Raw genomic sequence first — 71,574 nt, forward strand, 5'->3', positions numbered from 1 at the left:
ATCCACGTTACTGTGTGTGCCTAATGCCTACTGCCTGGCCAGAGGCGACCTCAGTCACTTCGGACCTCTTGGAATACTTTGCTTGAGGCTCTCACGTGGCTTTCACAGCTGTGACTCCTCCGAGGTAGACAGGACACAATCACCCGCTACATCACTGCAACCCAAAATGCAGTCCAGGCAGCACCCTGCGGCCCATTAGAAATGGAAATTCTCAATCCCCACTCCAGGCTGAAACGAATCAGAATTCTGGGGTGGGTCGAGGAGGGAGCCCTCATTCCCATGGACTTTTTCTACTTGATGTCCTTTTTATGGATGCTCCTCACTGTATCATTTTATTGTTAGTACTTGTCTCTGCTCACTCAGATTCTAGCAGTCTTACCCATTAGAAAGGATCACCTCAGCAGGGCTCTAGGTGGTGGTTCCATCCACCCCAAATTATGCGCTTTTTCTGTATTTCACAGGCCCTGAATACTCCCTGTGTCCCCAGCCTCTACTGAGATGTGGGCCTGCAGCTCTATTCTGCATTCAGCTGGGTCCACTGTTCTTCCTCCCTGCATAGGTGTGAATTACATTCACTTCTCAGAACATTGGCTGCAAAGGTCATCTTCGAGGTCAGGCAGTTCTATTATCAGGTAAGCTTTGTATGCAGCTGCTCTGCGCAGCCCAGGGCAAAGTCAGGGCTTCACAGTGGCTAAAGCCACTTTCACTAAGAAAAGGCCCCTCGATCCTCTCCCCACCCCAACCCCAATGAAGGAGCTCTCTCTGCCTGGAATCACATGTGGCTACCATAAGGCCCAAACCCTAGAGAACTAGGACAATCTCTTTTTTGTTGTTGTTAACTTTTTATATGGATATAATTTTAAAAGTAAGTATCGTATAAATAGAAATTCCATATACCTTTTACCCAGATTCACTTATCACTTACATTTTGCTCCATTTCTTTTATTGTGTTATTTTCTCTGTGTTTTTTCTTAACTATGGGTTGGCCAAAAATTTCGTTCGGGCTTTTCTGTGACGTCTTACGGAAAAACCAAAAAAACTTTATGGCCAACCCAATATTTAAAAGCAAGTTAGAGACTTGTGCTCCTTTACCCCTAAATATTTCTAAGAACAAGGACATTCTTCTATATAAACACAGTACAATGATCAACTTTAGGAAACTCAACATTGATAGAATACTATTATCTAAACCACAGTCCAAATCAAATTTCATCAATTGTCCCAGTAATGTCCTTTCCATCTATTGCTTTTTTCCTAGCCCGGAATTCCATAAAAGATCAACCATGTGTTGCATTTAGTTGTCATGTCTATTTAGTCTCCTTTAATTTGGAACAGTTCCTTATTAGCCTTTCTTTCTTGACCTTGACATTTAAGGGCACTAGCCAGTTATTTGGTAGTCTGTCCTGAATTTTAGTTTATCTGGTGTTTCATGTTTAGATTTAGATACGCTTTTGGGGGGCAGGAAAATCACTGGAGATGATGTTATATCCTTCTCAGTGTATCTTAGGGGATCCATGATGTGGGTCTGTCCCAAAAGCAGTGATGGTAGCTTTGATCTCCCTACGGGCAATAGACAGCCTCTTTGTGAAGGCTGCCCTCTGCTGGCCATTTTCAACATTGCAGCCGCCGTGCCTCTGCGGCTGTGGTTGAGAAGAGGCCAGAAGCCCTGAAGCACAGACCTTGACCCCTTATTGCTTGTGAGACCTTGGGAAAGTTATTCAACCTTACTGAACCTCGATTTTCTCATCTGTAAAAAGAGGATGACAGCCCTGCTTCCCTTACAGGGTAGTTGAGTGTGAAAGGGTCCTGCAAAAGTGGTCAAGGGTGTTTTAAACTAATGTCTGTAACCGGATGCTACAACTCCTGCACAGGCCCAGCCCTGAGGTCCCCGAGTGCCAAATCCACCCTTCAGGACTGATGTCGCTACCTGCAAAGCCTCCAGTTGGTGCCCCATCTGTGGCTGCCACGGCAGAGCTGCCGCCTTACCTGGGGCTTCCATGAACAACAGGTTCCCATAAGTCGTGCTGTGAAGGAACACGGGTAGGTCTGGCCCTCCGTGTTTCTGCCCTGGGGGTCCAACTGGGGGGTCACCGCTGGTCTGTGCCCCAGTCGTTACCCCTGCATCCGCTGGGGTTGCTGCCACACCGCTGCTCCCAGCCTGGAGGAACCGAGCCCTCCCCTTCCGCCCGGGCCCTCCAACCCACACCAAACCCAGGAACACCTGTGTCTTCAGCACATTTAGGCCTGGGGGTTTCACCTGCGTTAACGCCGGGACTTGTGCAAACTCCGTTCTTACCCATACTTGAGCTCTGTCTCCACATTTTCTTTGCGTACTTCTGAGAAGTTTAGGTGCCTCCACACACATTTCTTCCGGCCTTCCTGCCTTCTTTCCTATGATCAATAAATATTTATTGATCACCAACTATACACCAGGCTCTGAACTGGAGCTACATGGAGAGAAGGATGCACACTTGCCCCACAGAGCTTATAGTTTTTTGAGTGATGGAAACAAGCAGAGCAGCAATTACATCATAAATGAGATCCCTTGAGATGACTTCTCAGGCAGGCTTTTCCCATCCCACGTGACTCAGCCACAGTTAGTGTCTCCCACGTGGCCCAGAGCCTCCCCCTTATGGCTTTATATAATAGTTTTTGAGTGCTGTCCCAGGACACCAGGGAGATTCATTTTGTAGGCCCAAAGGAGACGCTCAGAGAAGGAGAATTATGAGAAATAAATAGATCAAGAAGGAGAGGAGAGAAATATTTCTCAGCATGAAATTAACTAGCTGTTTCTTTTCTTACTGGAATTTACTCTTGGAGCAGAGGCATCTGCGGTAGTGAACCGGAGCCATTGTCTGGAGCATCCGTGGGGTCTTCATGTTTGGGGGATCTTGGGATTCTTGAGAATCAGTGACTTAACAAATGGAGTTCTGCGCCTGCTCAGAGAGAGGAACATCACACAGACAGGGGCTCAGTACATGCTGATGTACAGGTGCACTTCACTTTGTAAAGCTAGAGCCCAGATTATTGTGGGAGGTCAGTGTGGAAGGCACTGGTCTGGGGCGGCCAGCCTGCCCAGCTTCCCCTCACCTATAAGACTGGAGGAAGTCACTTCTCGGGCCTCCCTGGTGGCGCAGTGGTTAAGAGTCCGCCTGCCGATGCAGGGGATACGGGTTCGTGCCCCGGTCTGGGAGGATCCCATATGCCGCGGAGCGGCTGGGCCCGTGAGCCATGGCCGCTGGGCCTGCGCATCCGGAGCCTGTGCTCCGCAACGGGAGAGGCCACAACAGTGAGAGGCCCGCATACCGCAAAAAGAAAATAAATAAATAAATAAATAAAAGACTGGAGGAAGTCACTTCTCATCCATGTGATACCATTGCCTAACTCATCTGCCTCACAGGCTTCTTTTGAGCGGAAAATGAAATAAAACATGGGAAGGGCCATGTACCATTTGTGTAGAGATGCCCTATACACCAACAGATGTATAGGAAACATGTTTGGGTCAGAAACATGAATAAGGAGTCACTTTAGAATGTAATTTTACAGCGGTTTATTAGGGAGCTTGTCTCCAGCTGGTTAGGAGAGGGTTAGAACAGAGTGCAGATTAAGCGGCAAGGTCAGGGCCTGCGCTGGGTTTACATTGGTCTGATTCACACCTGCCTGCTTCCTCATTCATGTGTACATTCAATACACAAAGGATGCTGGGGAAGAATGTGAATGGTGCATTCACAAATTCATCACAATTTCTCAAAGAACAAGTGGGTGAATAATCAGGTCAGCCTGCTATCCAAAGGGTTGAATGCTCTTTGTGAAAGTTTACTAGAAAATTCCATGAGGGTAAGGACTATGCTCTCTTGTTCACCACTGTACGTCCAGAACCTAGTGCCACACCTGGCACTTAGCACATTAAAGAATTAGCTGCAGTGGAAGCCCACCATGACCTAGTATATTCTATTATTGTAGCATAATCGGCAGGAGAATAGTTTATGTTTTCTCATGACCATATCCCCCAAGCAATACTTTGAAATGAAGCTGCAATTTCTAGCTTTGCTTTAATTGGTGAGTAATTAATAAAATACTTTAGAAATTAACTCTATTTAAAAATCAAGCAATTGATGGTAATATATATATATATATATATATATATATATATATTTTTTTTTTTTTCGGTACACGGGCCTCTCACTGTTGTGGCCTCTCCCATTGCGGAGCACAGGCTCCGGATGCGAAGGCTCAGCGGCCATGGCTCACGGGCCTAGCTGCTCTGTGGCATGTGGGATCTTCCCAGACCGGGGCACGAACCCGTGTCCCCTGCATCGGCAGGCGGACTCTCAGCCACTGTGCCACCAGGGAAGCCCCTGATGGTAATACTGAAGGCATTTAAGATGTTGCCCATTGAGTTCTTAATTGACAATGTCAAAACAACCATCATAGCTAAGGCTGAAATATTCAGGAATGCAGCCCCCAAAATGAAGACAGAACAAAACAAAATCCCCTAAACTATCTTAGCTATAGTTATTAAAACTGGTACTAAGTTGTATTTTGCTGAAGTCCTGAAACTGCCTTCATGGGCAGGAGAGCAAACAGTACATAGGGGAAAAAAAGGACGATGAAGAAGCAGCAGCCATAATAATAGAACTAGTTTGCCTGTCCTGAGCCTAGGAGGGCAATACCTTCCTGTATTGTTCCATAACATTTACTTCTCAGCCATCTGTTTCCCTGGTCCCTCCACATCCTGTTAAACCAACACTATCCTGGTAACAGGAATCCCTGCTGAGACTTTACGATATCTCTTCAGTTTCCTGTCCTGTTTCTGCAGGAGTTTTCTTTAGCTTTATATATGAGTGTGCACTTACATATGTGAGGGAAGCAATGAGTGCCAGGGCATCAAAGCAGGAGCTGAAAGGATTCACCCCAGGGGAGGCCAGCATGGTCTGGCCTTGCTTTCTGGTCCTTGGAACTGACAGCCAAGCATCCCTAGTGGATCTCTTCCATGGCTTTTGAAAGTTACCACTTACTGAGCATTGTGCTAAGTGCTTTACATATGTTATCATATTATCTTATTAGATTCACTTCACAGCTACCTAATGAAATGTTTTGTTGCTGTTGTTGTTTTTTCATTTTATAGTCGAGGAAATAAGTCTCAAGAAAGGTTGAGTGGCTTGGCCTTTCACATGACTCAGAAATGGCAGGAGTGGAATTTGGACTCGGGCTGACTCTAAAGCCTGTGCCCACAGCTATTAGGTTCCTTAGCCTTTCCTTGGTGCCTCCACACCCTTTCTGGCAGGATGCCCATTTTTACTCTCCTTCTATTTTGCTTCTCTGTCTCTGGGTTGCTTCCCAATTCAAGATGGACATCTATCTATAAGCTCTATATTAAATTTTTCATTCTGGCTTTCATAGTCCTCCACAACTTGACCCTACTCCACCCTTCAGCTCCATCCTCTACCACTCCCAAGTCCAGGGTCTCTTCTGCAGCTAACCAGCTCCTTTTACCCTGCAAGTCCCAGCCCAGCACCTCTGCAGCACTTTGCTTCATAGCACTTTCTGCTCGAGGAGTTCTCCTGTCCCACCCTCCTCCTCCTGCTTCCTCATCCTCCTTGTTCACCTCCCCAGCTCTCCTGCTCTGCTGGGACCAGTGAAGCCTTGTTCCCTCCATGAAGCTTCCCCATCCACACCAGGTCTCAGATACTCCCCCCTCCTTTAGGGTGAAGCACTTGTTCTTTTTTTTTTTCTTTGCTATACGTGGGCCTCTCACTGCTGTGGCCTCTCCCGTTGCAGAGCACAGGCTCCGGACATGCAGGCTCAGCATCCATGGCTCACGGGCCCAGCCGCTCCGTGGCATGTGCGATCTTCCCGGACCAGGACACAAACCCATGTCCCCTACATCGGCAGGCGGACTCCCAACAACTGCACCACTAGGGAAGCCTGCAATTGTTCTTTAAGCCCCTGGTTTGTCCGTTAACCATGTGCCACTTTATGATACCCTTAATAATACTGACTTCACTATTTAATTTTTCATGTGCTACTGCTTTGTCTCCACAGTTAGATTATAAGCTCCTTGAGTGCCAAGTGTCTCCTTTAAACTTTGTGATATTTCTCTTAACATGTAGTTCAGTACTTTGCACACAAAAGGGGTTAAGTAGATATCTGTTGGTTTCTGTGTGATTATATTCATACCAGGTTGATAGCAGCACTCTTAGCACAAGTGTCAGAGAGCTGATGTTAATCTTCAGTGCCTACGACCTCCCACTCAGGGCCTTCTTCTCCTTCCTACCTACTAGCTGAATACTTTGATCTACCCCTTCCATACACTACCCCCAGTTCAGGCCTGCCCTTTGCTAGTCATGCTGTACTTGGGCTAACAGTCTGTTGTTGTAGTTACATGTCTTCAGAGCCAAGTTGCCTGGGTTTGTATCCCATTTCTGCCACTTCCTAGCTATGATCTGAGCAAGCTACTTAACCACTTGGGGCCCCAGTTTCCTCATCTGTGAAATGGGGATAATAGTACTATCAATCATTCATCAACTATTTATTGAGGGCCTATTATATGCTGAGCATTGTTCTGAGTGCTGGGCATAAAACAAATTCTTACCATTAGGAAGCTAATATTCTAGTGGAGAGACACAGACAAGTAATGAGGTAAACATATAGTGTGTCAGAAAGTGATAAGGGCTGTGGATGGGGAGTAAAATGGAGTGGGGTGAGGCACTGTGGTTTTAAATGACATGGTAAGGTGACACTGGAACAGACCCTTAGGATTCTGTGATGATTAAATGAACAAAGGAATGTAAGGACTTAAAACAATGTTTGGTACATAGTAAGTACTGGATAATTGTTAGATATTAGGTATTATCAACATACTTGAGGCGTTTTTGTAAACAGAAAAGTACTGATTAGATGTTTGTTAAAATAATTTTTAAATAGAAAAGAACGAATCAAATCATTGTTTTAATTATATCCTCTTTGCGTTGTCCATGTTGCAAAATTTTGCTAACCAGTTCATACTTAGGAGAAAGCAACAGATTTTTAATCAAGACCAATGTGTTAGCCTTAAGGAGGACTCTCTAATGGGCAAGGGCTCAAGTCACAGGCGAAGACAGTTTGGGGCAGGGAGCACCTTCCTGGGTCACCTCCCACTCTGTTACTGTTAAAATATTTGGACATGGGTTGCTTCCTCTTTTCTGTTTGTTTTTTTTTTTTGTAGGAATAAGCTGACTACTCAAGAGTGGATTAAAATTTGAATCCTAAAATATAATATGCATTAAATAATGGACCTTTGTAATTTATAAAGGAAATTCAGGCAGAAGCTGAGAAGTTCGTCTTTTAAATTACTTCCTGCCCCTCCGCAAACACTGTGTATCTTTGCACCCACCACAAACATTGTGACTTCACTAGGTCTTTCAAGAGTCAACTCCAAACCTAGAAAACACACACACACACACACACATCTGAAGATGACACTCGAGTTCTCAGAATCCAGCAGGGTCTCAATTTCTGCAGAAATCAGTAAGAGTACTGACGGCCTGACTGAATCTTCAATTCATCTTTGCCTCTTGAGATTTTCCTCCAACACTGAGGGGTCTGGACTCTGCCATCCTCCCCTGAGACTCCCCCAGAGATCTTTCTACCTCAGAATCCTTTGAAGTTCAGAGATGAGAGGAGAGGTCTCCTGCAGGAGCCAGGAGCAGAGCCTCCTCTGATCTCATCTAGGAGATAATCGAGAAGGGCAGGGCCAGGAAATAGCTCTGTGAAATCATGGGTGGGCGGGTGCCTTGAATTTCTCTTGAGAGACAGTCCTCAGGATGCAGAGAGAGTCAGCATGGTGATAAAGGAGGCCTCAGAAACATCTGCAGTGCCCACCACGCTGTCTGCCTGAACTGAAGACCACCCCCCGCAAAGACTCCAGGTCCATCTTGTGCAGCGACTGTGTGGTGAAATGTTAGGGCCTTTTGAAAAGTGATCAAATATCTCAGAATCATATTCCGGCACATCTATCAGACAGACATCCCTCCATGAGGGACCTAATAATAACTAGTACCAAATAACAAAAATTGGCATTTACTGAGCACTTCTGATGGGCTGGCTACTGTGCTAAGCACTTTACATACCTGATAATCTTCACAATAACCCAAAGAGGTATATACTATTACTAGACCCATTTTTTACCATCCTTATGCCCATTTATAGAAGAAGAACCAGTCAGAGTCCTCAGAGAATTTAAATATCTTGCCTGCTTTCAGAGAATTGTCCTGTTGGCTAAAACCAACCTGCCTGCAAAGGAGCAGCTTCTAACTAACTCAACCTGGAGGTGGGGGCTGAGGAAGGCTTTGGGAATTTGTGTGCTTGAGCGGAGTGGTAACGGAGGAAGAGTTGTCTGAGAGGACAAGATGGGAGGGGCCAGTCAGTGTGGGCAAAGGCACTGAGGCCTTAGAGAACAAAGAGAGTCCGGGTCATTGTGATGCTCTGATGTGGCTGGAGAAAGGCAGTGGAGGTTCTGAACAAAGGTAAGTCCAGAGGAGAAGGCAGGGCCTCACTCATGATGGGCCTTTGATGCCCTGCTTCCGAGTCGAGTTTTTTCCTGAAAGTGGGAGGAAGTCATCTGGGACAGACACTGAGGTTGCCCACCCATCAGTCAGCCACCACTGTGCCTCCTCGATAAACAGAACCCCTGTTTTGACCAGGAAATCTAGCCCCAACACAGCCCTGTGCTCTCAGAGGCAACCATGAAGATGCCATCCCCTTGCCAGCGACTCAGGAGGAGGACTCACTCAATCCTGGTCCACGAGTCCTGAGGGCGAGTCTGCTGGGGGCCCCGGGAAAGATTTCCTCCCCATGGTAGACACCCAGGAGGAAGTGCTGTGGTGTCTGGATGCAGTAACCATTGTGCATCCCTGAAGGAATCCAGCCTGGGAATGGCAGAGCAGAAGGAAGGGAAGGACTTGGGCTCCTGGTCACGGAACCACTGAATCCGCCTGTTGGGCACCACCTTCCCCAGAGTCCTTGTTGGTTGAGATGATAAGGGTCTTTTTGGCTATGCAGCTGAGTCAGGGCTTTCCTTTTCTTAGGAGTCAAAGGCATCCTAACAATTGGTCATCAACACTTTTAAGCAGGGGATCACATGATGACATTAGCATGTTATAAAGGTTCCTCTGGGAGTGTAGGAAGGTGAATTAGGGAACACAGTGGTGGAAGGAATACCAGTTAGGAGGCAGTTGACTCTCCTTCTGGAGATGGAAATGCTGGGGGGGGGGAAATGCAAAAAATGTTGTGCCACATCAAGTTGGCACTGACACACAAAAATATTGATTGTGTTTCTGCTGGGTCCCGTTGCCATCAGAGTTGAGATGACCCTGTCCCAAGCAGCCTCAATCTGGTTGAGCAGTGAAGACGAACAACAAAACCAAACTGTTTATTTAACATCCCTGAAAAAGTGCCGTCTTGTTCACCTGTGTATCACCCAGACTATAACGTCATCTGGAACGTAAACTAGAGTCCAAGAGAAGGGACTCTGGCTTGTTTGCTCTATTGTTAGTAGACACTTGACGCATGTTTGTCGAATGAACAAATGAAGCCTGGGCCTCACCTCAGGCCCCGCCCACGCAGCCTGGCCAACCCCACCCCCTTCCTCCTACAGACCCCCTGCCTGCCGTGCCCTGCGCTGCCGGAGGACCCGCCCCGCCGGATGTTTAGGACTCCCAAAGAACAAAACAGTAGGGACAGAAATAACTTCTCTCCACCTTTGCCCTCAGAAGCCCCAGTGCTGCTGCGCCTCCGTGAAGTGACGTGAGGCAGGTGTGCGCACCGGTCGGGGCCAGGAGCAGGGCTCACCGTGGCTGGCTGCGGGCAGGGCTCCCTGCCTCAGCTACAGGGCCCATCCTTTTCCCTGCGCAGGGCCATCCGTCTGAGAGGGCTGGGCTGGGCTGGACCCTGCAATGCGTAGGCTCAGAGCATGAGACCCTCCGGGCCTCAAATGATGACTCTGGGTGTCGAGAAACACTGATCAGGAACCTGGCAGCTCTTTTCTCCCACTGGGGCCTCCCTCGCTCTGGCCCAGGCACTTAGAAGCACCATCCCTCTCCTCTTTGTTCTCCTACATCCTCCTGGCGGGCTCCTCCTCCTTTCTTTGTGGCCCTCTTTTCCCTCCCACTCCCTTTCCTGGCTTTATTCCTTCCAGGTTTCCTGTCCCACTAAACTCTTTGTCCCCTCTCCCATTCCTCAGATGACATTTTTTCATGCCCTCTGTAAGCCCAAAGCTGCCTGCTAAGGCCTCTCCTCCTCCTCATTCCTTCTGTCTCATCCACAAAAGGCACTTAATCCGGTGGAAAGCTTCCTTCGGGGCACTTGGCTCTGCACGCCCAGGTGGCCCGAGAGGGAGGACTCTGTCGTCCTGAGAAAGGTTCTGTGCGAGAGGCAGCTTTGTCAGGCTTGGCTGTGAACTGCACACCTGGCTCTTGTTCCAAGCCGTACCCTTCCTCAGCTCTCAGGCAATCCATCAAAAATGAGAAGCACTGACTGAGATGCCTCTGCGGGTTTAGTCAGCTCTGGGATGGATTCCCTGGGTGACATTTACGTGGATGACATTAGCTCAACACCCAAGGTCGAGTCAGGGAGCCAATACACACGAAACCCCACTCAGTGATACAAGATAAAATGACTGAGTGCCACACCTATGTCCCCAAGTCAACCTCAGAGCCACAGTCTCGTTTCCAAGGCTGTCACCTCTGAGCCTCCTCCACAGCTGGCAGCTGCCCGGGGAACACATCAGCCTGCAGTGCACTGGCCCTGGGCAGCCCAGCCTTCAGAACTCAGCATGCCCCACTCTGCTTTGCTTTTAGGAGCTAGGTAGCAGCCTCCATGGGCAAATGCTCCCTCCTACCCACAGGGAAGAAATGAATTTTGCAGGATTAAGCTCCTCCCTGGTAGAGAAAAGCAACCAAGGCGTTTAAAAGTTTAAAGTCTCTTCAGAGAGAGAACCAGAGGTCATTCTGGCAGGAGACAGTAATATTTCTTTTGTGGAAAGCAAACAAGGTCACACTCCCTGCCTTTCTGCATTCTCTGCCTGCCCCTCCCAGCGGGGATTCAAGATGCCCTTTTCTCTATCCTGAGCTCAGTCTCCTTCCACCACAGGGCCAAAGCTTTGGACCTTATTCTGCTCTCTCTTTGCCCCATTTCCATGCTGGCAGTGCCGCCAACCTGGCCCCTCTAAATCTGTGCCTGCTTCGGGACCCAGCCAAGAGCCTGTTTCTGCCTTGTTTGCCTGCATGCCAGCCCTCCTCTCCTTCCCCAACCACAGTTCCAGCCCTGTGGAACCGCTTCTGGGTTCTGGCTGGATTCATTTTTCAAAGGTTTCAGAGAGAATGAGAAGAAAATTCTCTCTCCAACTTTTGACACATAAAAGGAGCTTGGTAAATATGAGTTGAATTTGGTAAAGGATGGAGGGAAGGAAGGAAGGAAGGGAGGGAGGGAGGGAAGGAAAGAGGAAGAGGAGGGAGAATCCTGTTCTCTGGAACTCCCTGCCTTCTTAAGGACTCCAGAGCCAGAGATTCTGAAAGCTCTTAAGCAAGGTGTCCGGGGTGGGTGGAGGGCAGGAGAGGAGAGACGGAGTGGAAGGGAGGAGCTGGCCAGTGCTCCCGGGAGAAGCAGGCCCGGGGCTGGGAGCCCACAGCCTCCCTGTGTCTGCCCTGCTCACCGTCTCCCCAGGCCCTGGGAACGTCAGAGGCCCCGCCCCGTGTCTTCACTCTTGCAGTTTCTTCTACCTGGGCTGCTCTTTCCTCTCCTCTTCACCTTTCTCATTCCTCCTCCTTCAAGACCAGGTAAAGTTTCCCTTGAGGCCTTCCCACCCGTTCCTTCCCCATCCCTGCATCCAGGGGCTCTTTCTACTCTATCAGCCTTTGTCACATTCCTGGAGCAGCACTTGATGGAGTGTATTTGTCTGTATGTCTCTCCCTTTCATGACTTCATTCATGCATGTATTCATTCATGTGTCATTTATTGAGGGCCTACTGTGTGCTGGCAGTGATTGAGAGAGACCTGGCTCCCTAGTGCCACCAGGGAGGTCACAGTCCAGTGAGGGAGAAGAATACTTCAGGAGGAGGATGGTGAGTATTTTGAAAAGGAAAGTCAGGGTGCTATGGGAATATATAAGAGGGGGTACACTTTAGGCCGGGGTTGGGAGCAGGACAGTCAGGGAAGGTCTCCCTAAAGATGGAACATTTGCTGAAACCTGCAGAATGAGGAAGGCATGGCCAGGGAGAGAGGGGTGTGTGTGCGTATGTGTGTGTGTGTGTGAGTGTGTATGGTTAGGAGTATGTGTAAGTGTGTATGAGTGCATGTGCATGAGTGTGTGTGACTATGTGTGTGATTGAATGTATATGAGTGTATGAGTGTGTGTGTGAATGTGTATGAGTGTGTGTGTGTGTGTGTGTGTGTGTGTGGCAGGGGCGGGGCCCCAGTTCAGACTGAGCATGTGCATGTGCAAAAACCACACGGGGAAAGAGACAGTGTTTCAGGTGGGAGGAACCCAAGCAGAGCCATGTAGACGGTGGAGGGAGATAGGCTGGAGAGTCAGGTAGGACAAGATTGTGGAACACCAGCAAGGCCATGTTCCGTGCCAGCTCCAGAAAGGGAGGGTCTGTGACTTATTTGTTTTTGTATTCCTGGGGCCCCTGGGAATCACAGGTGCTCGAGAAGTGTTTATTGACAAAATAGAGAAATGAAAACACTTTAACTAGAGAAACAGAATTTAACAGGACGTGGGGATCTGAAAAATGAAGCAAAACCACCCCTTGAGGCCAGCTGTACCACCACAAGGGCCATTTCAACCTTCAGCTGGGAGCCAGGAAGCATCACATCCATCTGACTGGCACAAGGACAGGTTTGTAGTGAGCACATATAGCCTGACTTGAGTGGGTGAAATTTAGCAAGACAAGAGTGCCATTCATCCAAAGCAGGCCTATCTGGAGCCCATGGTGGGGGATCAGTGACACCTGCCAGGCTGGAACTTCACACAGCAGGGAAGTCTGGCAGACAGAGACCCAGCCAGGGGCTGTCTTGATGCCACTCAGAGAAGGGCTCTCTCTGCTTCTCCCCACAGTCTTGTGGACCTCAGAGAGCCTGCAATTTTAGAGCGAGGGGGGACTCAAGTGATCATCGGGTCAGCTCCTAATTTTACAGATACTGATGCCAAAGAAGGGAAGAAAGGAGGAAAAGAGAGAAGGAAAATAGAGGAACATGGGGGAGGAAACTACATTTGGGCTGTCCCATGGGAATTAAAACAAAGAGCAGTTCTCCATAGTCAAGGGCAACTTGGAGTTCTACGCCTTGTAACATACTCATAACCTGAGTTCAGGTGCCATGTTGACAGGCAATGAGTGAGAACCCAGTGTTCATGTTTCTCAGCTGAAGGCTCAGCCTCTGGGAGGAGAGTTTCCACCCCATAGATCTAAGATGCCATTGGCTGAAGAGGTGACCACAGATCCTCCTACTTAGGGACGTTGTTCCGTCCCTAACCAGTAGCTAGGCGCTGGGATCTGGAACGAAACAGCCAAAGGTTGGCTAAGCCCTTGCACTTGCATAATCTCCCTATACCTCTTCTCACCTTCTTTCTAGCCATAAAACTCCTGGGTTTTAGCTGGCACATTGCTGCCTGAAATAAAGATTACATTTCCCAGCTCCTTGTGGCTAAAAGTTGCCTCTGTGACTAAGTTCCGATCAGTGGTATGTAAGCAGAGGGATCAAATGTAGCCTCAAGAAGTCAATTAAAACCAGTGGTTCTCTATCTGGATAGATTTTGCCCTCCAGGGGACACTGGACAATGTCAGGGGACATTTTTGTTTGTCACACTTGGGAAGGAGGAAGTTACACCGGCATCTGGTAGGTAGAGGCCAGGGATGCTGCTAAACAGGACAGACCCTACAACAATGAATTATCTGACCCCAAATGCCAGTAGTACCAAGATTGAGGAACCCTGCCTTAAAGGGAGGGGGTGTGCTCATCTTGCTTCTCCCTCTATACTACTGACTGGAGTGTGGACATAAAGGCTGGAATCTGAGCAGCTATCTTTGTTCATGCAGTGGAAGCCACATGTTGAAGACGGTGAAGTAACAAGATCGAAGAAATCTGGATCCTTGATCATCCTGAAATTGCTGTATCAGCTATAGAGGGCTCACTTCCAAACTTTGTTACCTAAAACAGAATGAAGTTTAAATCTCTCTTGTTTTGGGCTTTCTGTCACTTCCAGCTGAACTTCACTGATAACGTTCCTCCCTCCTGCTCCTTTTGCATTCCCCTCGACTTCAGTGAGCCTCTGTGAACCCAGCCCTTGCTCCTGGTCTCTCTTCCCATTGTACCCCTTTGTTGCTCCCAGCTTTCACCTCCAGATATACTCAAGAGCTATATTCATCCATTCTCAGTTTGATCTACTTTGAATTGTGATTGATACCTGCTCCAAGATCCATTTGTTGCAGCTCTGAGTCTATCAGGTCCTGCTCCTTCCAGATTCCCAGCCAATCAGGCTCTAGCCAGTCCTATGAGTAAGCCATATCAATTGGGTTCTAAACATTTCTTTGTAACCCAGTTTGCAACGTGGAGCCACGTTCTCCCAGACTAGGTACGGTCTCTAATGACCCATACAGTGTGGGTACCAGCTCAGCAGAGGGGAGGTCTGACCAATGGGAATGGACCCTGGCCCTCACTTGAGGCACTACCAGCTAGGTATATGGGTCATATACCCATGGTCATATTTTACCTGAAGAATTCATCCATCTGTTCATCTATCCATCCATCCATGCATGCATCCATCAGTTAATTCAGCACTTGCATGAGTCATTTCAAGGCTCCAGCACGGAATCTGCTGTGACAATACCCTGGAGGTCTTTCCATTTATCATTATTGTTTACCACAGGCTGAAAAATGACAAATCCTTGGCCACCAAGGAGGATAACCCAGAGAAACAGACAGGAAGGGCTGGCCCCTCTCTTTATTTCTTTACATCTTCACATTGCTAGTGTTGGAGAACTTGATATTAACTAGCCCTTTCCTTTCAAATGTGAATTCATTTGTATAATGGTGGGGTCACATATATACAACCAAATTGTCAGGGATCCAAAAGTAAAGCCTTTGTATTCAAGGGTAGATATTCCAGAACAAGGACGGGAATTTCAGCCCGCATATTTGATGCTGCCTGAGCCTGTCTGCCTGACACCTTGAAGATATAACAAAATGCATAGAGTGGATTCTTTCAAGGGGAAAGTGGACAAGGACCAAAGAACAGTAAAACAAGGGCCATTCCAGTGGATCTCCATGTCCTTCAGATGAACTGGGATAAATTCTGAGTCTAGTCCCAAATTTCTGAGTCATGACTGTAAACCTGATATGAGGATGGAAGCTTCCAACTCAGTCAAAGTAACAGTGTGAGAAGAGCAAAACTGAATCACTTCAACTATCTTTCTTTTCAGAATATTTGTTGATTGGAGTGGAGGAGGGAGAGTATGTCTGCCATATTAAGAGGGGCATAAAGTAACATTAAAGATGCTGTGGAAGCCAGCTTCCCAGATGGACCCACCTCCTGTTATTCACACCCTCCCACATTGTATTAGAGTTGATCTGTGTGACCAATAGAACACAGAAGTGATGGTATGTGACTTCTGCGGCTAGGTCATAAAAGACATGTGGCTTCCACTTCTCTCTTAGATCATTCACCCTGGGGGATGCAGCCCTGTGGAGAGGGCTGAGGTGAGGAACTGAGCCCTCCTGCCAACAGCCGTATGAGTGAGTCATCTTGGAAGCAGATCCTCTTGCCCCAGTCAAACCTTTAGGTAATCATAGCCTCAAACAGCTTCAAGAGAGACCCTGAGTGTAAACCACTCAGCTAATCGGCTCCCTGACCCACAGAAACTGTGCAATAATACATTTTTATGGTTTCAAGCTGCTAAGGTCTGGGATAATTAGTTAACGCAGCCATAGATAACTATTATACCCCTTATTGTCAGTCAGTGTATGTCAGCAGCTCAGTTAATTCTCATGACAATCCTGTGAAACAGAAATGATTTTCTCCATCTCAGAGGTGTGAAAATAGGTTCAGAGAGGTCAAGTAATTTCCCAGGGTCATACAACTGCCTTCAAGTCCTTCTAAACCATGCTGCCCCACGCAGTCCTGCCTCTCTGAGACTTTCTTCTCCTCCCCACACTGACCTACAGAAGTGAACCAGGCTGTTCTAATACTGGCCTTAGGTTTAATGGTGAGATTATATGATCATAGGATGGGGAGTACATGAGGGTTTGAAAACTACCACTGCCTACAAAAATCGTATTCTTACATACCTTATGAAGCAGTTTCAAGAACTTGGCAGAGATGAGGGGAAGCAAATGGCATTCTAAAATAATGGCAAATAAATGAAAGAACTAAAAATTGGACAGTGTTTCTAGTTAAAGTCAGAAAGCTGATGACACATAACAAGAACTCCATGGGGACAAAGGATTGTTGGTGTCATTTGTGGAGCTATGACACAGACATGCCATGGAGAAACAGTTGAAGCCCTGAAAGCTTGAACACCTCTGGCTGGAGGATTTTATCCGTCACCTTGGGAGCCCAGGTGTGGTCTAACTGTGTCCTTGAGTCTATCTCAGATGGAGGAAGACAGCCTGGAGTGATTCTTCCGCCTGTTCTGGAATGGACTCGACTTAGGTTCTGTGGGACATCACTAGCAATAGACCTTTCCTTCCCCAGTTCCCCGCACAGTGGGAAGTAAGGGGGCATAGTTTCCTCTGAGGTCATTTTTTTGGCCAATAAATGAGATTGATTCAGAGCTTTTTTTTTTTTTTTTTTTTTTTTGGTACGCGGACCTCTCACTGTTGTGGCCTCTCCCGTTGCAGAACACAGGCTCCAGACGCGCAGGCTCAGCGGCCATGGCTCACGGGCCCAGTCACTCTGCGGCATGTGGGATCTTCCCGGACCGGGGCACGAACCCGCGTCCCCTGAATCGATAGGCGGACTCTCAACCATTGCGCCACCAGGGAAGCCCTGATTGAGGGCTTTTTGATGGAGTTTTGAGATCTGCTTATTAAAATGGACTTAATGCTAATAACAGAAGACAAGTGGATTAATAAGGGTTTGAATACCTAAGCCCTAAACCAGTGCTTTTCAAACTTTAATGCAAATAAATCACCTGGGACATCTATTAAAACGCAGATTTGGATTCAGCAGGGCTGGGGTGGGGCCTGAGGTCCTGCATTTCTAACTGGCTCCCAGGTGGGGCTGATGCTCCTGGGCCATGGTCAGCATTTTAGTAGGAAGGGTGGAAAGCACTAATTCTCAAACTTGCTTGCTTATGAGAATCACCTGGGATGGTTAAAAAAATAATGATGCCAGGGCCCCACCCCCAGAAAGTCTGCTTCAATTGGTCTCAGGTGCATCCTGGGCATCAGGATTCTAGTGTGTGGCAGAGTTTCAGGACACTGGTCTAACAAGCCTGTTCCCAGTTGCTTGCTGGTTCCCTCCTGATTCCTTTCCTGGGAGAAGCAGCTGCAGTGCAGGGTAACTGGGGACTTGGGGCAGGTACCTGGACCCATCCTGCTTCATTCTCTGCGGCTCGCCTTCCCATCCCGGGACAGGGGCAATGACTGCTCCCTCAGGGGGTCAAGAGAAGGATGGAGCACATTCATGTATTCACGGAGAACTCGGTATAGTGTCTGGCAGTATGCGTTATTACTTCATGATTACTCTCAACTGCTAAAGACTTAAGATTAGTTAAGTTTTAACAGATGATTATCCATTGTGGGCCAGGAGTGGGGAAATGCCTTTGTTTGGCGAGAACTTGGAAGGAAGAGAAGTGGGTCTGAGTGGATGGAATTCAAGGCCTACTCCCACAAACTGGGTAACTGAAAGCAGAATTAAGACACCGAAGATCAACTTCTACTCCCACAAGATGATTCAGGCAACATTTCTGGACTGCCCACTCTGTACAGGACATAGTGCTAAGCCTTGGGGAGAACTGCCTAAATTAGAAAGCAAGGATATTTAGCTTTCTAGAACTTCTGGTTAAAAAAGACAAGCTAGGGAATTCCCTGGTGGTCCAGTGGTTAGGACTCCACGCTTTCACTGCTGTGGGTCTGGGTTTGATCCCCAGTTGGGGAACTAAGGTCCCATAAGTCACGTGGCACAGCCAAAAAAAGAAAAAAGACAAACTAGGCACGTGGTCCAGTAGCTTCCTGATTGCCTACAGGACTCATCCATTTACTCAACCAATATTTAAAGGCGCTTGCTGTGATCTATCCACAAGAAGGCATGTTCCTTCCCCCCAAGATGCTTATAATCTTGGAGAGGATACAGAAAACAGATAGAAAATTATATGACTCCCAAGGTGCTTTGGGAACCCAGAAGAGGAGCCCTTCCCCACCAGCAGACCAGGCTGAAGAAGGTGGTCTGGGAAAGCTCGTGGAGGGGGTGACATGGGCTGATCAATTTCAGGTCCCCATAGCCTTGCATTCAAAGTCCTTCGGGATCTTTTTCCCACTGACTCTCTCAGCTGTTATCTCCTGGCAAGTCAAGCTCACTTCCATGTACCTATCCACGCTCTCCTGTCTGACTTTGCTCAAGATTGCAGGGTACATGCGAGCAAGGAATGCATTTGTCCTCCTCACCACAGTGTCCCCAGAGACCAGCAGAGACCCTGGCATTTAACTGTGCTCACTGCTTAAATGCATAAATGTGCTTTCTGCCGGCTCAAAGGCTGTGCATCTTTGAAGATCCAGGTCAGGCCAGGTTTGGCCTTTGTCTAGTCGTCTCGACAGCAGGTAGTGACTGCCACCTACAGGATGGTCCTATATCCTACCTGAGCTCTTCCAGGCTTGGAAGCCTGGTCAGCAGCCCTAGTCAACCAGCCACGAGGTCTGGAATCATTGGTGCTGCCTGCCTCAGACACGGTATACCTGCTTCTGCCTTAGTTTCCCTTTGTGACTAGACCCCCTTCTCTGAATACCAGCCTACTGGTCCGAGACTTTCAACCAGCTCTTCTCAAACCCTTCCCTTTGGGGACTGGATCATGTTCCATTTATCCTCAGCTGTGATTCTTGCCCTCTTGTGAATGGGCTGATGGCACAGAACCGGAATTGATCCAAGCCTGACTTTGTGACCAGTGCCCTGAACCCCAGTGACCTTCTCCACCAGTGCCTGCTGCAACCAAGGCCGAGTTAGCTGGAGCCTTTTAGACACGGTGCACTGGACTGCTCAGCTGGTACCATTTCCCCAGCCCTGTCTTATCTTCTTCCTCCATCTTTCCAGTCTGTTTGCTACCCCTTACCTGGAATTCCTTGCATGCAAGTTGGCCCTAGCTTAGGTAGCTTTTTCCAAATGCAGGCTTCCTCTCTGCTTCGCCCTCTCAGGATGTAATCTCAATCTCTCTCCCTGAAGTCCCAAACCACTGTGCCTGTCTTACCTGGACACCTTTTTACCTTGCACCACAGTTGTTTGTGTACCTGTGTCATCATTTCTACTAGGCAGTAAGCCAGGCACATGTCTTTTTCTTTTGTATGGATATGTCAACTAGACCCTCAATCACTGCTTGTTGAAGAGAGGAAGTCATAAGACAACACCAAGCACAAATCAAATGAGATGTAATAGTCTCCCCGACCCTTGGGCCTCATTCCATTCAGCCTGTATATCACCCCTCTACGTGAACCATTCTAAAACACAGCCATTCTCATGCCAAAAGAAACTGTAGCTCCCCATTGGCTATTGCATGAAATCCACATGCCTCATCCTGAATCAAGCTTGCCCCAGCCCCTTTGCTACATGTGGCCTCAATCCGACTTGCCCAGCCTCCTGACACTTCAACCCCTCACCCCAGCTGTACTTCAGGACCCATTTGTCCCTCTTTTCTGTGTTAATATAGAAATTTCTTCATCCTGGCACTTTTTTTTTTCCCTTCGCCTATTCCCACGTTGCCACCTAGTTTAGTTATTGGCCTGGCTGAAACTCAGCACTAAGATTTTTAGGATGAAAAAAGCCATCATTCAAATGTTGTGAGCAGATTTTGTCTGGCAAGCGAAGAGTCTTCACAAGTCCTTCAGGGAAAGATTGTTTTCCCCTTGTTTTGGGAAACCACGCGGTTGAACACATGAAAATAAGAATTCACCCAGGGTTCTGGGGGAAGAACCGTGAGCGAACCATGAAGCTGGAGGTAGATGTTTTCAGTCTGAGAAGCTGAGCAGTCTGTTTGGTACATCATGTAGATGTGATGTCTATAGCTGAGTAGAATTTGGGTAAGGAGGCGGAGAATGTTTCCTGGGTTGCAACAAATTTAACTGATGTTATATCTGAACTTTGGTTTGTTCCTGCAGGATGTGAGATTTCTTTATTGAGAGTTGCTTGCTAATAATAACAACAAACAGTTGTTACACACTTACAATGTGCCAGAACAGAAAGAAACCCTTGCAAGGATTAACTCCTATCATAACAACTTTAGGATTTTTCAGATGAGGAAAAGAAGGCTCAGAAAAGTTAAAGATCATGCCTTACAATTAGAGGCAGAACCAAGATGTGAACACGAGGAGTCTGACTCCACAGCCTATGCTGCTAACCTCTACTCTCAAGAGTCTTTGATTTTTAGAAATCTCATCCTTTAGCAGCCGAATAGCACGCAGGGAGATCAGGTCGGTGCTTTGTGTCCACCTAGAGGGGTGGGATAGGGAGGGTGGGAGGGAGACGCAAGAGGGAAGGGATATGGGGATATATGTATACGTATAGCTGATTCACTTTGTTCTACAGCAGAAACTAACACAACATTGTAAAGCAACTATACTCCAATAAAGATGTTAAAAAAATCTCATCCTTTAAAAATTTCTTTTTAAAAAGATAATTAGTATAGTATTTAGTATATGCTTATTACTTGGAAATGCAAACTCAACAATGTTTTACTGGTAGGGATACCCTATCACATTTTGCCACTTTTTCATATGTCATCTTGCATTATTTTGCTTATTGTTTCATATTCACAGGTATTTCTTCCAAAGAATCTGAAGTATCCTTGAAGGTAGGGATTGTGTCTTAAACTTCCACTTTATCTCCCACAGTAGGCCCAAATGTATCCTCCCTAAATACTCACTGAACTGAATTAAACTGGTACTCCAACGACCTTCTCCCTCTGGAGCAAAGCAAAGCAAGTGAAAATATTATAGAAATATATAGAAATACAGTAGATTTCTAGAGCTTCTGGGGAAGGCTGAAGCTGCTTCCAAGCTCTGCATATAGAACATAGGAATTTAAAAATAATCCTTCTGTACAAACATGAAAAGTGTTATTGCAGACTCCCAGAGGTGTATAATGGATTTGAACTTTAAAACAGCAAGATGAAGTAGCGCTTACTTTAGGGAACTCAAATTGCAAACTGCAGCGATCAGCCTACTCACAGGTGGTTATAGTCCATGCTTTGGTTCCCTCTGTTGGTAGAAAGGAAGAGGTGTTGTTTTTTGTTCTTGTTTTTGTTTCCTGCAGGAATTCTTGATTCAGGTTGTGTGATGGCTGCTGTTCACGGCCTGCACTGCCTGAGAAATTCAGCTCTTAGATTTAGGAAAGGGGAAGAGAAAACCTACTGGATCTTTCTCCTTAGATGGTAACTAAATACACATTTTTATTCCTTCTACATACTACCATTGCTGCCTGTAAAGCCAGACTCATTACAGACCACTTACTAATTGTCAGAGAACACACACAGAGTTTGTTCTGCCATGGCTTTCCCAGGCTTCGAATTGTAAGGCGTAAAAAGTATACCTTGATTGCTCACAGAGTTGGTCAAACAAGCCTGGTTTTCCCACACTGTCTGCTAACCCCATATCTTGGTAATGTTTTCCAGGACATAGACAAGGCGTTTTGATCTCAACTAGTGAAAGGAATCAAATATCTAAAAATTCTTTGTTTGATTTATTAAGTGGAATTAAGGACACACGTATCTTTCCTTAGCATGTGATTTCTTTCTCAATTCCCCCTTCCCAGAACTTTTATATAGGAGTCTGAATTGTTACTTAATCATATCAGTGACTCATCATTTGAGATTTGGCTCCAATGCCCTTCGGAGAATTCCTTTGTATGGTATTCCAAGGAAGGATTAAATATCACTCGTCCCCTGTTCAGCCACGTGCAATTCCAAGGACCAGTGAAGACTCTGAGATGCTACTAGTGCCTGGCACATTTCAGAGTTCAAAACAGATTTGTTTAAACAAATACAATTTGAAGTCATTTTCTATTTTAAGGGTTAATTTCGTATATGTCAGAATTCCTTCTTCCTGCATGTGAGGATATTTGTTTTATTTCATTAATCTTAAAGGGGGCATAACAATGTTTTACGTAAAATGCTTACTGTCAAGGAACTTTATGTATTATGGTAGAATGAAAGAGACATGCCTCGTGTCAATCAGGGCTCTGCCACTGTTTGGAGAGGCAATGAACGTGGGCCCTTAGCATCCTTGTACATTCTTGCTGAGTGTGCTAAGAATGTAAGATCCTGCTCATTTGGGCCATTCTTCAGGGTTGTGTTTGCAGTGAGCAACCTTGAGGGATGAGGGAATGTCCCTCTGTGGGACAAAGAGCAGGCTTGCTTACTGCTTGCTATAAACTGGTAGGTCCCCCAAGCTCAGCATTCCTCTTCTATAATGCCACCCATTGTGTGTGCAAGCATCCATCTGGACCCACCTGCTTCGTTCCTGGGAGAACTGGGGTTCAGAGAACCGACACGATCATGTTGACACTCTGGCTAATGCTTTTGCTGTGATAGTCTTTCATCTCTGACCCAGGAGTCTTGTGTGTTCTGTCAACATCCATGAAACTGTGACGAGCTGACACGTTAGCCTGCACGTAGGGTAAAATAGCAGATTCCTCAAACTTCTTGACACACACCAGGGAGGTATCCCTACACAAGTTATTCAAACTCTTTTAGCTGCAGTTTCCCTTCCTTATAAAGAGGACGATAGTATCTGGCTCATAGCATTGTTGTGGGGTGAAGTTAAATAAGAATGTACAGATCCCGACTCCACTAGACCCTTCCTGGGAGCTCCCTTCCCTCTTTAGAACACGGACGGAGACTGCTTCGCTTTGATGCCTGATGTAGCTGGGCCGCGTGGAATGGAGTGGACCACAGGGCACAGCAGCAGCTCCGCAATTTCTACGTAGGCGGGGCTCAGAAAACCGCAAGCCGATTGGAGCGGGGACCAAGGGTTTTGTATGCAGAGGCGTTTGCAAGGCAGCCACGCGATTTTTACTTAAATTGCCTCTTTCAAGAGGCTTCGGGGTCTTACTGATGCGAATTACAGGGGCACTGAAAAATACCCCCTCAGATCGACCCTCTGATTCGTGGCGACCGCGCCCTTTCGAGCAGCTGGGAGCTCGTCCGGACTCCAGCGGCGCCACCTCCTTCGGCTGCCGGCTGCCTCCGGAAAGCCACGCGGCCACGCTCGGGCGCACGCCCCCAGACCGCACACGCCCGCTCACGCATGCTCCCGGCGTTCCCACGCGCGCAGGCCCTTAACCGACGCCTTCCACGCAGCCTCGTGCTCCGGGCGCGCGGGCTCAGCTGTTGCGCGGCGCCCGCGGAGGCAGCTGCCGGAGCTGGGATGAGCTATCGAAGGATGCTGCAGCGCGGGGCGCGTCGCCCCCCTCAGTCCACCAGAGCCCGGATACCTCAGAAATTCGGCTCTGGGTCTGTGGGGAGCGAAATGCAACCCAAACACCGTTTTACCGAACCCCGCGCAAATAAACACGCACAGGCACTCACACAGACGTCGCCGCGACCCGCGCTTGCCGCGGCGGATCCCGGCCGCGGGCGGCCAGGAAAGAGCCCGGGACCCGGGAGGGGCCGCTGACCACGCCTCAAAGTCCGAGGGGTCGCTGCTCGGGATCGGCCGCTAAAAGGTGCGACGTAAGTGCCCGGCGTTAACGGCCCGGCTTAACGGCGCAACGGCGAGCCTGGGGCCTGCATCGCCGGGGCGGGGCCAGGCCAGGCGGAACCGGCCGCGGGAGAGCGGGTAGGCGGGGGCGATCGAGCAGGAAGGGAGCTGGGGAGGAAGAGCGCGGGCGTGATTTGTCCTGCGCGGCCAGGTACGGCGTTGCCCAGGGCGGGCCGGAGACCGGGCTGCGGCTGTCCTCAGATGCACCAGCCGGCACCCGGCGGACTCGCGCCCGCCCGTCGCTTTCAAGACTCCCCGGTTTCGTTAAGAGGCGGTCTCCGGGTGAGGACGGGCGCTTGCGGCCGGTGTCTGTCAGTGCCCTGGCCTCTGCGATACAGACCAACAGCTAAGGGGGTGGTGGGAAGGGCGCGGGGCCGTCGCCTCTGGCTTAACAGAGCAGATGCGCAGGGAGTCCAACAGGTGGCTCCGTGGCGCAATGGATAGCGCATTGGACTTCTAGAGGCTGAAGGCATTCAAAGGTTCCGGGTTCGAGTCCCGGCGGAGTCGCAGTTTTTCCCCCAGTACGTAATTTATTTTCTACACCTGTCATTTCTCTCATTTTCCTAAAGGGATGATGAACTGGCCTCGCATCCTCTGCCCAGTCCCTTCGGCTTCTGCAGCTCTTTCACCTCTAGCCGCTCGGACCTCTGGTCTGTCCTTCCCCCTGCTTCCCTGGCTCAGCGGCTCTGGGCCTGGGCCCTGCAGACTCTGGAGCCGGATCCGGGAACTGGGAAGAGCGGCCTGGGCGGCGGCGAAGCGAAGCCTCATGGTTTCGGCCTGAGCAGAGCGCGGGGGAGGCCCGGGTCTAGGGTGTTCCGGGAGACCTGCCCCAGGCCCTGGGGGTACGCCCCCTCGCCAGGAGCGCGAGCATGGCTGCTAGGGAGAGGTGAGCAAAGGACGAGGAAACGCGCCCACACAGTGAGCTGCCCCTCCAGCCCAGAAGGCTTCCGAATTGTCATGTACTTGAATCCCCAGTGGGATCCTGTCAGAAATGCAGATTTCTGGGCGTCACTCTCATTCAGTCGATCAAGGTGGGGCCCAGGAATCTGACTTTTGAATAAGAACGCCCTCTCCCCTCCTCCACGATTCCGGTGCAAAGAGACCCGAGGTCCACTCTGCTTGTCAGCTGCTCTAGGCAGGGATGACTCTCTTGTACTTCTTCTGACAGTTCATAGCTTTGCACGAGGTTACGGTTCCACCTCGCTAAAGGCGAATGAATGAATGAAATTTTAAAAACTCATTGTAACAAACAATTCATGCAAAAAATACAAAATCCAAAATTGTCAAAAAAGGTACAGGGAAAAGTAAACATCTTTGTTTTTCCTATATCCCAGCCTTTCAATTCTCTCTATAAGCCATCAGTAAAAATGGTTTCTTGGAAGTATTTTCAGATTTATTTTATGCACATGTCAGCATTTCTATATCTATTCTCTTTCTTTATGTTTGTTGATGTTACTGATATAGGTAATATAGCATTACGATTGGTAGTATATTATGCTTGCTAGTTCACTTATTAATACAATAGAGCTGCCTTGTTCCATTGCACATAAGTATCATAATGATTTAATAGTCCCCAATAGTTGGTCATTTAAGTGTCCAGTATTTTCCTGTTACAATGTTTCAGTGAACATCCTTATTCTTACATTATTGTACACAAGTGCAAACGTATCTGTAGGATAGATTCCTAGGAAGTTGAATTGCTGTGTCAAAGGTTTATTTGTGTATTCTTTGATAGATACTGCCAAATTACTCTCATAGAGATTGTATCCATTTTACTCTCACGAACAATGATAAAAGTGGCATTTCAAATTAGTGTAGAAGAGGAAGAATGTTCATTATCAGTGGTTCTGGGACAAAATTCCCACTTCCCTCCTTTTACAAAAGTATATTCCGGATGAAGAAAATACAGGTATAAAAATAAAACCAGGAAAAGCACTAAAATAAAACGTGATGAAGTTATTTAATAATCTGAGTGCAATATAATCCCAAACCTAGAAGAATTTTAAAAATTGATAAATACAAATATATGAATTTCTCTAAGACAAAAAAGATACCGTAAACAAATCAAAAGACAAACTGGGAAAGAATAATTACAATACATATCACAAAAAAAGGGCTGGTTTCCTTAAAATGTAAAGAACTCCTACAAACCAGTAAGAAAATGACCAACGATGCAGTAGAAAAATGACCAAACTCAAGAACAGATAAATTACAAAAAAGAAATACGAATTATTCTATGTATAAAAAGATGCTCACCTTCACTCATAACAAGACATGGATTGAAACTACAACTAGAAACCATCTTTCAGCTGTTTCATAACATGTAGAGTATGTTGTTGGTAAGATTGACATTTAATTTTCTTCTGTAAATGCAGCATTGTTTAAAATGGCCTTCGGAATTCCCTGGCAATCCAGTGGTTGGGACTCCACGCTTTCACTGCCAGGGGCCCGGGTTTGATCCCTGGTCAGGGAACTAAGATCCTACAAGATCCCTGCACGGTGCGGGGAAAAAAAAAAAAAAAAAAATTTTTTTTAATAGAATGGCCTCAAGCTGGAAATAACCTACATGTCCATCAATAATGAACTGTTTGAAGAAAGTATGGTAGAGCCTTGTAATTGAATTGAATACAATGCAGACCTTTAAAAAATGAGGAAGATCCATATGTACTGCTATGGAAAAATAACCAAGATTATATGAAAAAAATTGATGCATAAATGAGTATACTTAATATTATTCTTTTTATGTTAAGTAATGCTAATAATAATAGTAGTAATAATGTATATTAGCATGACTGTGTGTGCAGAGAAAATTTCTGGAACGATATATGAATGGTTAACAGAGCTGGGGCAGGAGGGACAGTGGTATGAAGGGTGGGGGTCTTTTTACTGATTGCCTGTTTGTAATGTTTGAGTCGTTTTCATAATAAGCCTATCTTATCCTTGTAATAAGTTAATTTTAAAAAGATAGAGCAAAAAAAAATTCCTAAGCTAATGAGGAAGGAATAAGAAGCATTTGGTGCCTGCGCTTAAGTTCACTTTCCAGTAGTCAGCCCTGATACTGCTTATCCATTAAAGATTTACTGAATTTGATTTAACAAACATTTATTAACTCCTTATGTTCTGCTCCATGCTGGATCTCAGCCATAAATACACCCTTTAGGAGCTCCTCCTACTAAGCATAGAGAAATATGTAAACAAGATATCTCTTTACAAGGTGATTCCAGCAGGGACCATGTCCTGAAGGTCTTGTACACCATGTTAAGGAGTGTGGACTTTGCCCTAAAGGCAATAGGAAACCATTGCCTAGCTTTTTTCTTTTTTTTTTTAAGTCTTTTTTTTTTTTTTAGATGTTGGGGGTAGGAGTTTATTAATTAATTAATTAATTTTTGCTATGTTGGGTCTTCGTTTCTGTGCGAGGGCTTTCTCTAGTTGTGGCAAGCAGGGGCCACTCTTCATCGCGGTGTGCGGGCCTCTCACTATGACGGCCTCTCTTGTTGCGGAGCACAGACGTGCAGGCTCAGTAGTTGTGGCTCACGGGCCTAGTTGCTCCGCGGCATATGGGATCCTCCCAGACCAGGGCTCAAACCCGTGTCCCCTGCATTAGCAGGCAGATTCTCAACCACTGCGCCACCAGGGAAGCCCCAGCTTTTTTCTTTTTAATTTTTCATATGGAAATATAGTTGAATTACCACGTGTCAGGGGTCTGGCAAATTGATTCAGTCATACATATACATATACATTCTTTTTCAGATTCTTTTCCAATATAGGTTATTACAAGATACTGAGTATAGTTCCCTGTGCTATACAGCAGGTCCTTGTTATCTGTTTCATATTTAGTAGTCTCTGTCGATTAATCCCAAATTTCCCTCCCCCCCTTTCCTCTTTGGTAACCATAAGTTTGTTTTCTTTAGTTGTGAGTCTATTTCTGGTTTGTAAATAAGTTCATTTGTATCATTTTTTAAGATTCCACATATAAGTGATATCATATATTTGTCTTTCTCTGACTTACTTCACTTAGTATGATAATCTCTAGGTCCATCCATGTTGCTGCAAATGGCATTATTTTTATGGCTGAGTAATATTCCATTATATATATATGGAATATATAGTATTAATATAATATATAATATTCCCTGGTGGCCCAGTGGATAAGACTCCACACTCCCAATGCAGGGGGCCTGGGTTTGATCCCTGGTCAGGGAACTAGATCCTGCATGCATGCTGCAACTAAGAAGTCCACGTGCCACAACTAAGAAGCCCGCTTGCCACAACTAAGAAGCCCGCATGCCACAACTAAAAGATCCTGCATGCCACAATGAAGATCCTGCGTGCCACAGCTAAGACCCAGCGCAGCCAAAATAAATTTAAAAATAAATATATTTTTTAAAGTCTACACACACACACACACACACACACACCCCACATCTTTACCCATTCTTCTGTTGATGGACATTTAGATTGTGTCCATGTCTTGGCTATTGTAAATAATGCTGCTATGAACATTGGGGTGCGTGTATCTTTTTGAGTTAGAATTTTCTCCAAATATATGCCCAGGAATGGGATTGCTGGATCATATGGTAACTCTATTTTTAGTTTTTTGAAGAACCTCCGTACTGTTCTCCATAGTGGCTGCAACAATTTACATTCCCGCTAACAGTGTAGGAGGGTTCCTTTTTCTCCACACCCTCTCCAGAATTTATTATTTGTAGACTTTTTAATGATGGCCATAATGACTGGTGTGAGGTGATACCTCTTTGTAGTTTTGATTTGCATTTCACTAATAATTAGTGATGTTGAGCATCTTTTCATGTGACTGTTGGCCCTCTGTATGTCCTCTTTGGAGAAATGTGTTTAGGTCTTCTGCCTATTTTTTTTAATTGGGTTGTTTTTTAGATATTAAGCTGTATGAGCTGTTTGTATATTCTGGAAATTAATCCCTTGTTGGTAGCATCGTTTGCAAATATCTTCTCCCAGTCCGTAAGTTGTCTTTTTGTCTGTGGTTTCCTTTGCTGTGCAAAAGCTTTTAAGTTTAATTTTGCCCCATTTGTTTTATTTTGTTTTTATTTCCATTACTCTAGGAAACAGGTCCAAAAAAATATTGCTGCGATTTATGTCAAAGAGTGTCCTGCCTATGTTTTCCTCTAGGAGTTTTATAGTATCCAGTCTTACATTTAGGTCTTTAATCCATTTTGAGTTTATTTTTTATATGGTGTTAGAGAATACTCTAATTTCATTCTTATACATGTAGCTGTTCCCTTTTTCCCAGCACCATTTATTGAAGAGACTGTCTTTTCTTCATTGATTATTCTTGCCTGCTTTGTCATAGATTAATTTTGACCATACGTGTGTGGGTTTATTTCTGGGCTTTTTATCCTGTTCTGTTGATCTAGGTGTCTGTCTCTGTGCCAGTATCATACTGTTTTGATGACTGTAGCTTTGTAGTATAGTCTGAAGTCAGGGAGCATGATTCCTCCAGCTCTGTTCTTTCTCGGGATTATTTTGGCTATTATTATTTTTGGGGTCTTTTGTGTTTCCTCCAAATTAAAAATTTTTTTGTTCCATATCTGTGAAAAATACCATTGGTAATTTGGGATTGTGTTGAGTCTGTAGATTGCCTTGGGTAGTATGGTCATTTTAACAGCATTGATTCTTCCAATCCAAGAACATGGTATATCTTTCCAACTGTTTGTGTGGTCTTCAATTTCTTTCATCAGTGTCTTATAGTTTTTGAAGTGCAGGTCTTTTGACTCCTTAGATATCACTTATATGTGGAATCTTAAAAAATGATACAAATGAACTTATTTACAAAACAGATACCTAGGCATCTTATTCTTTTTTTTTTAATTAAAAAAATTTTTTATGGCTGTGTCGGGTCTTAGTTGCGGCATGCAGGATCTTTGTCAAGGCATGCAGGATCTTTTGTTGCAGCATGCGGGCTCTTCATTGCAGTGTGTGGGCTTCTCTCTAGTTGTGGTGTGCGGGTTTTCTCTTCTCTAGTTGTGGCATGTGGGCTCCAGAGTGCATGGGCTCTGTAGTTTGTGGCACACGGGCTCTCGTTGAGGTGCACGAGCTCAGTAGTTGTGGCACGTGGGCATAGTTGCCCCACAGCATGTGGGATCTTAGTTCCCTGACCACGGATTGAACCCGCGTCCCCTGCATTGGAAGGCAGATTTTTTACCAGTGGACCACCAGGGAAGTCCCTCTTATTCTTTTTGATGTGATGGTAAATGGGGTTGTTTCCTTAATTCCTCATTCTGATACTTCGTTGTTAGTGTATAGAAATGCAGCAGGTTTCTGTATATTAATTGTGTATCCTGCAACTTTACTGAATTCATTGATGAGCTCTAGTCATTTTCTGGTGGCACCTTTAGGATTTTCTATGTATAGTATCATGTCATCTGCAAACAGTGACAACTTTACTTCTTCCTTTCCAATTTGGATTTCTTTTATTTCCTTTTTTTCTCTGATCGCTTGTCTAGGACTTCCGAAATTATGTTGAATAAAAGTGGCGAGAGTGGGCATCCTTGTCTTGTTACTGATCTTAGAGGGAATGCTTTCAGCTTTTTATCATTGAGTATGATGTTAGCTGTGGGTTTGGATGTGTGTTCTGTATCAGCCCTCTGTCCACATTGTGGATTCCAGGCTGGAATAGCACAAGACGAGAGGATCTACAACCAGTTCAGGGCAGTTAAGGTCATCTAGGTAAGAAAATTATGAGGGCTGGAACTAGGGAGGTGTTTGGGGAGTGGGATAAGTATACAAATTGGAGAGAGATTAAAGGAGGCCAAATTGATGGGACTTGATGAATTAAGGGATATATAGAGGAGAGAAAGGGAACAGTCAGGAAAGACTCCCATTTCTAATTAGGGCAGATGAGTGGATGCTGAAACAGTCACAAAGGAGACAGAAGGAGAGAGAAGTGGGTTTGGGGGAAAACTAAGTTCATATTTCTATGTGTTGAGCCTGAGGTCTCTGTGGAACATCCTGGAGAAGATGTACAGTTGGCGGTTGATATTCAATGCCGAGGACATGGCAAGCTCTCAATAAATATTTATTGAATGAAAGAACTAAAGGAAAGTAAGTATGTAGGGAGAGAGGGAAGGAAAAGAAGAGAAGGTCTGCAGCTGAGGAGACTGATCTAGGCTTGAGATTTAAAATTTATTCACCTACAGATGGCACTTAAAGCTCTGGACACAAGTGAGATCGTGCAAGGAGAGTATAGATCGAGTAAGGAGAGATAAAGGTTGAAGACAGAAACCCAGAGCACAGACAGTTGAAGGATAGGCAAAGAATGAGTTCTTCAAAGAGAACAAAAAGGGTAGCCAGAGAGGTAGGAAGAAAACCAGAAGAAAGCATTATCTCCAAGAACTGATGGAGCAAGTTTCCTCTTGAGGAGAACGGAGTCAAGAGGAAAAGGAAGACATCTCACATTTTTGTAAACACCTGCTTTATGCCAGCAACTTTATTTAACCCTTGCCATTTAATTATCCCTCCAATCCTAAGAAGTATGAATTATCCCTATTTTATGGATGAGAAAGTTAGGGTGCAAAGATGTTATGGGGGTAAGGTGAAAGGATTAGCCTCGGCATGATGGAAAAGTGCCTGCTCTTCTGAGGCAAGTAAGAAGAGGGCAGAGGAAAAAGCATGAAGGTGGAGAAGGGAAAATCACAGGTGTTCATGTTTGAGGACCTATTTCCTTTGTGCCCTCTTTCACTGCTCTACCTCACACACCCAGGATTCCAGGAGGGTAGTCACAAAGTGGGAGCTGCCCCAAAGGTGGAGACATTCCCATCTTGTGCCACCTGTACCCGGTACAGACTCTAAAGACCAGCAGCTAGGGGTGGTTTCATTCCAGCTTCCTCTTGGGCTTTGTACATCCATCAGCATATAAAAAATATTCTACAACTTCATCCACCTATTCTATTCTATATATATATATATATATATATATATATATATATATATATATATATATATATATATATTTGAGTACTGGCTTTGAGCAAGGAACCATATTGGGAAGAAATACAAAGTTGAGTAAGAGTGCATTCTCTTACAGCATTCGTCCTAGTGAGGGACAGGGGGCCATGGATTGGTGATCCCATTAATTAGGGTTGGTTTTGCTACAAGTGACAGGAAACTCAAAATAACAGTGGATTTGGCAAGACAGGTTTTTTTAAAAAATAAATTTATTTATTTTCAGCTGCATTGGTTCTTTGTTGCTGTGTGCGGGCTTTCTCTAGTTGCAGTGGGTGGGGGCTACTCTTCATTGCGGTGCGCGGGCTTCTCACTGCGGTGGCTTCTCATTGCAGAGCACGGGCTGTAGGCGTGCGGGCTTCAGTAGTTGTGGCACGTGGGCTTCGTTGCTCTGCAGCATGTGGGATCTTCCTGGACCAGGGCTCGAATCCGTGTACCCTGCACTGGCAGGCGGATTCCTAAACACTGCGCCACCAGGGAAGTCCAAGATAGAGGTTTCTTTCTCGTGTGAAAGTCCAGGGAATGGCAGCTGCTTGATCATGAGACCGAGGCTCCTTATTCTTCCATCTTCAAAATGCAGGTTCCACCTCATGGTCCAAGATGATTGCTCCTGGCCCTGCCATCAGATCAGCATACTAGTTAGTGGGGAGAAGATAAAGGGACAGAGCCCCATTCCAAGCTCACCCTTCTTTGAAGGACACCTCCCAGAAGTTGCACATACCACATTCACTCACATCCCATGGAAAGGTGGGAATCTTAGCTTTTTTTTTTCCCCAAGGTGGACACAGTCCCAGCTAAAAACCATGTGTTCTGTAACTGTAAAAGAAAGGGGAAAAAAGGCAGTTTCTGCTGTTGATGCTGAAATAGGTATGCAGATAGCTATAGTGCAAGGCTAAAATGAAAGTGTCACAGTTATTCATACTAGCTCTGTGACATGAGGCAGGTTACTTAATCTTTCTGTGCCTCGGTTTCTTCATTCATAAAACGATGAGGTTAATAGTAGCACCTACCTCCTAGGTTTACCTAAAGGTAACCTAAATTGTTACATATGTATATATGTTTCATATGTACATACATACATAACGGTTACATAAAGTAAGTTGTATTTGTAAGTCCTTAGAACAGTGCCTGGCACTTAAGTGCTATATAGCGTTTATTAAAAACAAAGTAAAAATAAGCACAGTCAAATGGAAATTTCAAGAATGTACATATCGGTGGGGAAAAGTCTGAAAAAATATTTTATGAAGAAATGTAGAGTGTCAGCTCAGTGATGCCTGGGATGGTCTCATTCCTTCCCTGGGCACCGCCAGAACCTGGCACATTGCCTCGCACAGAGTAGATGCTCAAACTACTGGTTTCTGAATGGGCTTGAAAGGTCAGTAGTATTTTGTTAGGTGAGTTGGAGGCAAGGAAAATATTTGAGGTGGAGTTACCCATATGAACAAAGATAAAAGGTGAAAACTCACTGTATCCAGCACAGTAGCTGGCATGCACAGCACTTGGTATATGTTGACTGACCACTCAATATCAACTAGTTTGGTTTGGCTAAAATCTGTCGGGCGCAAAGACACATCACTTTAGAGAATTTAACATGGGGAATTGTCACACAGGTGATGAAAGTGTAGGCAACCCAGATATTGCAACAGTAGGAAACCTCTATCACCCCTAGTGCCAGGGGGACAATGAGAGGAGATGGTGTTCCCAGAACCCAGAATCCTGGGGTATCCAATGGTGGGAAGTTGCCTGGTGGGAGGTGGGAGATGGCAGAGCTGCAACCCAACCCAAGGCAGAGGAGAGAAATACCCTGACTTCTTGCTTCTCCTGCCCTTGTCTTAGGTCAATGTCTCACTGCAAAGTCATTTGGCACCTGGGAAGTGTCATTTCCTGTAGTCCAGAGCAGAGCGGTGAGAGAAATAGGCAGATGACCAGCACAAATGAAGTTTGGAGCATGAGCGGGGGAGTGATGAATATAAACCCCTGGTGGTGTCATTTTAGTCTTGAATGTCAGGTCTTGAATGTCGGGGTTTCCTCATGTCTTGTTAGGCAGAGGTAGGCCACAGAAGGTAAAAAAGCATAACAGCATCATTAAAACTGTTTTAGGAAGGCTTCCCCAATGGGGAAGATGGAGAACAGGGAATAGTAGCTTCCCTTTGAGTACCTGTCACGTGCCAGGCACGGTGCTAAGCACTTATTCATCTCAGAAAGATGATGTATCTGGTTCTGGATATGTTGAGTTTGAGATGACTTCACGATACATGGATGGGCATATCACATATAACAGGAACTGTGCACCTGGAGCAGGGGTGTACAAGTGTAAGGATGGAGACTTTGGAGCCTTCTGCGGAGAGGTGAGAGCAATGCGGGAGAGGGAGGACAAGACATTCAAGTTAAGACAGTACAGAGGAAGAAGATAAGAGGGTAGGCATTATGGGGGACCAACGAGCAGTGGGCATAGTAAGAAAACCAGTGAAGGGAAAAAGAACAGAGGAATAGGAGAAGCAGAAAGTTCATATTCCCGCAGGAGCAAAGGGAAGCTGGAGCTTCAAGAAGGAAAGGTCAGGAGTGTCAAATAACATTTCCTGGCCAGAACAGATGAAGACAGAGGGAAAAGCTATTGAATATAGCAGCTGGATGCATGGAGGAATCGTTTCTCTAGACAGGTGAGGTCACAGAAGGAAAAGTGGGCGTTTCCTTGGCTGGGAGTGGCAGGTGAGAGTATCAGAAAAAGAAAGAAAGAACAAGACTAGTGGCACATACAAAGAAATGTCTGACCAACGGATCCAGATTGATTAGGGAGGAAAATGTATCCTAATGGGGGTGGAGGATTGGGAGAATGAGAGGAGCTGAAATACTTGAGATCATGAGTTTACAGTCTTTGAAGGTGGGGCCCAGGCATCAGTACTTTGGGAGCCACCTCGAATAATTCCAAAGTGCATTCAAGGTTGGGTTAAAGGGAACTGGAGGGAAGGCTAACAGGATAACAGATTGGGGTAGTCAGAGTTCAGTATCTTGACCAGTTTCAAGTAAGTCCATGATGGTGACTGACTGAGGTGGAGTGGAATTGAGGGTAACTGGAATTGATGAGATTGAGCTTGTAGGAAATGCAGGCTCATCTTGATTCAAATGCCTTTGGCTAAATCAGGATAATGATTTTCACTAAATGAAAAACCAAGAGTCAACCCTAAAGGACTACAGTCAGGTAAAATATGTGAAAAGTGTTTAAGTTGTGATTCATCCAGCAGTCACCAAAGCACAGGTAAGAGGCACTGAGCCAGTTGTTTTGTATCTTTTCATCTCACTTTATTTGACATCCACTCCCCTCCTGGCAGGTGAGGGCAGCTGAGAGTTGAAGGTGGGTAAAGTGGCAGATTTGGCTAGAAGGGCAGATGTTACAGATAAATCGGCCAAGGTTTTGATGAGCTTCACATTACAGAATTAAGCCATGACCTGTTATCATTGTCTCACAGCCAGCCATTTTGGTGTGTGTAGGTACACATATATAAAAATGGGAAAAAATAGGTCTTCCTGATAATACCAAGATATAGAAAAATTTTATTAACTACAATGTGTACCTTGTTTTTGTTCTCTTTAGTACATTACTCCTGTGAACTTCCCTAGGTTATGGGGGTGGAGTAGATGTAGGAGGGAGGGGCTGAACAAAACTTCACATAAATGTTTTTTCATATAGATGACTGCGTGCACATATTTCTTTCCTACCATTTAAAAAGGTTGAGGAACACCGCTCAAAGTCATTTATAGTATTCCTCACTGCACATGAGAGCTAAAATTCATATGGTAATTGGACTAAATCTAACCATAGTTTTCATATCCATATTTCATTTTTCTTCCCTTAATGAACAAAACCTTAGAACTTCAGTACATTGCATGGGGTTTGAGGTCAGGATTTTGGTGCCTGAAACCTACCAGTTCCTGCTTTGCAATTCTGCCAAGGAGGTTGTAATCATAAGGAAGATGAGCCAATGGAAAAGAGAGTATACCACTCATGTAATAGCTTTAGAGCAACCCTGACTGCAGGATTTCTCAGGTAAGCCGAGATTGAATAACATGTTCCTATCATCCCCTGCCATTCACAGAGAAAGCCTGGCTCTAGAAGGCCCCAAGTCTAATTTCCCACCTCGTTTGGAAGAGAGGATGAGAGGCGTGCCCTCTAATAGGGCAAAAGTGACTGACTGCAGATCGTTTCTGACCTGTTAATACAGCAACTTTATTCATTTGTAAAACTACAGCCCGGTGAGTATCCTGGGCTCACTTCAATCTGGTTAGCAATTCCTCTTCCCTCAGGAGGGGTGACTAGGAAGGAGGGAGGTGGGGAAGAGCAGGACTTCCTAAACACTATGCAGTGCCAAAGTGTGTGGGTCATGTTTTGGCTTTATAGCAATTTCTATGCTATACTACCATTAAACTGAAGGTAAATTTCAATTGTCATCATGCTTTTAAAAGAAAATGTTACAAGGTGTCAGGCATGTCAGGGAATGTCTTAGGCCTTCCAGATCTGTTCAGCAGCCAGCTGAATACCACTGAGCGACCTCATTCGATACCATGTAGAGCAAAAATCACCTAGCCAAGCCCTGACCCACTGAATCATGAGATACAATAAAACAGTGGTTGTTCTGAATCACTGAGTCTTGGGGCAATTCTATGCAGTGATAATTGGAATGAACATACATCATCCACCACCCATCACCTGAAACTAAAATAGTTTTGCCTTTTTCACAGTTGGTGTTCAGTATTTATTGATAACCATTTCCATCTCAGAACCTCCTCCACTGTTATCTAAATTCACATTTCATAGTTTGAGACATTCCAGTTCTTTGATAAAACACTGATCTGCTTAAGACATTTAACTGCAGGCCATGCTACTGACCCTGCTTCTGGGAAGCTATTAGAAACTGAAAGCATTCATTCTTCACTTAAGTTGTGTAACAATGAGACCTGAATTTTGCATTCTCTTCAGATGCTTGGGGAGTTCGTAAATCATTTTGTTTCAATCCTAACTGAATGCTTTCAGTAAGATGTTGTAGGTAGTTATTCTGAACAGTAGTTGTCATTGCTTGAGGGATTGAACTGAATGAGTATCTGCACATATTCCAGAAGTGGTACTGAAAATTTTTTTCATGTGATGTTTTCTTATAATTTGCTATTTCTAAGAGTGGGACTCCTTGAATTTATCCCAGTTGGTCAAAGTTTCATTAAACGTTTCTATACAGCCTTTCTTCCTTTTAACACCCTGCCATTTATCCTCTGGACAGCCAAGCATGGCCTGTAGTCTGACATCCTTGTTATGAGACCCATGCGACATTTCTTCAGGTCTTAAAAATAGGTATAATGGTGTTTCTCTAAAGCAGCTGTTTTTTTTTTTTTTTTTTTTTTTTCGGTACGCGGGCCTCTCACTGTTGTGGCCTCTCCCGTTGTGGAGCACAGGCTCCGGATGCGCAGGCTCAGCGGCCATGGCTCACGGGCCCAGCCGCTCTGCGGCATGTGGGATCTTCCCGGACCGGGGCACGAACCCGTGTCCCCTGCCTCGGCAGGCGGACTCTCAACCACTGTGCCACCAGGGAAGCCCTTGTTTTTATATTATGGCAGAACACTGAACGCAGAGCTGATTTTTGTGTTAGATGCCAGGAGGCTCAGAGCCTGCCTTCATCAACTGTTAGTTTTCTAACTTCTTCCATCTTCATTTTCCTTTCCCTAATTTCCTCACTTTAGAAAACAAAACAAAAAAAAACTAGCTTTGGGGCTCCCCTGGTGGCACAGTGGTTGAAAGTCTGCCTGCCGATGCAGGGGACACGGGTTCGTGCCCCAGTCCGGGAAGATCCCACATGCCACGGAGCGGCTGGGCCCGTGAGCCATGGCCGCTGAGCCTGCGCGTCCGGAGCCTGTGCTCCACAACGGGAGAGGCCACAACAGTGAGAGGCCCGCATACGGCAAAAAACAAACAAACAAACAAAAAAAAACACCTAGCTTTGTAGGCTTTTTTTTTTTTTTAATAAGCTGTCTTAAAAGCATTTCAGAAATCTTTCAAGACCTTAAGGTATTCTGAAGGCCCTCCTTTCATTAGCACACTACATCAGCACTTTGTACACTTTATAATGCTTTTCAGTTGAGAAGTCAATGTATTTCTGATAGTCATTAAGCCTTAAAATAGTTCCAGTAAGTGAAGTGAGTTTAGTGACAGAAGCCAGTCACTAAAGCTTTTTCTCAACAGTTGCTTTGCTTAAAAAAAACAAGACAAATACATATATTATTCAAGTATAGATTTTTGTAGACGGCCGGGAGCACTAAGAGACTTCCTTCTGACCTTTACCTAGTTATATTTTGATACTCAGTTTTGAAGATTTAAAATAAATTTGTAAAGATCACATTTGAGATGAAGCTACTATGCATCTTACCAGTTTTAATTCCTTAAAGTAAATGTTAATAGAGATCACTTTAAATGACTTTTAGCTGAAGCATTTGTTTATTTCACTGAATAAGGTATTTGACATTTGTTGATAACTCTCTACTTTGTTCCAAGTTACTTATGTGGCTTACAAAAATACATATAAGATAAAAAAAAAAGAATCAATGGAGACAAAAAAAGAGCATGTTAAAATGTAACTATAATACAGTTGACCCTTGAACAACACAGGCTTGAACTGGGCAGGTCCACTATACATAGATTTTTTTCAATAAATCCATACTAAAGTATTGATACTACATGATCTGAAAGCAGTTGATTCTCAGATGCAGAACTGTGGATACAGAGGGCCTACTGTTAAGGTTTCTTACTTTCAGCTGCATGGGATTCAGTGCCCCTAACTCCCGTGTTGTTCAAGAGTCAACTGTACTCAAAACACGTACTGTGAGCACCTCTAAGGTGGGTTAGTGAGAGCTGAACTTGGCGCTTAGGTTCAGTTCTCGTTCCTCATCACTGCTTTCCAATCCAGAGAGCTCTAATGCTGCTCTGTGTGGGAAGGATTAGAGTTCTCCAATCTTGCTTTCCCTGTAAAATGCACTATAATGTACCAAATATCTGTCATAACTGCAGTTTTGAAGTATCAAATAATTCAACCTGTTCTAGCATTCACTAGTCAGAAACCAGCATGAAAGTTATGAATAGATAAAAAGTTGACACACACCTCGAGCCTGAGAAAAAACTGCGTAAGTCCTCAATTGCACCGAGAAACACCATACAAAAGGATTGACAGCTTTGACTGTTCTTATGGCATAGTAGCATGAGCTGAAGAAACGTTCTACTAACAATGTCTCCTTCTGGAAGAATGTGTAAAGGGTAAATTATTTCTTGTTTTTATATTTAATTCCCTCATAGCAGGTCCTTATTTTACCCAGAAGGCAAAACTTAATATTCTTGGAATAAAAGTTTTTCTATAAAAGAGAACAGATAGAGATATTTCACTAACTAACTCCACCTATGAATGTCATTGTGAGTTTTTTTACTAGGCTGCTTATGATCCCAAGCAGTAAACACAAAATAGAAGATTTCTTTCTTTTTTTTTTTTTCTGTACACGGGCCTCTCACTGTTGTGGCCTCTCCCGTTGCAGAGCACAGGCTCCGGACGCGCAGGCTCAGCAGCCATGGCTCACGGGCACGGCCGCTCTGCGGCATGTGGGATCTTCCCAGACCGGGGCACGAACCTGTGTCCCCTGCATCGGCAGGCAGACTCTCAACCACTGCGCCACCAGGGAAGCCCTAGGAGATTTCTTATTTACTGAAATCCCAAGAAAGCAGTATGCTACAAAATAGACGTCCCGTGAATAATGACATAAAGGAAGCAATAACCCACCAAGAAGCATTAACAGAAATGGCCAACACTCCTTGGGTGTCGTGAGTTGCTTTAGCCAGGATGCATATTTCTGCCACTGGAGATGAGATAGGCTGGGCCACTTTACCTCCTAGCCAAACTAAAATTATATTAATACTATTTCACTGGAACACAACATTGAATCTGGATAAAATCTATCTTTCCTCCTGTTTCAGTTGCTAAAGAAGGAAAATAGCTCTCCTGCTTCTACCTTTAACCCAAACTTTCCAAGTAGTCTATCTTTTAAGTCCTTTTCATAGCTTCATTTAGTTCTTTGGTCATATACTAACATACACATGCTCCAAGAACACTTTTAACATTTCTTTGGTTTCAACTGTGGCTGTTATACTGGCAACAAGATCTCTGTATCCCAGCTTCACCAATTTTCTGGACTTGAATGTGCAACTGACAAAAGGGCACGATCTCTCCCCTACACACACATCTCTACATAATAATTACAATATTGCTCACGTATGTTTGATCATATTACTTTAAAATTTTTGAATGTTAGCAAACTTTATATTTTAAATGTTTTAAATTTTCTTTAAATAACCAAATGTTGAAAACTTTACAAAAATGTTAAATGACTGAGGTTATTTTCCTTTTTTTCCTCCTCAAAGGGTCTAAGCATGAGTGGATCCTTTGTAGACACCCCTATTTTTATCCCAAGGGGCATGTGATTAATCCTCTCTAAAATCAACTTTTTCCAAAGAGAAATCCCTATATATAAATAGGGCCAGGCTATGTTAATTTATGTGATGCTTGTGTTAGTTTTCAAAATATCTTTAGTAATAAATAAAGGGGAGATGTAAAATTTTGTGATTTGCTTGGTGAACCTTAATTGCGAAACTTCTTCTTCTTTCGAAACTTCTTTCCTGCTGCATTTGCTGCCTTTTCAGCCATAATCTCTGAGTACTTCCTTCGGTTGTATCTAAAAAGAAAAACCAAACCTTTAAGTTCTAAAGTATGACACACCCAACTTAGAAGTTAATGTAACCTTTTGGGGGGGGGGGGCGGTGGCAGGGAGGCACTTCTAAATTTCATGGGTTTTTTTTTTGTTTTTTTTTTTGCATTTTCACTATCTATTCATCACATCTGCACTAAGTTCCACCATGTGTAAGAAGCCATACTAGGTGCTGGGGACAGAGCAGTGAACCAGCCAGCCATAGTAGTCCCTACCCTCAGAGCTTGCAGTCTAGTAAGAAAAAAATGGCAACGGTAGAGGAAGACTTTTGAAAACTTTCAGCCACTAGAGACCCATGCTGTAATTTCTGAGATTGCCATCATGAAGATTACAAAATATACGTCAATTTTAAGTAAGCAAAGACTCAATCACCTTGTACCACACACCTCTGTGGGGAAGGAAACAGACAGGCTTGAGAGATAGGAAAACGGGAGGGACTCTGACAGTTTGAACATGGAACTGAAGGGAGAAGAGGTATCAGGACTTGCCCTAATGGATGGAGGGTGATGCCATTTGGTCATGAGATACAGAACACTGCGAGAGGACCAGAATGTACAGGGAGGATGAGGTCAGTAGACCCCAAGTTAGCTCTTAGAGGGGCCTGTGAGATACCCATTAGATATTCCTGAGGCAGTAGCTGGTTATGGGCTCTGGACTCAGGAGACATCTAGACTAGACATACACATTTGAAAGTCAACAGTATATAGATTAATACAACTCTGTGGGGATGAGATTTCCAAGGAGAGAGAAGTGAGAAAAGAGCATTGCTTGTTTATAAAAATTTCACCATAAACCAGACTCATTAAATAGTTTACATAACACTCAAGTTAAACTTGTTTTCCATGTCTATATATTACACCAGCTTAAAAAACCTAGATAAACATTTTCACTTTTGCTATTAAACGAATCTAGAAGTTCGGCAGAGGTTTCTATGAGGTATGCTTTTAAATCTATACTATACACATACCTACTTCAAGGACATTTAAACATACTAAAATTGCCCCCATCTCAGGAAAAAAGAAAAAATCCAACTCCATCCACTAGCTGTGACTCTCTCGTCTTGCTCACAACCAAACTTCTTCAAAGATTTCTCTCTTATTTCTTCAACTCACTCTCAAGTACCTTCCAGTCTGCTTTCCTCCCCATCACTCCCCTGAAATCTCCTTTTGCCAAGGTTACTGTGACCTCCAGGTACTAAATCCTAAGTTTTTAGTTCTTACCTCAACTGAGCTCTCAGCAGCACTTATTACTGTTAGCCACTCCCTCCAGCTTATACCTGCCTGTAAAGTTCTCTTTCCTTGACATCCCCCTTATTTGTTTGTTTGTTTGTTTGGCTGCGTTGGGTCTACGTTGCTGCGCGCGGGCTTTCTCTAGTTGTGGCGAGCGGGGGCTGCTCTTCGTTGTGGTGCGCGGGCTTCAGTAGTTGTGCCATGTGGGCTCAGTAGTTGTGGTGCACAGGCTTAGTTGCTCCGCGGCATGTGGGATCTTCCCAGACCAGGGATCGAACCCGTGTCCCCTGCACTGGCAGGCGGATTCTTAAGCACTGCGCCACCAGGGAAGTCCCTTTCCTTGACTTCTATGACACTGTGCTCTCCTGGTTTTCTTCATGCCTCCCTGGCTATTCTTTCCCAGTCTCCTTTGTGGGCTCATTCTCTTCTAGTCAGCCAAATACTTTCATGCTTCCCTCTAAAGCAGTGGTTCTAAATTGGGAATGCTTATGCCCCACAGGGGCCACCTGAAACTGCTTGAAGACATTTTTGAGTGTCATGAATTGCGGGGGAGGGGAGTGCACTACTGACATCTAGTGGATAGACACCAGGGAGGCTGTTAAAGATCCTACAATGTACAGGACAGTCCCCGCTAATAATTATTCCATCCAAAAAATATATAATAGTGCTGCTGTTGAGAAACTCTGTGCTAAAGCATTTAAAAATTATCTTGAATTTAAAGTTTATGCATATTCTAAGGGAAAGCACACATATTATAAAGTGAAACATAAATTCCTTTACCTTCTGAACTCAGAATCGGCCAGCAGTTCCTCCACAATAGTTCTCTTCCTTTGTTTCCTGGGAACTCGTGAATGGTAGAAGTCAGCTGGATTGTCAACAATGGTTCCAATCTATGAATGATTGATTGAAATAAGTCATGCAATACCTGAAGGCCAAGTATCTTTCATATCTCAGGGTAGCTCTAACAAAGTATATTTATAGAAAGTAATGGAAAACACAGCTTACAATTTACCAATATTAAAATTAGTTTTGCCTTTTCTTAAAGAAAAAGAGTCACTTATTCAATCTGCACTGGGTCCTACTAATGACATTTCTTCATTAGAGTTTACAGTAAAACCAAAATTCCTTTTATATAAGTGCTGGACAGTAAATTCTTGATGAATAGTCTAAATAGAGGAGGAAAAGTGGGACAGATAGTCTTTTGTTTTAGTTTTCCAATTTAATGAAACTGACACATACATTCTACTATATACCTATTTGATCTCCTAGGTTATCATAATTGCTGCCAATGTAGAACCTTCTTACTGACCACTCTGCATCTGTTCATATGTTCAACCAAGTAAAATTTACAATGTCTACTATGTGCCAGGCACTGTGCTAGGTGCTAGGTGTAAGACAAAGAATATCTGGTCCCTGCCAGTGAGGGGGCCAGAGTCTTTTTTTAAATTTTTATTTATTTAATTTAATTTTAAAATAATTTTTAAATTTTATTTATTTATTTTTTGGCTGCATTGGGTCTTCGTTGCTGCTTGTGGGCTTTCTCTAGTTGTGGCGAGCGGGGACTACTCTTCATTGCAGCGCACAGGCTTCTCACTGCAGTGGCTTCTCTTCTTGCAGAGCACAGGCTCTAGGTGCGCAGGCTTCAGCAGTTGTGACTTGCGGGCTCTACAGCACAGGCTCAGTAGTTGTGGCGCACGGGCCGAGTTGCTCCGTGGCATGTGGGATCTTCCCAGCCCAGGGCTTAAACCCATGTCCCCTGCACTGGCAGGCAGATTCTTAACCACTGCACCACCAGGGAAGCCCCCAGAGTCTCAAGGAAGATCCAAAGGTATGCAACTAAAAAATTAAAGCATAACCTAATATTATGCTGAACAAAACACTCTAGATGCTCTGAAAACTAAATGGCGAATTCTATCGAATGGAGATAAAGAAGGTTTTACAAAGGATGACATTTTAGCTTGGATTTGTATGGGTAAAATTTCACCAAGCAAACATGGCAGAGCCAAACACTTGTAAAGTCAGAATGACTAGACCAGTCTGTGCATATCCTGAGAAGACTGAGCAGCTGAGTGTGTTGGAGCTTAAGAGGAGACTATGTGACCAAAAAAGGAGTGGTGAGCTAGTTTGGGTGCACATGGTGAAGGGCTACATTAAAGGGTAAAGACTCTATCCTGTAGGTTATAAGAATCACTGAAGGTACCATTGAATATCTTGATTATCATTGAGCAGAGGTGTGTCATAAAACAGACTGCTATTTTTTAAAGGAAAGATGACTGCCTACAACATAGAGGATGGACCAAAAGGGAGAGCAGACCTGGAGGCAAAGGACTATTACAGTAATCCATGAGTGACATGAAAGGTAGCCAAGAAGAACGAAATGAACTTAAGAGCTACCAGAGGGTGAATCAATTGGACTTTCATCTGAAAATACTTTGGAAACCAACTTTTAACTTGTTTTCAGAATAAAGAACCTTGAAAAAAAGGAGTTTGGTGTACATGAGTCCCTCTTTCCTGCCCCATCCTGCAAGGCGTCTTGCTCTTAGGCTAATAATACTCATATGTGGTACACCCATCTTGTAAGTTTCATAATTTTTAGAGAAGAAATTATGAAAAGCTAGTTACCGTTTGGAAACCTAGTTACCGTCTGGAACACCGTCTTTCTATATGGAAAGCCATTACAAGCTGGTGGCTGTCTGAATTGGGTTCTGGCCACTATTATACGGCCCGAGCAGATGTGCTCTGTAAATATTCATTTAAGAGTAAACAAATCACTATAGTGCTTTCCAAACTAAAATCCTCAGAACATTACTACCATTATTCTGTTTGCTTCATACCTGGAAGTACTTGGGGAAGCCATCTCTATCATTTTTCTTGTAAAACCTTTTTGGGTCCATGCTAGCTCTCATCTTCAGTGCTCTGAGATCATTTTTCAGTTCATCTGTCAGTTCTGGAGCTTTCATACCAAACCAGCCATCACCTGCTGTTTTTTGTCGCTCTTGCTGAAATTCAAATTTCAGAAACAATTAGAAAATTCTAATTTTAATAAGCAGTGTATAAACTATACCTCACTCCCCCTAAAATTATAAAGAAAATTTCATGAAAAACAAATAAGGTTACTTTACAGGAATGTATGTATTAGTCTCCAGATTCACCTTTCATAAAATGATTAGATCACAAAAAGCAATTTCTCTTGATAAATTAGGCACAGCACTGTCAGTTTCTTAAATGAGGGCTCCTTAAAATTTACTTCGTATCTTAGTAAGAACTGCTGACTTGGGAGAGTAACCCACAGCTTCAATTTTTATTGTCTAGAATACCCTACACAAGATGTAATGTATAAAAAACATTTCTACTTCTGGAGCTTTTATGTAAACATTAACACTTTTACTGAGTTGTCTCAGAAAGATACTCACTCCAGCAAGTCCAGAAACTTCTATTATTTCTAAAATTCAAAAACTTTCTATTTTTTTTGAAAACTCCTAGCAAGTTATTTGCTTAATTTCATTTTTTGTTCATTCACACAACAAATACTGGAGTGTTTACCATGTGCCAGGGTGCTCTGGTCATATTAGTGACATTACTGGAGCACCATCCTCAGATTTCCTCTTAAGCTCTCTCAATAATTTCTTTATCCTTATTAGTTGAAATGGAAGTAGTCCCCTGTGTTTTATTAAAGAAAATACCTTCTATGCTTTCGTTTGGCAGACTAAATAGGCCAGTGTTTTTAATGGTTACATTCAGTTCCCTACAAAAGCCCACAACAGAGCTCCCAGCCTTCTGTGAACAGTACCTATAAGCCAAAAGGTGTGGTGTGGACAGTGACCTCATATGCTGGCTGCCACTGTTTTTAAGGATGGTAAAAAAGAGCTTTCACTTTGTGAAAATCTATATGAAACGTTGTTTATGGAACCATATTTTACGGGCTCTTAGATATCTGTAACAATTTTCTTTGGAAACGTATATACTTTAATTGTACAGCCATGTTAGATAAACTGAATATATACAGTCAAACACATTAAACATTCTAAATAATGAGTCACTGTACTCACTCTGCGTTTTTTCTGAAGTTTATACTTTGATTCACTATATGGTGGGACACAGTAGTTTTTTTCAAAATCAGGAGTAATGACGGCTTTCTGCAAAAGCTGCAAAAATATTAAATTGGTTTTAAAATGTCAGAATGTCATTATTGTTTCAACATTATTGCCTTATAAAGGAAACATCTCCCACACTGAAGACTACTCCAGATATATTTACCTTTATGGACAAACATACTACTGCAAAGTTGCTCCTGTCCTTAAATTTGTAAATTGTATCAAAATAAAAATGCTTTAGGAGACAAACTGAAGGGTTTAGGGAATCTATAAAATCAATATTCATCTCAAATTTCTTTTTCTAATCTAAATCTGCACACACCAGATATACATTAATGTGTCCACTTGCATTTCATTGGTTTGCAACCAGCCACCTGCACCAACCAACTGGAAACGGAAGACAATAGGAACAATGCCGTAGAGTTCTTGAACTCCCTGGAAAAAAAACTGACTAGGCTTTAATAAGTTCTTCGATGTTGGTAAAACAGCTTTCTGTGATCTGAGGAGACCAGCTAGACTACTGATAAGAAACAGCAGTATAGATTTTGATTAAACAACATATGCTTTTTATGGTATACCAATGAAATTATGCCATCAAACAAATCTGCTTTTTGCAACCCAACAATATATCAAAGATGCTCTTTCAATGTCAATTCATACAAAGATCAACTTCATTCTTTTTAACAGCTGTTGTGCATAATTTTTCTTCTTGATATTTAGTTTAATAAGTCTCCATTACACTTTTTTCCATGAAACATTGTAAACATCATCTCTGCACACTTGTGATTATTTCCGTAAAACAGATTCCAAAATGTGTCATTTAAATTTTGATAGGTACTACTAAACTGCCTTGCATCCAAGTAGTATAAACTCCTACCAAGAGTTAATCAGTACCATTTTCTTTACATAGCCAACACAGGAGATTATCCTTTTGTGTTTTGTCAGTGGTACTTCATGAATGTTTCCATTTGCTGTTGATCAACTTTTTGTGTATTTATTATCTATGTATTGTAATATAAGTCTTCTTCTGTGGAATGCCTGTATTTTGGGGGGGTTATTTTTCATTTTTATACAGGGTTGTGTTCTTATTAATTTGTAGAAATGTATTTTGTATCTTGGTATTAAACTGTAGTCTTTTACTTGTCTTTAAGGTGTTTTTATTTGCATAAGTTTTAAAATTTTAAGTAGTCAGATCTGTTAATCTTTTCCTAAATGTCTTCTGCATTTCTTGTTACTTGCCTAGGGTGATTAAATACTGTCTTAATACTGTGTATGTGACTAAAAGGAACCTCAGGGTAATTAGTCATTTCCCCAGTACAAGAACTAAAGACAGCTGCTCCTTAGCCCTCAAAACAGTTCAAAGGAATACAGCAAATATTAATTTGGTCAATAGCATTTGAAATTATCAATTTAGAAGTCAATTATCAATTCAGAAATCCTCAATTCAGGTTCAGGACTAGAAGTTGCTGGGTAGCACAGTAGCAATCTAGACTTTCCTACCAGTCAGAGAAGAGAGCATGACATTTACTTAATAGATTATTAAGAGCTGGTTGTGTGTCAAGTACTACAGTAGGGTTTAGATTGGTTCTCAACTGAGAGCAACTGACAATATCTGAAGACATTTTGAGGTGGGAGGGTGGTGCACTGGTAGAGATGGATGTTACTGGCACCTACGGGGTAGCGGCCAGGGATGCTGCTAAAAATATCCTACAAGGCACAGGACATTTTCCCACAACAAAGAACTATCCGGCCCAGAAATAAAAGACAGTAAAATAACAATGAATACCACATGATCAATAATCACTTAGATCTATACTGGGTGTTGCAGAAGCAGAGAGGAGGTAGGGGGAAGGACTAGGGTCAAAGAATGCTTCCTAAAGGTTGTGATTTATAATCTCTGCATTGGCCTGGGAAGGACCAGGGTGTGTTCAGGGAACTATAGTAATTTTCTTTCTTTCTTTTTTTTTTTACATCTTTATTGGAGTATAATTGCTTTACAATGGTGTGTTAGTTTCTGCTTTATAAAAAAGTGAATCAGTTATACATATACATATGTTCCCATATCTCTTCCCTCTTGCGTCTCCCTCCCTCCCTCCCACCCTTCCTGTCCCACCCCTCTAGGTTGGTCACAAAGCACCGAGCTGATCTCCCTGTGCTATGTGGCTGCTTCCCACTAGCTATCTATTTTACATTTGGTAGTGTATATATGTCCATGCCTCTCTCTCGCTTTGTCACGGCTTAACCTTCCCCCTCCCCATACCCTCAAGTCAACAGTAATTTTCAATGGTAAGAACACAGCAGGTGGACAGTCAGAGCTAGAGGAACAGAGGCACCTTGTATGCTCTGAGGAACCACTACAGGACTTAAACAGAATATCATGGTCAGATTTGTATTTTTAGAAAAAGAAATCTAGCAAGACCCTGGAGGATGGCTTGAAGAAGAGTAAGGAGGCCACTACAATAGTCTAGATGAAAAACACAACAGATGTCACTAGTCAGTGACAGTGGGGTGGAAAGGAGGGGGCAGAGTAGAAAGTATATAAGAAGCACCGTCCCATAGGCTTAGTTGTTGAGTGCAAAAGGGAAACAGATTTTCCCTTGCAAAAGGAGGAACTGGTTTAGGTAGGGAAGAGAAGGGCAATTAGTGAAGTCAAGTGCCTGAGCACATCTGAATGAACAAACAACAGGCACCTGGATTTAAAGACCTGGGTAGGCTGCAAGGCTAGAAAATATTGATACTAAAGATTTGGAAGTCATTCAAGGTGACAGCTGAAACTGAGGGTTTGGATGAGGTTACCTAACCTGTAATTCCTTTCTGAAAATATATGTACAATTTTATGTCTATGCGCACATGTGCTTTTTTTCCTGGTGGGGTTAGTGGGCACTCACAGCTTTCAGATTTTCAACACAGTCCAAGGCAGTTAAGAACTAAAAGTATAGCAAGAAAAGAAAAAACACAACCCTTGGGATCATAACTGGTGATTGCAAGAAGAGTAACACTGATCCTATGTCACTTTAGTTTTCAAGCCTCATCTTTTATAGCTGGGACTTTATAATAAAAAAGAAGAAATGATTGTCCTGGAAAGAGGGAAAAAAGCAGCACAGTAGGCTAATGTGGTTGCACTGTAGGAAAATTAGTCTCTTACCAAGGACTAATCATTTCTAGAAGTGACTGGTTAGTTCTATGAAAACCAATGGGATGCTTTGTGCAACTTACCTCATTTTTCTTTTTCTCCTTGATCTGTGTTAGTGTTCTCTTGTTCAACTGTAGCTTGTCTGCATTGACATTAATATACAAACCACCCAACTGCTTAATACTCAGACCAGGATCTATGCTGCTGCTAGTCAACTTCAGACTGAAAGAGAAATGATCACTTTTAAGTGATTAAGAAATGATCTTTTTTAGATCATTTAGTAATTCAAAATGGAAACAATTGAGACTGTATTTTTATTTAGAACAAAATTATGGGATGAATAATGAATTAAGCCTTTTGGAAGCACATCAAAATTTATTCCCTAGTTTTTCTTAGAAGAGGATTAAGGCCATATTACATGACAACAGACTTCATAAAGGGATTTTATAAAGAAAGAATTACAGAAAGGAGGAGGAAATACATCTGGCAATTTGCTCAACTTCAGGTATAGTTAATATACATCCACATACTTCCATCTCCAAAGCCAATGAGAAAGACAGGGTCTTCTACTCTGAACTTCTAAGTTATCCAAATTTGGAAGGTTTTTCTGGGTAATTTAAGGGCATTTAGTAGTGCCTCTAAATCAGTGAGTTTTAAACAACGAGCATTCGTACTTTCCACTAGAGTTTTAAAAAAAATATAACTGTCAAACCCCGGATCCACCAAATCAGAATCTTCTGCAGTTGGCTTGGGCTCCTGCTATATTTATGTAATAAAAATTTCTACTTTATATTACTGAAGAGTCCTTTTTATAAACAAGTACACTTGGACTTACAGTCAGTTTCTTTCCTAATTATTCATATAAACTGAGCAGTTAAAAGTTTTGATAATCAACCTCTACTGGAAAGTGAAATCATTCAATTGTAGTGCCTTGGCAGTGATTCTCAACCCTGAGTGTACATTACAATTATCCTGGGGAGGAGGTGTGGCTTTTAAAAAATAAGTACACCTGAGACTAGCCTCAGCGATTTCACTGGTTTAGAGTGAAGACTAGGCATCTGTTAATGGATAGTTCCTTACCAAGGATACCCGTATTTCCAGTGAATACACTGCCACCAAGGGCCTGTGCCTAGGAAAAACAAATTTGAAAAACAACAAAAAAAAGAAGCTAAAGAAATAGCCCCCAAAGAGTGCTTTTCAATGGGTGGTAGATGGGATTATAGGTTATTGTTTTTCTCAGGTTTCCTCTATTTTTCAATTTCTCTACAATCAACATGTAGAAAAAAACCAAGTTACCTCCCTTCCCTTTTATATGTTTCTCTTATAATCATGCAAGAAAACCTTAACAGATGATTTTTTTTTTTTTTTTTTTTTTTTTTTGCAGTATGTGGGCCTCTCCCGTTGTGGAGCACAGGCTCCGGACGTGCAGGCTCAGCGGCCATGGCTCACGGGCCCAGCCACTCCACGGCATGTGGGATCCTCCCAGACCGGGGCATGAACCCATGTCCCCTGCACCGGCAGGCGGACTCTCAACCACTGCGCCACCAGGGAGGCCCCAGATGATTTTTAATATACCACCAAACGGAGTACTTTTAGTTCTCATTGGTGGGAAAAATATGACTAACAAAGATACCCACATCAACAAGGGAAATGCTGGATAAAAAAGCTCTTCCATAAAGAACCCAAAGTAATAATTTTTTCAATTTCTATGACAAGTATTTTTATGGTAAATTAGCCACTTCAAACATGTATCAAAAACTTACTTTAAAAAATAAAGATAAAACTTACAGTTTAGATTTTGTGCTATTTAGTAAGTTGTCTTCATCACTAAACTCATTATCTTTATTTCTGTCACTGTCTGATGGTTCTTCTTCACTTTCTTCCTCCTCCTCCTTTTCTTCCTCAGTGGCAACTTCACTTGCCTTGTCTTCTTCATCCAAGTAAAAATTTTCATCAGCATTCAGTCGAGGAGTTGTGTCAATTACAAACAATGCATTGCCACGTGATGTATTTTCTGAGTCTCCATTTAATGACTCTTTTTGACCACTATTTTCAACAAAACACACAGTGTCCTCTTCATTCTCACTGTTTTCAGACTGCTGGCTTTCATCACTGCTGAGAACTAATAAAACAGAATCATCTTTATCCTGAGATGTGCTGGGCTCAAGTTCACACAGTTTGGTATCACACTGAAAATCTACATCCCTTTCTTGGCTCATGTCTTCGCCAACAACTATAACTGTGCACTCTTCTTCTTCATCACTATCACCACCATCACTAAGTTCTGTCCAGTCACTTGTTTTTATGCTGCTGTTTCTCTCTTCATTCCATCTGTCCACTTCCACAACTGCAAATGTCTGAGCTAACGATTTCATTACAGCCTCACAGTTCAGGTTTGAGGATGCTGAGGTGGTTTTGCTACTTTCGGGGGTTGAATGCCTTTGCGAAAGTGACTGCTGAAGACTAGTGTCCTGAAGTTCAGAAAGACTCTTCAACTGAGAATTTTTCTCATTAATTTCTTTTCCCGCATCTATTATTCCTTTGGCTTCTTCATCTAAGCTCTTACAATTCTGCTTTGTTATTTCTTTGAGAGGTGAAACGTCATCTTGTTTTTCCTGTCTTATATTAAAACTTTGGCGTTTTTGCGCTATTAGTTTTTTTCCTGAATTTCCAAAGAAGGAGTCATTATCAGGGTCATCATAAGTTTCATTATTAGAGGTATCTGGCTTATTTATCTGAGAAAGCGATCTTGCTAGTAAACGAGAAGAAGTTCGTCTGGTATCTGAATCCTCTAAATTCACAGGTGTATTTATGATTTGCTTTTCATTTCCTGGTACAATCTTAGTATCATTCTCCTCAGTTTGTGCCTGTAATTTCCTTTGCATACTCCTTGTTGTTCTCCTAGTTGCAATTCCAGAAAATGAAGAAATGTCTGAGCATGATGACTCAGCATCAGAATTAGCTTCCACATGGGATTCTTGGTTTGGATCGGTTCGGGATTTAGCCTTACTTCTCCTGGTTCTTGTTGCTATTTCTGTGGGATGCACAATTCTAGAATTACCTGAAATATGAGATTCTGCTTCAGAGACTTCTTCTTCAGTATGAGACTCACTTACTCGAGTTATTTTCAGCTTTTTCCTTACACTGGAAACTGGGGTGCCTGCAACTAAGATCTGCCTTCTCCTAGTTACTCTTAAAATGGGTTCCTGGGCCTCAGACACAGAACAGTTTGACTCTGCTTCAGAGATCTCTCCATCAGTAGAAGGTTTGTTCATTCCTGGTAATGAACCTGTAGTTCCGCTCTTCCTCTTCCTGGTTTTAGGAGCTGGACTTTGTTCCCTAGTGGTCTGTGATTCATCAATACTTGGGTCATCAGATGGAGATTCCTTCCGGCCTTTTGGATGTGCCTGAATTCTTGCCGCAGCAGAATTCTATAAGCCAGTGAAAATACATTGTGATTTAGGTAGGGCTGGGACAAGAGCAAAGTGAATGAGGCACTCCCCTCAGAAGCAAATTTTAAGAGGGCACTAAAAAACTAAGTAAACAAGATTAATGCAAAACAATAACAACAACCATCACCACCCACAATTTAAAAAAAAATCAATACTTAAATACTGGATCTGACTCTGCATTTGCAGGCCCTGCCTCACTAGCGTCACCTAAGTCCTGGATCTGACTTTAGGGAACAAAACAAATAATTGAAAAAGAAATTTTTCTCCACTCAAAGTCACATATGCTAGGTGGACCTACATTCCGACATACATATAGGAAAAGACGAAAGATAGAATCGGTCGCTGTGCTTACGTTTTCATACCTAAGCGAATTAATGCTCCCTTCCCTTCATCGCAACATCAGAGGCAGCGGACGACTAACGCCACTGAATTACTAGCTGGCGTCACCACAGCCCTCCCCACGCCAGAAGGAGGTGCTGTCGGGGCACAGCCAGTCTTCCCACGTGAAAATGGTGCCTTCTCCATCCAATCCGGCTAATGAGGCTCACACTTGGTGGCCGAAATTAATCCTCCTTAGCACGATGTTAGCAGTCAGATTAAAAGGCCTGAGCTGTGCATCTGCATTACGGAGCTGAACTACCGCAAAATAAGTTACTTAATCTCTCTATTCCCTGCCACGCATTATATTAAAAGACCCTAGTGAGGTCTGAAGAGGAAGCTACAGGCTTAGCACGGAGCCTGGTACGCAGCTGCGCGCTGCCAGTTCCGGCTTTTCTACCGCTCCTCCCCAGGCTCCGCGGGACCCCAGCGCCACCCACCTCCCTGAGCACCGTTCTGCGAAGCAGCGAGAAGAATGAGGGAGCACTGATATCTCCTACCTTCTGCTGGGAGATTTCAACTGACGTGGCTTGGATCCCGGCCCGAGGCCGCGCAGACCTTGTAATCACCATCTTCCAGGATTGCAGCCGCCGCGGCGCCCCGTCCGCGCTCCGGAAGTGCGTCAGAGAAGCGCCACACTCGCGTTTTCCCGCGAGAATCCCGGAACTCGAGAACTCGTACCGCCTCAGCCCCTCCGACCTAGGCCAAGGGTGTCTCACCCCGGGAGCCGGAAGGAGAGGGATATTAACGTTCACGACAGTGCGGTAGAAGACAGAGCAGCCTTGTGTAGGGAGAGACCTTCCCGGCGTGGCCTAGGGCCCTCGTCCCCGTTACACACGAACGAATTGGAAAATAGCATCATCTGTGGGAATGTAAATGATACAGCCACTATGGAGAACAGTATGGAGTTTCCTTAAAAAACTAAAAATAGAATTACCATATGACCCAGCAATCCCACTACTAAGCATATACCCAGAGAAAACCATAATTCAAAAAGACACATGCACCCCAATGTTCATTGCAGCACTATTTACAATAGCCAGGTCATGGAAGTAACCTAAATGCCCATGGACAGACTAATGGATAAGGAAGATGTGGAACATATATACAATGGAATATTACTCAGCCATAGAAAGGAACGAAATTGGGTCATTTGTTGAGATGTGGATGGATCTAGAGGCTGTCATACAGAGTGAAGTAAGTCAGAAAGAGAAAAACAAATATTGTACATTAATGCACATGTGGAACCTAGAAAAATGGTACAGATGAACCGGTTTGCAGGGCAGAAATTGATACACAGATGTAGAGAACAAACGTATGGACATCACCGGGGTAAAGTAGTGGGGGGTGGGTGGTGGGTGGTGGTGGTGGTGTGATGAATCGGGTGATTGGGATTGACATGTATACACTGATGTGTATAAAATGACTAATAAGAACCTGTTGTATAAAAAAATAAATAAAATTCAAAAAAAAGAAAATTGCATCATCTGCTCTACTACGTTCATCCTCTTATTTGTTCAGCAGAGGTCTTAATGCAGCCATGGGTATGGCCGAAGGAGACGTTTGCATTATTTATAATGCCTTTAAAAAAATCATATACTCTTGTATTACTTGTGAAGTTAAATATAAATAAAATAAAATTTAAAGACGTGGTTCAGGTAAAAGATGTATATGTTAAATGCCCAGGAATTTGGAGGCTAGTTAGGAAGCTATATAATTTAAAGGTGCAATGGTGAGTAGGAATTGGGAATAAGCAGAATAGAAGAAATGTTAAATTGTAAAGGAGAGAGAATTTAAAAAAAAGTTTTTTGCAGTGAAAGGAAGAGAATGACTAGAATCAAGAGACACTTTGATTTTTCTTTTAGGATAAAGGGTGGAGAGCTAGGATATGTTTGAGGGTAATGGAAATGGATTGAGGAAGTAAGTAAACAGTTGTTGGAGATGAGAATGAGCGCCTCATCAAATCTCCCTTTAGAACAGAAAACCAATTTTTTTTCTTAAAGTCACAAAGTACAGAATTTTCAGTGGGCACACTGCCATTCAGCTAAATAGCTCCTTTCATAGTATCTCTTGCAGCCAGATACAGCTAGGTTTGGACTAATTACGGATCAATTAAGTGTTGTGTAGTTCTCTAGGGACATCTTAAAAGAGAGGAGATCCTCCTTGCCTTCTTTAACTTCATTTCACTCTGTGGAAAGTTGGTTCCCTGGTTTTCAAGCAGCAATCTTGTGCCATGAAGATGAGGGCCATGCTTTTAAGGATGGCAGAGCAATAGCAAAGAAAAAAATTGAGTTTCTGACAAGTTGTGGAACTGCTGTATCAGTTCTAAATAGCCTAATTTTAGAGCTGTTTCACCTGAGAAAAACACCTCTTTTTAAACCAGTTATTTGGGGGTTTTCTGTGTTTTGCAGCAAGCCTAATTCCAACTAAAGAACGGAATTAAAAAATGGAGATGGAGGAGTTAGCCACAAAAGAATGCTCCTTCCTTTGAGGCAAGAGGGAAGAGTTGATAATTGAAGCAGAGAGGAGACTATAAATGCAGGGAAATTAAATTGGGGAGAAGAGGAGGGGATTTGAAGTAGATAACAATCTCTATAAGAAGAACGTGATTCATCTGCTCAGAAGAATGAAAAAAGTTTAGATTGACTGTCATGGGGAATGTGGTAAGGAGCAAAAAGAAGTTTTAGTAGGGCCAAGTAGCAATGAGAGTAGGTAAGAGAAAGAACAGAAGATGGGTTAAATTTGAAGAGGAGGTGGAGCGGTGTAGAGGAAGGAAGATGAAGCAACTGGAGGTGGGTAGTGGAGATCAAAGCAGCAGAGGACAACAGCATCAATCATAGTAATAGTAGAGCACCTACTGTATGCTGGGTACTAAGTGCTTTACATGCATTAACTCATTTAATATATATGACAACTTTAACATGAGCAAATGCATGAAAACAGAAATTAAGATCACAGGAGTGGGTGTAGAAAATTGGGAGAGTATTAGAACACCAGTGAGTACTGTTCACTTACAAGCATGGCCCCTTTAAGATGAAACAAACCAAAAAACCACTCCCAAATATTTACAATCTAAAAAGTTCAAGAAACAAACATTAAACACTAAGATTAAAATGTTAGTACATATTCATAATATAAGAAGACTGAGCTGGTCTGCTGATCAGGGGCAAAACTGCAAAGTATTGTTTTTGTTTTATGCGAGCTTACCAGGTCTGCCATGTTTCCCTATCTCTACCTTCTTTACCTGCTCTCTTCTTTACCCAAAGTGGATTTGGGGAAAATACAGTATAAAAACACAGTAATTATCACACAGGCCCAAAGGGAAACTCTCCCATGATTGTCTATATTTTACTAACTAAAACTCTTAAATTACAGGATTGAATCTCTCTCTGGAATTTTAGGCATTAATCAAAAGATGAGTGTTTTAGTGCATAAGCCTTCTAAAAGTACATTTTGCATTATTACATACAAAACATGACCTTTAAATTAAGTTTGACGGGTAAGATGGTCTCCAATGATCCTATCCTCTGGTCTTCATACCCTTGAGTCTGGGCTAGACCTAGTGACTTATGAAAAGAATGTAACAAAAGTGATGGGTGTCACTTTCAAGATTAGGTTACAAAAACAGCTGGCTTCCATCTTGCGATTTCTCACTTGTTCATTCTGTGCTTGTTATGAGCTGCCCTATGGGGAGGGCCATGTGGCAAGGAAGTGAGGGAGGCCTCTGGCTTACAGCCAGAGAGGAACTGAGTCCAGCCAACAACCTCACGAGCGAGCCTGGAAGCAGGCCAACCTCAATCAAGCACACAGGAGAGACTGGAGTCCCAGATGACCCCGACTGCAACATTTTGAGAAGCCTTGAGGTAACCAGATGCAGCAACAGATAATACAGTCAGTATTAATTTTGTCTGTTCTAAAAATTTCATGTAAAGGAAATCATGTATTTTCATGTCTAGCTTCTTTCACTCACTGTATTTCTGAGACTCATCCATGTTACTTTGTATACCAGTAGTTATTTTTTATTGCTGATTATACTTCAACTATCCATTCAACTGTTGATAAACATGTGGGTTGTTTCCAGTTTTCAGCTATTATGAAGAAAGTGCTATAAACGTTCATATATGGCTATTTCAGATATATGATTTCTCTTGAGTAAATACCTAGAAGTGGAAATGCTGGGTCACATGGTACATGTACATTTAATTTTGTAAGAAATCCCAAGTGATTGTATTGATACCATTTTACAGTCCCAACAGCACTGAGAGTTGCTTCCTCCACATCCTTGCTGCCACTTGGTACTGTCAGTTTTTAAAAATTTTAGCTATTTTAGTGATATTTCATTGTGGTTTTAATTGGCATTTCCCTGATGACTAATGATGTTGAACATGTTGTATATTCTTATTGACTATTTGTGTCTTCTTTGGAGAAAAATACGTTCTAACATTTTGCCTACTTTTTATTGGATTGTCTTAAGCTGTAAGAGTTCTTTACACATTCCAGATACAATATTCTTATCAGATATATGATTTTCAAATATGTTATCCTATTTTATGGGTTGCCTTTTGACTTTCTCGATGGTGTTTCTGAAGTTTTAAAAAAATTTATTTTATTGAAGTATAGTTGATTTACAGTGTATTAATTTCTACTGTACAGCAAAGTGATTCAGTTATATATATAAATATATATATACATCCTTTTTCACATTCTTTTCCATTATGGTTTATCTTGATGGTGTTTTTGAAGTGCAATTTAAAAAATTTGATTATGTCCAATTTATTTTTCATGAGAAATATTTATTACAAGTATTTCATCCCAGTCCGTGGCTCACATTTTCACATTTTCAAAATACACTCTTTTCTTAAGTATATTTTGAAGAACAGAAGATTTTAATTTTGATTAAATCTGGCTATTGATATTTTCCTTTATGATTACTTTTTTGGTGTTATCAGAAAACTCTGAAGCCAGTTTTCATTTTCTTTCTTTATTCTAATTACATACACATAAAAATGAATAGAACACTTCAAATGAAAAAAACGTAACCAGAGGGAAAAACAGATTATTTCTAGGGAAGAAAATCCAGGTTTTCATTAGCAAGAGTATAAATGCTGGAAATCAATAGAATGTTATCTTCAAAATGCTGAGGGCAAGTGTTTGGAAACTTAGAATTCTATAATGTCAAATGATGATTTAAGACTGTTAATATAATAAAGACATTTTCAGGGCTTCCCTGGTGGCGCAATGGTTAAGAGTCCGCCTGCCGATGCAGGGGACACGGGTTCGTGCCCCGGTCTGGGAGGATCCCACATGCCGCGGAGCGGCTGGGCCCGTGAGCCATGGCTGCTGAGCCTGCGCGTCCGGAGCCTGTGCTCCGCAACGGGAGAGGCCACAACAGTGAGAGGCCCGCATACTGCAAAAAAAAAAAAAAAAAAAAAGACATTTTCAGACAAACAAGACTTAGGAGGTTTACTGCCCAAAGACCTTCAGTGAAAGAATTACTAAGGATATACTTAAGAAAAAAGTAAATGGAGTAGGGGGCAAGAATCAACAGTGAGCAAAGAACAGAGGAAATAGAGCCGAGTCCAAATAAATAATGCTTATTGTAAAACATGAACCTTCTTAAAATAATGGACCAAAACACAGATAGAAATCTTGTATGACATTTTATACATTTATTCATTGCTGAGGGATACATATTAAGGTTTTGTTTGACTTTTCTGGTAGTGAAACTACATAAGCTATATCCTAATATATTTAGAGGATTGGGGCAAGTTTCTGTCTCTCTTTTATAAAATGTAACTTTTCAAACCTTACCTACTCTTGTCTCACTAGAAGCCATTCCTTTCTATCTGGTAAGAACAAGCTCTTGAAGAAAGTGTTTTCACAGGATTTAGAAGTTTACATATAAACTGTTCATTATTCAATATCAGTGTATTTACAAACCAGGCATACCCCCACCCCATCTTATGATCCTACTCTGAGGTTAGTTCCTGCAGGGGAGCCTTTCTCGTCCTTATCCTGCTTCCCAGCAGTCCCACTCCTTCCACATGACCCCACTCCCTTTTCACTGCTTCTGTCATTAACAGATGCAGCCCTTTATTGCTCTTGTTCATGTACAGATCTCTCTCGCCCCCAAAATATACTGATCTGCTCCTTGAAGATAGGGCTGTTTTCATTTCTGTTTCTGTCTGCCAACACCTTGCACACGCCTGGCACATAGTAGGAATTCAATACATCTTTGTTGAATGAATGGCTTGGTATTTAATTATTTTTCATAATTTATTTTCAAACCATACTCAGTTTGAGTTTAAATAGTTCAAAACCAATATAATGTTCCAAGATGCTTACAACTATTAAAACAACTCAGTTAAAAAATATACAACTCACAATTTAAATTCATAAATAGGTAAAATTAAAAGCTTATAATCATTTAATAATGCTTTATATTTTGCATTCATTTTAGAGTACACTACTAAAGACACATAAAAGTAGAATTATCTAATTAAAACATTTTCCCCTCCTAAGTATATTTCTAACTCTGAAAACTATTTAAAAAATTAATTATGGTACATATTTAAAAAAAATAAAACTGACATATCCTGCCACCAACTTTATGGGAAAGTGGCAGGTACAAGTTCCGGTATGTTAGGAACTTTGAAAAAAATAGATTTGGAATCATAAGTTGGTATATTTGAGTATGAAAACACAAATGGACTAAATTCTCATTAAAACTTCAAATTTCTCTAAATGTACATTTGGCAGAAAGATGAACTGTCAGCCAATATACTATATATATATATATACACACAATATATATATCAACTGCTTACATTCCCAAATATTGAATCTGGGTGGAAAAGTTAGAAAGAAAATCTGCTCTAAAAAGAAACATAATTAAGACTTAGATCTTTATCACTGAAAATCAAGATCCTATTTCAGTTACTACTTGGCTCTGGTAGGGAAGTCTGAATCATTCATTCAAAATAAAATAACTTCATTTTCTATTTCACACAGCTGTCTAAAATGATCTTTCCCATGAATGGAAAAATTATGAGCTATTATTTGTGATTCAAGTTCTAGCACTGGCTATTCCTAAATTAATTCTCTATTATCATACTGGCACAATGTGGTCTTCATAATGTACACCGTGTGAACATACTTTGTAAGACACCTTGGTCCTTTTGTTGACTACGGTTTCTTAGACGAGAATTCAAAACAGACTCATCACAGAAAACATTCCAAGTTACAGTACATTGTGTTAAAGTAAGGCTCCAGTGTATTCTGGACATGTAATAACAAGCTGCCGCTTCTTGTCATATTTACTGGAAAAAAAACTTATACCTTGGGTCACTGGATACACATCTCCCCAGAAAACATACCTGTTATATACACTATTGTTAACTTAGCTTTCAGCTTTAAGCAATTATTTGGTAGTATTATCACTCTATTTTATGGCTTTTTAAACATTAAGTCCCTAAATACTTGAAAAGCATTCACTATATTCTGATAGTTCACCAAAAAAAGAAGTGAATATCAGCTTAGATAAAGCCTTTAAAAAAATCAGTTTTTTAAAGAAAAGGTTATTCAATAACAGAAATTAAAGGTATAGAAGCGAAACAACAAAAAATTCATTAAAAAAAGCCACACGTGATCCCCTTCACAAAATGAATCTATAATTTTGCTACTTTGTCAAGAGTTGGGGAAAAAACACACAAGAAGCTCCTGCTGAAGTCTGGATATATTAGCAACATACTTTTTTTCTATTTTCAGAATGACCTTTCAAACAATCCATTTTTGTAAGTCCAGGGTTTTAAAAAATAATAAATGTGATATTAAAGTGCCCTCTTAAAATATCTTGGCCAATTCACTGTATAGGCTTAAATTAAAATGAGCATTTGTTTAAAGACTTACATTACATGAAAAAATGTTGTACATTTCCAAATTAAAAAGTTAACTATATACATTTAATAACATTACATACAATATAAAGGCTATACATAAGGCTTTAGGAAGCTCAAAGTCTAAAGTTTTAGCAAGTAAATCAGCTGATTTCACATTGCAATTCTAATGATCAAATTATCTAACTAGTAAACCACAAAACCTTACTTAGAACAGGAAAAGAGTCTTATTTGTTTATTTATCAATTTTTAGTGTATTTATTTTGAATATGGAACCACAGATCTTTTCCCTAAGTTGAAAAAACTTGGGCAAAATTAGTTTTATACATTAGTTACATATATGTGTGTGTGTATGTTATGTATGTGTGTGTATATATATAATTATCTTAGTTTTATAAACCATGTATTAAAATACATGGTTTAAAAGTATTAATTGAGATATAAGAGATTTTTAAAGAATTTTTCAAACTATTTGGGTTACAGATACAAATTTATAGAATTACAAAGACCTATAGTATATACCAAAGAGGTCACAACTTATTTATTTGCTATTTTCTGGTTCTTAAACTAATGAGGAATTATATTAAATGATCTACAGTCTCTTTTAGCTTTAAAGTTTGGGTTATATTGTTTTGATTTTAAACAGTTAAGACCATGTCTCAAAGTTATCTAAACAGACAACATGATCCTGAATTAAAGATTTTTTTCACCCCTTTTTTGGCTTTTAGTCCCCTGTAAGTCAGTTACTAGTGGGGAACAAATATTGCATATTTTACTCAACTGATTCTTAATCCCTGTGCTCCCTCCTCTCTCCAGAACCCACAGTGCCCAGCACATGGTAAGCACTCAGTACTTATTGAATGTTTTTGAATGAGTAGCAAAATATTAAGGACAGATCGTGAATTAAAAAGAATCTGGAGGTAACAATAGTTGCTTTTATAAAACCCCCAAACAATAATTTCAAAGCTCCTAGTCTCCTTTACACATTTACTTTGGTTTGTCTTTGTAATAACAGCAAGAGCAAATATGGCACAAGAATACAGGTTAAATCATTACAGGTAAACTGCAAGCAAGGACAAATAAAAAAATTTAAGCTTCCATTCACATATTGAAGAAAGGACTTTTATTTACACTACTAGTAGATCCCAGCTATTCCAGTTACTCTGAGATATAATCATCTTATCAATGACAGGAAAAATATCTTCCAGTATTTGTTTTAACAACTGTAATTAAATTGCTTAGTTATACTGTACAGAAAGAAGCAATTAATGAATTTTTTAGAAATAAAAAATATGTATATATATTACCCTGATGCCTAGGCCAAAATATATCTAACAACAAATTTTCTTGATTTCTACTGTCATAAAAATAAAGGAAAAATATATCGCAAGTATCTTCATTATAGACAATTTCAATTAGAAAACAATAGTTTAATGAAAACAATATAGTGGTTCATGTGAGTGAACTGATATGGAAGCAAGAGAAGTATTCAAACTTGATAGATAACATATTGTAAAATATAACTAAAGAATATCTGCCTCAATGACACATTTACAGGCAGTAATTAGATTTTTATACATCTCAATTTTATCTTATATTCAAGGAAAATACAGGTCAGTAGGTTATGATCCTAAATCGTAGTTAAAAACCCCTTCTTTTAGCTTGTAAGATGTAGCCTTTTGATTTGATAATTCCTCTACTTTTAACAATGACTGAATATCGCAGTAGCCACAGTGGCACCCACTCATGTGCTTGAATGTCAGGGATGCTTTCCTGAAGTGCTTCTTGGAAACTTGCTTCAGAAAGCAGTTCTTAAAACAAACAAACAACAAACAAAAACCCAAACTGTTAAACTTGAAAACAAAAGCACTTTACTATGTAGGTAAGCATTTAAATACAACAAAAGAAACACCTCAAAACTGAATATAAATTATACTTATCCTTAATGTGTGCTATGAATCTGAACCAGAATATCAGAAAGACCCAGACAGTTCTTTAGAAAGTATCTCTACTTGTAACCCAGCCAGTTTAATTCATAATTTCTGGTGAGTGGAGCCTGGATATTGGTATTTTTTGAAGATCTCTAGGTGATTCTAATGTACAGCCAGGGACAATACAGGAAAGTACAAAGAAGGAGAAAAAGTTACCCATAATCCTATCAACCAAAGATGGACCATTTCCATTGCCATGTATTTCCATCCAACTATTTTTCTGTATATATTTATGTATATATGTATGTATCTAGCCATATCTTAAAAACTAGAAATCATACTGTAGTTATAGCTTAATTTGCTTATTTTTTTCACTTATATTATGGATATTTTCCCATGAAATTAAATATTCTGTGAAAGCATTTTTAATAATTCTCCCAATATTATATTTTATAGATATAATTTATACATTTTCTTATTGTTGGTCAAAAAATTAGGTTTTTCCTAATATTTTGGTAATAAAAATAATACTTAATGAACATCCGTAAAATGCATGCCTGGCTATGGAACGACAAGGTCAAAGTACATTTTCTGAAGGCTTGATACATAGTATATTGCCAGCTGCTTTCCAGAAAGACTGTACTTTACACTTAATAGATAATATTGGAGTGCCAATCTTACCATATCCTCACTAGCACCAGCAATCATTTAAAACATCTTTCCCAGTGGTTATCTTTTAATCAGCATCTCCTTGATGAAATTATTATTTTCTAATTCCATATTTATACCTAAGCCCTCTACCATTACTCTGATCTGCCACTCCCCTCCTCACTTCCTCTTCTGCAGCCACACTGGCCTCACAGCTGTATCCTGAAATCCTCAAACATATTCCCACCTTGGGGTCTTTGAATCAGCCACTCCCTCTTCCCTGAGCACTCTTCTTCCAGATACACACATGGTTCTCTCCCTTCTTGCAGGTCTCTGATTAATGTACCCTAGCAGAGAGGCCTCCCCAACCATCCTATATAAAACAACAACCCCTAACCTGGGCACTCTTTCCTCCCTCAGCCAACTTTTCTCCATAGCATACACCACCATTTATCACATTCAACATTCATCTTAATTTGTGTCTCATCCCATCAGCATATAATTTCCATGAGGGTTGAGATTTTTGACTTGGTGCTATATTTCTAGTACTTAGAACAATGCCTGGCACATAGTAGGTGCTCAAATGTCTTTTGAATGAATCAGTCAATATGGAAAGATTCCACTGGGGTCAGAACCAACCCTATAGATAAGGATTAGGTGACCATCTATACAATATGATTTGGGAATGCCAAAGAACATGCCCTAAAATGAACTGCCGTGATATCTGAATAACATCAATAGTAAACTCTCAGTAAATATTAGCTACTGTCATGTGCCAGCCACTTTTCAGAGTACTTTATTAACTCTTTTAATCCACATGTTAACCCAAGAGATAGGTAATATTATTTCCCTTCACAGGGGGAAACTGACAGAGAGATTAGATAACTTGCCCAAGGTCACACAGCTAGTAAATGGTAGTTTTAATAAATGAAATGCAAATAGCTCTTGGAAAAGTAACATTAACGTGGATTTGTTTACCAGATTGTCTAACCCTGAGGGAATGCGGAATAACATAGATCAGATTTAATGGGAATGGTGAGAGGAGGAAGGCAAATAAAAATGGGAAAGTTCCAAAGTCAGAATCACCTACTTCACAATTTTACCCTGACTGTAGTTAAACTATTACCACAACTTCTAGGACAAAGAATAATGGAAAATAAACCTTTCTGAAGAAAAAGGGTAATTTTAGAACAGAGGAAGGCCTTTAGGTGACTTATAAACAAGATTCTATTTTAGATGACAAGCAGAGTTAAATGTTTTACAACTTGATCGCTTAAAAAATAAATCTGACACAAAGTCAGAGAACTATGCTATTCATTAGCTACATACTTTTAATTCAACTATGTTAACTCTTTAGAATCAGTAAACATGACAAAACTTTTAAGAGAATTGCTTCATTACAGATCAAACTGTCTGAAGATCCGTCTATAGTATATGCAGGATCAGACTATAAATTCTAATTAAAGGGTTTAGAATTAAAATTAAAAAGACATCCAAATGTCAAATTATGCCAGTAAAACAAAAACATTCTTCCCCCCAAATGATTAAATCTCTCTTTTCATTTATATGTGCAATATATTTTTCCATAACAATGATGTATTAGCACATAATCCACATGTCCACATTTAGATAATGTGGAAATAAAGTACTAGACACCTTAGTCTTTTCCTATTTCCTTTCCTACTGGAAAAAGGATAGAGTGTTTTTCAGGTGGAGGTGGAAGGGGGTACAGGACCACCCATCAGCTGTTGGTAACAATTACAGTTGGAAGAGTCCCCACGAGTAAACAGAAAAATGATATATTATTTGCCAACGTATAGAAAGTTAAAATTTCAATGGTTTGTATTTTAGAACAAATCAGCACAGCAATTCTTTGTTAGATTTTCACTAAAATGACCTTTTTAAAGAAAATGAATCTAATTACTCATGTGTGAAAGCTCTGCTGGAGGGGAAAAGTCCCTATGTCCTATTCTGGTACGATTTAAATGGAAACTGATAAGAAAGTACAGTTTCAGTCTGAATTACTACAATATTAATGTTTTAAGTCAGAGAGACAGTACAGTATGGTGGGGAAAAGGCTCCAAATTCAGCCAGTACCTAGATCTAAGTTCAAACTTTGCCCTATGCCAGCTGGGTGACCTTGGGTAGTTTCTTAAACTCTAAGGCTCTATTTCTTCATCCATAAAGTGTCTAGTTTCAGTTGCTGTAAGGATTACAGATAATCTCTCTGTGACATTTAGCATGATGCCTAGCATTTGAGAAAGAATATCAAAACTCCTCCTCCACTTCCTACAAAACAGTAAAAAAAAGAGGCTGAGGCAGACTGCTAATAAGGTATAAAGTCTTAAGAGGTTATCCATAAGCATCCTAAAAATAAATTGAATCAAACCACCTATATAATGCCATCTTTTTAGAAATGAAAGTAAAAACTGAATGTTTTTCTCCAGGAATCACCTATAAAATATAATTGCTTCCAATTTTTATTAAACTAGAACTTCTACAAAAATGTCATGGAAATTTAAAATTTTCACAAGATATCTCTCACTTAACTATACCAAAAATATTGTTTCATAGAGCCTGTATATTTAGTAAGTAAAATATGCTTAGTATACTTACCTCTGCTCCCTGAGAAACTGTAAAAAAACGAAAATGGAGCAGACAGCTAATAAAGTGTAAAATATTATCTTCCCAGCTTTCCAAGTTATCTTGTAAAATGTTGACAAAAATTATTCTACAAAAGGCAGACAAGCCATTCTCATTAATCAAATGTTTCTGATTAACATCAAGCATATGTCTTGATAGTAATGATTAATAAAATACCTAATCAAATACCTATCCTAAGATGCTTAAGTTTCAAATTGAATTTTATCTGCTTCTTTTTCCAGATATTTATCTTTTAATTAAGTGGCCCTTTGGTGCAATCTTTGCTACACTAGACAATATTATATGTAACACTATTTAGAATATCTTACAAGATCTTTTCTGTGTAGCTTTATATTTATAAACCTCAGCAGACTGGATGTTCAGGAAATGACCCCTTCACTTCTTTTCCCATTGGTACAAAGACAAAATTAAAGCTTTCTGAAACTAAAATAAAGGCATATATGTTTTGAACTAACTATTAAGAATAGTTCTAGGTGACAGCATTGTACCTTTATCACTGTACACAATTAAAAATTAAATTTTGACAAGTAGCTTCTTTTAAGATAAAAGCTCATGATCAATCTCTATAAATAAAAATCTCAGTCTTACCTTTTGGATCATTATGAGTCAAGAGCTGTATGTCAAACTGTTTAGCAAAAGCAGTCAAATCGGGTGGCATCACACAGCAGGAGGCAAGATTAACTTGGTTACTATTTGGTTTTACCTAGAAGTGGAAAAAAAAAATGACATCTCCACTAAATTAAGTACTACAAAAAGTAGAAAGTAATAAAAGGATTCAATTTTAGAACATATGAAATATCACATTCAACAGTACTTAAAGTTTATAAAATACTTTTACATGTATATATTTATTAATGTATGCTGTTCTGACTCATTGGTAACAGAGGAAGGAAAAATAGCTCTACAAGGGGGAAAAAGCCAATATATTACTACACTATTAAAAAAGTCTCATGCTTGAACCTGCCATCTAATACATCTGCCTTGGAAACTAACATGATTCTAAGTGGTATGGTTCCACCTGCAAAGGAAATATGTCTTAAAGATAGAGGATCAAATACAAATGATAAGTATGTTTAATGTTGAAGTATACAATATGGTTATTAATCAGACATTTGAAAAAGAGAAGAATCAGGTAATTTCTAATAGATGCTCTAGTTAATTTATAGATACATTTCAGATCATCTAAGTCTCTCCAACAGGATCTTAGCCACATTCTGGCTATCACCAAGCCAAAGGGACAAAGGGCAACTTTTCTCTAGGGTCTTCCTGCCCATAAGAAAATGAAAAGGCTGGGGAAAAATGAAAAGGAATAAAGAAAAATACAGAGAGTAAACTACTTGTAAGCAACTTCCCTAATCATTTTATAGGTTATTAGGCTAGAAGGTGGCAGTGATTGATTTATGACTCCTACTCCACATCAAGTTCTGTGAACAGAAGGTCTTATATATCTTTAAGTAACAGAGCAAAATATTTGTTATATATGATATTCTCTCACTTAGGAAATTAAAACCATGGACTAATAAAACCTAAAGGAAAACATAATATTTTTATCACATAATTAAAACTGAAGGAAAGAGCCTTAATTCATTTGGCTATGAATGCTTCATCACACACTTTCTAGTGTTATTGTCAAAGCCTGCTCCAAAACTCCCATATTTGGAACAGTCACCCCACAGTGGTGTCCACTATGTGCATGATGTTTAATGGGATGCAGCAAAGACTGTGAAAGACAGGCTCCTCCTGGACTGCTCGTGATCTAGACATCTTTTACCTGTGCCCACTGATACAGCTGTTCCAACTGGGTTTTGTCCAGATCAGAGGTACCTATAGCAACAATCTTTTTGCTGTGGACTAAGTTTTGTAATTCTTCCCAGTAAGGCTGCAAATGCTCCAAGGAAAGATTAACTCCATCTTCAATAGGAGGTGAAGCTATGATCACAGAATCCAGCTGTGCAACTCCAAGGACTGAACAGGCTGATGTGAAGGAAAACACAAAGAGGATAAATGTTTGTTACATAATAAAAACAAGTTGCTTCTAATGTCCTTTAAGTACCCCACTAAATTCTGTCCATATAGTTCACTAGTATTCTACATAACAGATTATTTCATTAGGTTTCATAATTTACCTGTCATTTAGAACATTTCCATCTTTTAAAAAAGTATAAAGTGCCCATTCATCTACTTGGTCTATGTGGCAGACACGTGGTTTTCTTTGACCTGCCTCATTCCTGGGGAAACTCACAACTACTACAGGTTCCTCTTTCTGAGGAACAGGCCTCCTTGTTTCCTAGGCCCCAGGACTTTTTGGTAGCTTCTGACCTAATAGTCTATAATTGGTAGGCATAGCAAAGAATAAGCTTGAGACTCTGAGTGAGAGACTGAATTTATGGTCTTAACCTATATACTAATCTATGCTTATAGATGTAGATAATCTCTTAATTTTTATAAAAATAATTTTAAGAGTTTATTTTTAATGATTATTGTTCACTCCATAGTTATATTAAAGAGCTATTTAGTTAACTGTTCAATGTATATAAATACTGGAAGAATATTTTAAAATATAAAACACTGAATAACTATAATGCCATAGTAACCTAACCAAGTGCTGAAAATCGATAAAAATGCTTGTTTCTGTTGTTGTTATTCTTTTGATATTTCACCTGTAGTACTAAAAGAGTTAAGAATATGATTAAGGAGAATTTCTATCTCTAAACGTATAGTTAACATTTAATTATGTTACATCTTTTACATTCCTTTTATATATCAAAATATGACTTTACATAAGTTGATGTGATTCTATAGAAGCCTTAACAAATTAGGCTAGAACTTTAAAAGATAAAATTGCAATGAGCTCATGTTCTTTTTTACCTGGACCTGAACACAAGATATAACTAATATACCTACACTAATTTAAAGTCCACATGAAAATAAAGTTGAAATTTTGCTTACCCATGTCAACTGCATTTCTAGTTGATGATGAAGAGTTTGATCCTACAATGAACAGTTTTGCTGGGTGACAAAGAAAACAAAACAGATTACTATATTTGAGTAACATTCTACTACATAGTAGTAATACTGCTAAAATACTAAGATGACAGATAATCCTGAATGAATTTTTTCCTCTCCTAGTTGCATTGTTTTATAGTTTTCATTTTAAGACCTAAAAGTATATTTCCACTGGAATTTTAAAATTATATGCTAGTTGCCAACAATAATCTGATTGTCAAAACAAAAAAGCAAATATTAATTTCCCCTTTATTAGAAGGCAGGGCAGATAAATATAGAAACTTATTCAAAATGTATATTTTTATGAATTAAACATTAATGGAGCATATTATTTTCTCCAATAAACTAAAGTCTATATAAAGCCTAAATTAGAATTGCTTATAATGAGAAGAAAATTGAAAGAAAAACCCCAAAACAGACAAACACTCCACAATCCTACCTTCCTAATATTGAATACAATCATTTTCATTTTTAGACGACATTACCTTCAAGTTCTTGGTCATACAAAGCAGAGTATATATTTTCTACTTCCACATACTTGGTTTACCCTTATGTAACAAATATTTTTACATCTCTATGCAGTATTATCTTAATTTTTTAAAAAAATCATAACAGTAATATATTCACTCTAGAAGTGAGGAAAACCTATAGGAGTAAGGGGAAAAAAACAGACAAACAAACAAAAACTCTACCAATAGTCTCATCACCGAAAGCAATTACTGTTTAGACTTTTATGTACTCTGGATTTTTCTATTCTTTCTTCTTTTTTTTTTTTTTGGCCGCATGGCTTTCGGATCTTAGTTTGCCAACCAGGGATTGAACCCGGACCCTCAGCAGTGAAAGCACAGAGTCGCCAGGGAATTCCCTGTACTCTGTATTTTTAATGAATAATTTTACACACTCATTTTTAATGGTGAACATTATTCTGTAACTTTGATAGGGTATAATTTACTGAATGATTTCCTACTTTTTGGACTTTTAGATTAGTTCCAGTTTTTTGTTGCTGAAATAAACATCTATGCTAACTTTTTTTTCAACTTTATGCCTGAAGCATTTCCCAAGGACAAACCGTCAGAAATGTGATTATGAGTCAAAGAATATGATCTGTTTTTTGTGAGTCATGTTCTATTTTATTTACCTCCTATTTTATAAAAGATTTGTATCAGTTTACCAGAGCACTAAAAGTTAGGAGCTGCTCTCCTAACAATATAGGATGCTATTAAACAAAACAAAACAAAACAAAACAAAATATATATATATATATTTGCTAATTTGATAGGTACAAAATATACCTGCCCATAACCACATTAACTGCATTTCTTTGCTTACCAGGAAAGTTGAGTAGTTTTTCATATTTATGAAATTGAGGCTTTGGCTTGATTTCAACTCAGCTTTATATGTATATATTTATGTAAACTCACTGTTCAAAAATCTAAATTTACTCAATAAATAGGTGGAGTAATAGGAAAGCAAAGAGGAGAATCAGAAAGGGGAATGGAGAGAAAACAGGGTTAATGAAACACCCTTATGTAAAGTGCCTGGCATTCAACATATACAACAAATTTTCCTTGTACAACATTTCTTACATTTGTCACTTCCTTTCTACTGCTAGACAATCTTCCTAAAACATTGCTTTCCTCATGTTACTTCTCTATTTAAAAGTCATCACAACTTCCTTACCAGGTGAGAGTCAATCTTCACCACTTTGCTCCAGCCTTAGCTCCTGTAATTATACTCTGTGAACACCCTCCCCATCACTATCCATCTAGCCATGAATTTGTGCCATTTGAAATGGTCTCCTCTCTCTGAAAGATGAGGCATTTTTAGGTAGGTGAAGAGAGGAAAGCTCTTGATACTTATCAAAAACCTCAAGCCTTCCAGGAACTGAGGACAACTTGTAAGAGCTCCAAGATGAATCTACACCATGATGAACTGCAATCAACCACAGAGAAATGTTGCTCTGATGTCCTTTCCAACACAAATAATAATGTGAAATTAACAGAAAGAAATGGGTTTTGTAGTCAGGCATACCTGGAAGGATTCCTGCTTCAACCACTTACTTGCTGTATAATAACTTTCAATTTTTTTTTTTTTGCGGTATGCGGGCCTCTCACTGTTGTGGCCTCTCCCGTTGCGGAGCACAGGCTCCAGACACGCAGGCCCAGCGGCCATGGCTCACGGGCCCAGCCACTCCACGGCACGTGGGATCTTCCCGGACTGGGGCACGAACCCATGTCCCCTGCATCAGCAGGCGGACTCTCAACCACTGTGCCACCAGGGAAGCCCAACTTTCAAGTTATTTAATGTCACTTGTGCAATGGGGATAATAAACCTACCCTGCAGAATTGTTTTGAAAATTATATGAAGAAATATAACCATAAATGTGTCAAGTACAGTGCCTGGTATAAAGCAAGATTCAACAAATGGTAGTTATTATTATTAG

General features: G+C 41.6%; 2 protein-coding genes, 2 long non-coding RNA genes and 1 other non-coding gene across 8 annotated transcripts in view; 2 read left to right on the plus strand and 3 right to left on the minus strand.

The window, feature by feature from the left end:
* Nucleotides 1–20,402: 20,402 nt before the first annotated feature.
* LOC132484058 (uncharacterized) lies at nucleotides 20,403–23,968 on the minus strand. The gene is made up of 3 exons (XR_009531146.1): nucleotides 23,766–23,968; nucleotides 22,688–22,843; nucleotides 20,403–21,543 (listed from the first exon to the last, which is right to left on the minus strand). It is a non-coding gene; the product is annotated as an uncharacterized LOC132484058 (long non-coding RNA).
* An 84-nt stretch (nucleotides 23,969–24,052) lies between these two features.
* Nucleotides 24,053–44,362, plus strand: LOC132484059 (uncharacterized). The gene is made up of 3 exons (XR_009531147.1): nucleotides 24,053–24,458; nucleotides 36,009–36,165; nucleotides 44,195–44,362. It is a non-coding gene; the product is annotated as an uncharacterized LOC132484059 (long non-coding RNA).
* Nucleotides 24,360–24,444, plus strand: TRNAR-UCU (transfer RNA arginine (anticodon UCU)). Its single transcript is given in 2 exon segments — nucleotides 24,360–24,396; nucleotides 24,409–24,444. It is a non-coding gene; the product is annotated as a tRNA-Arg (tRNA).
* On the minus strand, nucleotides 32,142–53,594 carry DNTTIP2 (deoxynucleotidyltransferase terminal interacting protein 2). 4 transcript variants are annotated; one of them, XR_009531145.1, is made up of 9 exons: nucleotides 53,488–53,594; nucleotides 50,946–52,588; nucleotides 49,241–49,379; nucleotides 45,980–46,075; nucleotides 44,765–44,929; nucleotides 42,711–42,820; nucleotides 40,574–40,668; nucleotides 32,636–32,730; nucleotides 32,142–32,530 (listed from the first exon to the last, which is right to left on the minus strand). XR_009531145.1 is itself a non-coding variant. In XM_060090154.1 (8 exons), exons 1-7 carry the CDS (start codon nucleotides 53,557–53,559, stop codon nucleotides 40,575–40,577), a joined length of 2,319 nt encoding a protein of 772 aa, XP_059946137.1. In that variant the 5' UTR covers nucleotides 53,560–53,594; the 3' UTR covers nucleotides 32,142–32,530; nucleotide 40,574. The 4 variants fall into 4 exon arrangements, 3 of the variants coding, with proteins under 3 accessions (XP_059946137.1, XP_059946136.1, XP_059946138.1); XM_060090154.1 differs by lacking the exon at nucleotides 32,636–32,730; XM_060090153.1 differs by lacking the exons at nucleotides 32,142–32,530; nucleotides 32,636–32,730 and having other exon boundaries at nucleotides 38,370–40,668.
* An 8,396-nt stretch (nucleotides 53,595–61,990) lies between these two features.
* The window catches only part of GCLM (glutamate-cysteine ligase modifier subunit), a 16,026-nt gene continuing 6,442 nt past the window's right edge, over nucleotides 61,991–71,574 (minus strand). The window contains exons 4-7 of the mRNA XM_060085359.1: nucleotides 69,075–69,134; nucleotides 67,897–68,099; nucleotides 66,714–66,828; nucleotides 61,991–62,693 (exon numbers count right to left, since the gene is read on the minus strand). Coding sequence (XP_059941342.1) covers nucleotides 62,524–62,693; nucleotides 66,714–66,828; nucleotides 67,897–68,099; nucleotides 69,075–69,134 — 548 coding nt within the window. The 3' untranslated portion in view covers nucleotides 61,991–62,523. The remainder of the gene's footprint in view (nucleotides 62,694–66,713; nucleotides 66,829–67,896; nucleotides 68,100–69,074; nucleotides 69,135–71,574) is intronic.

This window comes from Mesoplodon densirostris, chromosome 2 (assembly GCF_025265405.1).
Source record: "Mesoplodon densirostris isolate mMesDen1 chromosome 2, mMesDen1 primary haplotype, whole genome shotgun sequence".
NCBI lineage: Eukaryota > Metazoa > Chordata > Mammalia > Artiodactyla > Ziphiidae > Mesoplodon > Mesoplodon densirostris.

What these genes read in the sequence shown, in the direction of transcription:
- DNTTIP2 (XM_060090154.1), bottom strand. Translation starts at nt 53,559, where the DNA reads ATGGTGATTACAAGGTCTGCGCGGCCTCGGGCCGGGATCCAAGCCACG. An exon ending in TTGAAATCTCCCAGCAGAAG is followed by an intron (nt 52,589 to 53,487) that starts GTAGGAGATATC and finishes ACTGGCTTATAG; the next exon opens with AATTCTGCTGCGGCAAGAAT. An exon ending in GCTTCCCCAAGTACTTCCAG is followed by an intron (nt 42,821 to 44,764) that starts GTATGAAGCAAA and finishes AATCATTCATAG; the next exon opens with ATTGGAACCATTGTTGACAA.